At 32.8% G+C, this 72,089-nt stretch overlaps 3 protein-coding genes across 10 annotated transcripts in view; 2 read left to right on the top strand and 1 right to left on the bottom strand.

The window, feature by feature from the left end:
• Nucleotides 1-876: 876 nt before the first annotated feature.
• On the bottom strand, nt 877-19,803 carry vari (MAGUK p55 subfamily member vari). 4 transcript variants are annotated; one of them, XM_035878047.2, is made up of 8 exons: nt 19,076-19,803; nt 14,398-14,513; nt 6,681-6,980; nt 5,439-5,675; nt 4,556-5,030; nt 3,495-3,829; nt 2,745-2,819; nt 877-2,625 (listed from the first exon to the last, which is right to left on the bottom strand). In XM_035878047.2, exons 1-8 carry the CDS (start codon nt 19,215-19,217, stop codon nt 2,449-2,451), a joined length of 1,857 nt encoding a protein of 618 aa, XP_035733940.1. In that variant the 5' UTR covers nt 19,218-19,803; the 3' UTR covers nt 877-2,448. The 4 variants fall into 4 exon arrangements, with proteins under 4 accessions (XP_035733940.1, XP_085511968.1, XP_035733941.2 ...); XM_085655842.1 differs by lacking the exons at nt 14,398-14,513; nt 19,076-19,803 and adding exons at nt 16,553-16,700; nt 16,801-17,297 and having other exon boundaries at nt 879-2,625; XM_035878048.2 differs by lacking the exon at nt 19,076-19,803 and adding an exon at nt 16,553-16,664 and having other exon boundaries at nt 879-2,625.
• A 1,824-nt stretch (nt 19,804-21,627) lies between these two features.
• Nucleotides 21,628-35,269, top strand: LOC118446886 (venom dipeptidyl peptidase 4). Of its 2 annotated transcripts, XM_085655782.1 has the most exons (15): nt 21,628-21,825; nt 23,244-23,741; nt 26,217-26,280; nt 27,285-27,529; nt 27,736-27,810; nt 27,924-27,976; nt 28,429-28,628; nt 28,986-29,155; nt 30,105-30,205; nt 30,307-30,521; nt 30,932-31,180; nt 32,250-32,532; nt 33,834-34,028; nt 34,120-34,280; nt 34,680-35,269. In XM_085655782.1, the coding sequence occupies exons 2-15, from the start codon at nt 23,739-23,741 to the stop codon at nt 34,994-34,996; spliced, it is 2,331 nt and encodes a 776-aa protein (XP_085511908.1). In that variant the 5' UTR covers nt 21,628-21,825; nt 23,244-23,738; the 3' UTR covers nt 34,997-35,269. The 2 variants fall into 2 exon arrangements, with proteins under 2 accessions (XP_085511908.1, XP_035733939.1); XM_035878046.2 differs by lacking the exon at nt 21,628-21,825 and having other exon boundaries at nt 23,242-23,741.
• A 10,544-nt stretch (nt 35,270-45,813) lies between these two features.
• LOC118446885 (inactive dipeptidyl peptidase 10) overlaps nt 45,814-72,089 on the top strand; it is an 83,696-nt gene continuing 57,420 nt past the window's right edge. Inside the window, exons 1-2 of one of the 4 annotated variants that reach the window (XM_085655686.1) lie at nt 45,823-46,511; nt 46,587-46,726. The gene's annotated coding sequence lies outside the window, so the exon portion shown is untranslated. Of the gene's footprint in view, nt 46,727-72,089 lie in introns of all 4 variants that reach the window. The other 3 variants (XM_085655691.1, XM_085655685.1, XM_035878045.2) reach the window with 3 other exon arrangements.

The following is a 72,089-nucleotide window of genomic DNA, read 5'->3' on the forward strand; positions in this document are numbered from 1 at the left end:
CATTTTTTTTCCTTTTTTTTTTTTTTTTTTACATCCTAATGTTTAAACGTTTTATCCGTCTTTATAGTGACTTTGTTGGCTAGGACGATAAGATGAAGAAACTATGGTTTTTTTTTTTTTCTTAATTGTCTTGTAGATTATAATTATGCATAATTAATACTCTATACTTTATCAATTATTACGACTGTGAATATCAATGAAAAATCAAGAAAAAATTTTTAACCCTTAATGATAGGCAAAAATGAATGTAGGTAATGAAGATGTTCTTCATTACCTACATTCAAGTAAGGATGTTAAAAAAGATTCGGTGCTGACATCTACTGAATATAGAAGAAAATTAAATGAAACATCAAATTTTATACGACAGAATAAATTTATAAAAGATATGAAGATAAGGGTATATTGTGCTTATACAAAGTTTACAAATTCTATAAATTAATGTTAATCGAATTAATTATTTATTATTTATTTGTTACTTATCGAACTTGTAAAAAAATATTAAAAACAAATAATAAAGAACATTTATTTAAATATTTTAACACATTAGAAAATATAAATATATCCGATATTTTTTTTTTTTTATTTGTTAAACTTAGATCGTCAGACAAAGTAACTTTCACGCGATGAGATTTTTAGAATTGGCAATTCTATTGATGAACTAACACTTTTTAATAGACAAAATATTGTCCAACGAGTTACATTAATTGATAGATGTAACTTTTCCATTTTTCTTGAAAAAATTTCTAGAAGAATATAAAGATCGTCTCTTCACGGAAATTGATTGTAAATTTAATATGCTCTCGAATGATTTAACATCTATAAAATAAATATTTTTAATAATTATCTATGTAAATAAAAAAAAAAAAAAAAACTATCACTTAAATGACGAAGAATAAATCGGATTAAATGAAATTAGTCTTGTTTCATAACAAATATTTGATAAATTTTATTCATTTCGCGTATCATTTGGTCCGATCAAAATCGCACCGTTCGATACATGCATTCCGTTCTTTCATCATATTTTCCTTATACGCAAGTGCATGATTTTATTTTAATTTCTATTATGTATGTCCATAAGTGTGCTATACGTTAGAAAATGTATATGTTAATACTTACGTAAAATTCGCACATAAGACATTTATCTTGAAAAAAAAAGAAGTAGGTCTTCGCGTCAAACTCTTAATAAGAGAATGCGCTTCTTTAAGGCACTATATATACATATATATATATATATATATGCCAGGAATATATGATTTAGCATGTATGAACATCGAAGGCGATTTGAATAGAATATACATATATAAAACAGGAAAAAATAAATGAAATTAATTAACGAAATCTTACAATTAATATTTCACCTATCTATTACAAAAGAACGCGATCGTTTTCGATCAATGATAAGTATAAAGTACGTGATCCTGCACAGAAAGATGATATTAACTTAAAATACGAAACGTATATTATCTTAAAAATAATTGGACGGCGGTATAATCCTTAAGTTTAATCGATCCAATCGATTAAACTTGATTAAAAAACAAGACTTCGCCTGTTTGTTACAATATCATTTTATAAAAAAAAAAAAAAACCACAAAATGAAACGTCGCAAAATATTTTCAATTAAAAGACAATTAAAATCCGAATAAATGCTTTGACAATGGCGAAATAATCTCGTTTATAAACTAACAAAAAAAAACAAAAAAAAAAGAAAATTAACATAAATTCTACGATTGTACTTCCTACAACGGCATGAAACATTCTAATTCGGAATTGAGAAAATTATATCGATACTTTTTGAAACACGAAACTGATTAGGACACTGAACGATTCTTTTTTATATGACTGATTTATAATTATTTTATGAGAATATTTAATATTACACCTGGTGGTATTTCTAAGTAACTTATGATATAGCAACATACTCATATGCTTATCTTATTAGAGCTATAATGTATCGATACGTTGCCAATCATAAGAGACATAAAAGATTTGTTACTTATAGACGAATTTACAAAATATGGCCTATTTTTAGGCGATATATTTAATATTCGCATAAATAATTATAACAAATTAATAAATAAATGGAACCGATTAATAATAATCTTTTAAATGTTAAAGACGAAATCATAATTATTCTTCTGTCATTTGATATTCTTTTGAATAAGTAAACGTCATTTTGAAATTTCAAATTCCACGTGTTGATTCTTATCAGATATGGCGATTGAACGAATAGATCCGATGATCTTTATTGAATATCGTTCAAGCGTTATTTTAATCAAGTCTTCGCTTGATTTTTTCCTAGTAGTAACCTATCGAAATTAACGGTTTTTAACCGTGTAATCGGCAGTAATTATTAATTCGCTCATTCTCACTTATAATTGTTAATACAAAACTCGTGAAGAATTTTCTTACAAAGACGAAAACTTCGTTTACGTCGATTCATACTTTCGATTAATATATCCAATTGACTGGAACCCATTGATGTTCAGTCGCCAAAGCGTCTAAAGCTGCGATTACTTGTCTAAAGGTTTGATCGAAATCTTCGTTGATGATCACAAGATCGATGTATTTTTCGTAGGCCCTTTGTAAAGCCGCCGATTCCTCCAAAGTCGATTTTAAATCGTCTTCCTGTTATCATTGAATATAATTTTTAATTTTATTTTCTATCGTAACACCGTAGAAAAGAAATTTTTATCAACTATTATAAATAGAAATGATTCGAAGATGATGCATCATGCAACACAAACCTCATATAAAGATGCAAGTGATTCTAGTGTTCTGGCCCTCCTCGAGCTGTACCTTATCGAACTCTGCCGGTCAAACTATTAAGCGAACATCAAATACATGTAAGGGATTAAATCAAATAGGATGATCAAGCTTAACAAATAGTTGCTAAAACTTTTTAAATAAAAGAAAAAAGAAAGAACAAAAAGGAGATTAACGACTTTACAACTAAATAAATGCAATTATTTCTATATGAAATAAGATTAAATACTTTGGGAAAATCTTGCTGCAGTATTGCATAGATACGTCTAATATACAAATAAGAGCCACCAATGATATCAATAATTAACTAAGACTTTTAATTATTTTTTTTCACTTTAAATGTTGTAAGGTAAACGCGTTGGCAACAAAATTCACATGCAATAAAAATAAACGTCATTGCACGAATCATGCATTTAATATAAATAATGTCTCTAAAGTTTTGTAGGAGAGTTCATAGCAATGAAATCAAATTTTACGAGCACGTATTTTATCTTAAATTGAAAATAATAATTTTCATTTTGCAACATTTATAAAATGCAACGTCATCATGTATAGGATATGGACTACGATTCTACGACAAGGATAAAGATAATAATAATAATAATAATGATTGAAAAATAATTGGATAAATAATTCGATGTAATAAATACTGTTCTTAGCTTATAAAATATCAAGTTTCGTCTAATTGTATTCTTTATGAATTATAAATATTGTTTGGCTCGAATAAATACCGTCAGATTTCGACTGCTGGCTCCGGTAGACCTTCCAAGATCGTATAAACTTTTTAATTGCTCCATTCCTGGTGCTGCTATGAAGATAACATAAGGCATAAATTCTGTACTATTATGAAGGATCTTCAATGCTGCAGGGCTACAATCAAGGACACACATTTTTCCCGCTCTTATCAATTCCCGAACAGAGTCTAATTTTGTTCCGTATAAATGACCACCATGTTCACCATATTCCAAATACCGATGTTCTCTGATATCTCTTTCCATACTTTCTCTATCAGTAAACCAATAACTTTTTCCATCTTCTTCGAGAACTCTGGGAGGTCGAGATGTATCTAAAAATATAAAAATAATTAATATTTCTCATTTGAATTATTATTAATTTATCCCGTAATTATACGTAATATCATTTTGAGAAGATTTTAATGATACGATCAAGATCAATTAATTTTATCGTTTTAACAATATCTTTATAAATTTCAATATATAAATTGATTTATTTCATTCATGCATTATCTTATAATATAAGATAATTTAACTCATTGTTGATCGAAAATTTTACGCAAAGGCTATCTCATATCATCAGTGGTTATTATTTTAATAATTGAATATGAAAATGAAACAATCTAAATAAGTTAAAATTATATTACATTTCTTTTTTACCATTTTAGTAGTCTAATATCAGATTCATAACTATCTTTCAATTCAACTAGCACTTTTCAAGTCACTAATAATTATTTCAAAATCACTCGAACAATCGGATAAATCATACGCGTATAATACATTGAAAAATTCTTCACCGTCACGTTCCGTCATTCTTGAAATTTTTCTAATACTAAAATTGTGATAAAAAACTAAATATCAAGAAAAGTATTTTTCTTTTTCTAATAATAAAGCGGACGGGATTAAACACAATAAACAAAACTTTTGCAAATATTCTGTCATTGCTCTGGGTTTCATAAATTGAAATAGCTAATACAAGTGTAAACACGAATTAACTCGTGATTGATCAACAATGTGTTAATTATCAATGATGAATTGATTGATCTATAAATTCTTACATGGTACGATCGTGCCAAATTTTTCTCGATCACTATTTATTAGCCTGTTCTTCAGTGTTCGTCTACCAACACCACGTGGTCCAACCAATGCCAAAGTCTTACGTCTAAAAGGTGGCATCCTAGCAACTTCCTCATAAAGAAGCAATTCAGCACCGTCGAATTCCCCGTTGGATTTCGACTGATACATCTTCCTTTTTTTTTTCTTTGAGATTCTCGTCCCACAAATACTTATTTTGTGAACGAAATCTGCCTCAGGCGGAACGAAAGCCTTCCTCCGTTCTTCCAATTCCAAGGACGGTATAAGACCGGCTGAACTCAATCCGTCACCTTCGACTCTTCGTGCCTGCCACCAATTTGGATCGGCTTGGTCCACTATTTGTAAGACGTTACCTTTGTTAAAACGCAAACCTATTTCTTTACATGGTAAAAGAGTATCCTCTGATGGCTCATAATCGAACAGAGCTCTCATGTAACACTGCAAAAATAAAATCGTTTACTAATTACATGGTATTTATTATACGATTGGTTTTATTATTAATAATTATTATTAGTTTCGAAGAACTTAAATAATCATGAATATTAAAAAAAAAAAAAAAAACAAAGGATTTAGCAATGCCGTCGAAGTAATTCGTCAAAAACGATTCAATGATTATAAAAGTATTCCCGTTGTTAGAACTATCGTTAATTATCCTTGTTATGAGAACTTTGCGATAATTGGCGCAGAGATTATTTCCATTTTCATTGGAATCGAAGATATTACGTTGTTGAATGAGCGTAAAGAAAAAAAAAAAAATATATATATATATATATATTGTCTGAAGTTGTAATTGTTGAACCGATCAGTAGAGTGGAACAAATAACGTCATGCAATATGTTCGCTTACCGTGGACTTGAGCGGTCTACTGCCGTCATTAGCTATTCCAGGGGCCAATTTTAAAAAGAGATTCTCTTTAGCCTCGTGTATGGCCTGTTGCAATTCATCGGGATTGTGAACAGGCTTCCCGTTCACCTCCAAGATCACCTCGCCTATTCTTAAGAGTCTTTGTCTTGCTGCTGTGCTACCACCAAGGATCCTGGCTATTATCAAGTTGCCAGACTCGTCAACTTGCACTGTCAGACCCTGAAAGAATATCAAACTTTTACTCGACTTATATCGTTAAAATTATTTATCGAAGTTAAAATCAAATCGTTCCAGCTGTGAATCCATTAAATGAAACAAACTTAGAAAATCTGAAGACGACGAACGTAAAACTGATCATCTTTGATCATTTTCATTTAAATTGCGAATGAAAATTGTCTCTGAAAAATTGATACTTAAGAGAATTTTCTCGTTGCTTTCGCATACTTTGAGTTTCCTTTCTTTTTATTTCTCTTTTTTTCTTCTTTTTTTTTTTTGCTGTTCTTGGTAACGAAATTCCAGATACATGGGGGTATTAGAAAATCGAATTGCCGCTGACCACATGGCGCGAGATCGAACTAGCGAGAATAATAAACGTTTCTACTTATTTATGAACTGCATGTGGCATTTCCGTCTTTCCTTTCGACGAATCTAATTTTGAGAGAAGGAGAGAGAGAGATACTCGCCTGGCAAAGATTTTCAACGTTTCTCTTTCCATTTTCGAGAAAGAAGAAGATAAAGAGAGAAAGATATATGTTGATGCTTGTTTCAAGGAAAGAGAAATGATTCTCAATTCCAAGCTCTATTTTGAGAACTCTATACAAAATCGCATTTATGTATATATTTATATACGTTATAAAGCATCTAGATAAATCACTAATAGATTTTACATTAATTCTGTTTTATTTTTGGATCGGTTTATTTAAATAGATTTTATAGATTTCCCTGGAATTTTCATAACATTAATCACATTATTTTTGAAAGTGGCATAAAAGTCTGTTCCTCTATTGACTTTAATATTACATGTAATAAAAATAAAATATCAATTTCTGATTAAATCAAAGGAAATTTTTTTCTTTGTTTTTTTTTTTTTTTTTTTTTTTTTTTTTCTTTTAATATTAAACAAAGTTAAATAAAATTTTAAAACAAATTTTGTTCTTTTGAAACAAACAAACAAAAAAAATAACAGTTCATCTAGTTCATCTAGAAAAAGTATCAATTATTTACCAATGGTTCGTCGGGTTGTCTTGTAAGTCCAACGACTCTCATGACTTCCGTTCTCTCGTCGGAAGGCATAACTAAAGATGGAATTGGTTCTGAAATCGGTGAAGCTTCTCTACGTTCCACGACAGCGTCGTGAGTCTCTAAGAGCGCCTTCAAGTGGGAGTTTCTCAACAGAGCTACCAATTCACGGCCGTATTCGTTTCTATAGGATTGAAGCTCGTGGCAGACCTCGTCGACGATGTCACAGACAGAAGAGCATACCGGTTCTACAGGGACCGGGCCGTCTTCGAGACGTTCCTGGACCTGAAAGTTAGTCAGAAGTCACACCGGGATCCATTGAAAACAGGTTTTCGTTCGTATCTTATATTCCAGCTTTATTCACAGAGACAAGAGAGTCTTGCTGTTGAAGAACTTTCGATATCGATTGTGCTTAAGTAAATAACCCTTTAACCACGAAATATTTATAATTTTTTGATTCCTTGATAACGTTAAAAAAAAAAAAAAAAAAGATTACAACATTATCATGGATATCAATGATCATTTAAAAACGAAACAAAAATATATACATATATAAAATCATTTTCTTCGAATCAACGTTATAATAATTGTTTTGATGCCCAAAGTAGCTTTGAATTCAAACTATTTTTCCAATATTAAGCTAAGCCCCGTGAGCTCACCTAATCATTCTTACCGGTTGTGAAAGTTAGAACGGGTTTCCAAAGCCATTACGGTATGGCGAGATGCTATGGTTATCTTTCGCCTTTGTATTTCCATGAGAATAAGAGAACTTTAATAATGATTATCGCGCAGCTGTATCAACGAATTTTTCTTTAATGAACTCACGTTATAGATAAAATGGCCTTTAGATAAAAGTCATTTATTATTCCTATATACGAAATGTCGATAATATAAGGACATTTTTCACTTGACACAGTTAATTAATAAGAAGAAGAAAAAAGAAAAAAATATTATTATATTTAAAATCCATGGAAAAAAAAGAACGTATCAAAAGAAGAACAAGGAAAGTGTTGTCAATGGGGGATTAATAGCATTAGGTTTATTAAATTCTAGAGTCAATGCCTCTATGGTTAGGTCCTGACTCGTGTTTAGAGTCAATACTGAGTCACAATAATTACGGATTAATTACGAAAGTGGGTCATTCTCATCGCTTCGAAAGTCACCTTTAAGAGGTAATTCATCGAGAACAATGCTTTATAATAATGCTAACGAATATTTTCTAATGAATAAATTTATCTGAAACGGCTTTTGATTTATTCTTTTTTTTTCTTTTTTTTTTTTTTTTTCTTTTTTTTTGTATATAGAATTAAACGATTTGAAAACGATCAAATATCGTATGTGACACAAGAGTATTTTTAATTAAAAAGCTATTAAGAAAAAAAAAATTTCAATTAGAAAGCTATTACAAATATACTCGAAACAAGGAACACAAGTAGAAACGCAAAAGAAATTAAACAATATTTACATGATTTACAATTAAGTTTGAAGAGAAATCGATTTATTCAGAGAAAAAGAGAGAGAGAGAGAGAGAGAGAGAGAGAGAAACGAGTTTGCATTAAAACGCATGGTGAATGCATCCACGATTAGTTTTGCAATTTGATATTCTGTCGTTTGTAAACAATTATTTCATTATTCTAGATTTAACACGGGGGCCAATTTTAAAATGTACGTCTGTTATATTTCGCACAACAGATTTTGCAAGTATATATTAAACATGTTACTCGGAGATCCATGATGACGATGACTCACCATTGAATCACGTTCATTCGCAATATATATATATGTTAGTACGTAGTACGTACTACTGCATTATATGAATGCTCCGAACGAATAAACGTTATGGTCATTTTTATCACGTTCTTTCATCATCGTACGTATTATGTATTCCCAAAGAGTTATTATTCTTTGTTTCGTTATCAATCGATTTTTAGTTATAGAAAGATAAACCGTGTCTAAAGATTTCAAAATCACTATATATACCTGTTATCGGTCATTTATTAGAAATTTCGACCCGTGCCGATCAAAGCATTTAAATTCTCGGCATAAATCAAATTGCGATTCACGTAATTCATCAATAGGATTTATTCGTGGTTGGAAAATAAACATTAATGTTGTTCCAACGCTTTGTCCGACGATCGAGGTAAACCGTATGCAAAGAAACGAAATGCGAGACATATGCGAGACATATGTTTGCTAGATTTGCCAATTTTAACGAGATCAAATTTATCCTTGGATTTGATTAATCGAGAATCGTTGGAATTTCTTCTTAAAAATAACAATAACATTTAGACGTTTAATTTGGTAGATATCATATCTTGTTTTCTATATCTTGATTGATTTATTAAATTTGCATTATTTACGTTGAAAGATATATACGTATATACATGTGTACATATATATTGTATACATGTATTTTTTATATAAAAAAAATAGCAATAGTATTCGATCGAACTTTGGAATGTTCATCTCTTATTCTCGTACATTGCCTTTCACCAACGTTCTTTCGTTATTTCCGAATCATTTGAAAATCCTCCTATGCTAATATTAAACGTACAATAAAGCACGTTCTAACATTTTGACCAAACATCATGCTCGACACAATGTATCTTGAATTCGTAAACTTTCTATGCACTTTAGCGATGCTCGTTTCATCGTAATCCATTTCGATGGAACTTTCTCATTCTATTCTCTGTTTACCAGTCATTACTAGACGTAGCCACGGAAATGATCTCGAAAATACAAACATATAATACGTACATACTTAAATCTCCCTATTTTATTGTATACTTTATCGTATACAATAAAACTGATATATCATATGTGATATTTATCCTGTAATTTTGCGTTAATGATTTTCTCTTAATATCTTAAATTCAACGAGTCCAATAATGATCGCTTTGAGAATACCGGACGCGCTCACCTGAGTAAAAGGAAACAAATAACGTGAATATCCTGTGAAGCTTCTTTTAATCTCGCTTCTTCGTTGAACTGGACGTAGTTCGTTGAAACGAGTCAGTGGCCTCGATGAAGAGCAACGTACAACGTTGATATTGATCGCCGTAGTTTTTGTAGATAGAACGTGTAACGTCACGATAGAGAGAATATATATATATATATATATATACTCGTAGAAGTACACTGTTTTAACGCACCAGGGGGCAAAGGTCTCCTTTCGTTTTGATTAAAAAAAAAATAAAAAAAAAAAAAAGCTTTTCGAACAAGAAAGGAAGAACGAAAGAAAGAAAGAATGAAAGAAAGAAAGAAAAGAATGTGTCGTAAAAGAGGTGTACGCTGAGGTAGCAGCGTCTGAAAACTGCCGCGCCTACTACTGACGTTTTTCCCCTCCGCATAGGCAGCCCGTTCAGTCCGTTCGACTTTCTGAAACAGGTGGGGGCCCTTCTTCTTCTCCTGCTTTGCCACGACTCTCTGGCATGCGACGCACCGCTACGTTCGCATACGACATGGACAACAGGGACGTATAAAATATTCTTCAGTGCCATGAGAAGTATACAAATTTTTTTCTTTTCCTTTCTTCTTTTTCCTTTTTTCTCTCCTTTCGCGCGACACGAAATTTCAATCAAATTTTTTTTTTCATTCGTTAGTTTACTTTACTTTTCTTTACCTTTACCGATGATAAAATTACGTTTGACATTAAATGTCGTACATTCAAATGAAATTGACGATGTCTAACGAAATTCAATTCAGACGTAGAAATTTTATATTTAGCGATTTACGTGTAGCGATTTTTTTTTCCTTTTTATTTTTTAAATTACAAAAGTTCATACAAAATTCGTATTATTCCGAGTGAAGAAAATAAGGATAATGTATATAAATTTTTCACTTGGGGGATGAAAAAGTGAATTATTTTAGATCAAATTAGTTTTCCCTTAAAAACGAGGATAGAAAAATATTTGAAAACATTCAATGATGTTTATAAACATGCGCGCACTTACTTTACATATATATATTTCTTTTAAAAAATGATAGAATAAATTTGTTTATTCTATCGTTTTTAAATTCGTATTGTTCGGAAAGACATTGACCTATGGCACTGTGGGAAAATAATTACGATCCTGTTACAAATACAATCGAGGAAGGAAGTTACAACGCGCACGTTCTCCCCATCGCTCTCCATCGGTGATTGCAAAAGCCGGCTCTTCGCTTGAAATTACATCGTCTTGTACACACGTTCTACTCTCTTATGTGTATATGAAAGAGAAAGAAAGAAAATACGTACACGTGTCTCTCTCTCTCTCTCTCTCTCTCTCTTTATCTATCTTTAAGAAGAAGTGCGCATGTCGTGTTCTCTTTGAATTTGTGTGCGCGCGAACAAGCGAACGCCTACGCCATACGGAATAGGCGCCTAAGACGATCGGGTCAATTAATGAAGTTGACGGGGTCAGATCTCATTACGCGTATATTACTGAGGATGAGCAACGCGATTTTTTGTCTTCAACATTAAAGACGTTAAAAGAAATTTTCATTTAATAACAAATATTCCTTTTAATGAAGATTTTTATTCAGTCCGTTCGAAAGAAATCTAACGATGAGACAAATTTTGATTAATACGTGACGTGACAATAATCAAGATCAAACGTATCTTTCTATGTCCGAGAAGAGAATAATAAGCTTGAAATTCTTTCTTTTTTTTAAATCTCACCGCACGTCACGCACATCGGAGGGAGACTTTATTTCCTGTCTGTTTCCATTCGAATTTAGCCCCAGAATTTCAATGATTTCGTTAGAACGACGGAGAATGATTATGTCCGATAATTACATACGAAACTTTCACTCATGTCATTTGATCTTAACGTTACTCTCTCATTACCCGAGGATTCTATTATAATGATCGAAATTACTCTAATTAGCGGACGTTTATTCTGACGTCAGAAGTAATCCATTTTCTCTTTCCCGTTGTTACCCAATAATCAAGATACAGTTAGCACTTACCAAGGAAATAGTCTACGATATACGTGTAGTATGTGAAATTTCACATAATTTATAAAACTCTTTTTTTTTTAGATTATCATAAAGAGATATTAATCATAGTTACCGTTAGATGACACCAAATTAAATCTATATTGCCATTTTGATATGTTGATGTAAGAATAAAATTTGAATGTAATTCTGTTAGAAAATGGAAGTGTTGACAGGAGGATAGATAAAAAAAAAAAAATTATGTTCTCACTTTCTACGATCCTTTATTGTTTTCTTTTTCGAGCTGTTAACCAATTATCCGGTGAAAATTGGAGAAAAGCTTTTCGAATATCTCGATGACTTTTCGGCGAAAATGTGTTGATATCCTGCCGTGCTTGTCAACGCCCTTTCATTGTTAAACTAACCCAAGAAGGATTGGAAACCGAGAATCGACTTAACGACTTCTTAACACCAGACACGCATCGGATGCTTCTCTTTTTCTTTTACCTGTTTCTTTTTTTGAATATCGTAACAGCAGGTACGAGCCTTGGAATGTGGCGGAGTCGACGTCGAGACAGGTGACTCGAAGAAACGTGTGAGCTCGTCGCTAAAAAAACTCTTGGGAAAACTTTCAAATGCTTGGGATGTACCTACTCGTGTATTCATATATATCTATATTATATGTTGATTCGAAAGTTGATGTCACATCATTTGGAAAATGTAAAAGAAGAAATCATCTTTAAAATTCTCTATAAAATGAAATCCTTTTCGTTCCGCGTTCACGATAATACCGATTCTAGATGAAGATTTAAAAAATAATAAAGTATCCTCTGTGAGTTTATATATTCGATTCTGAAACGATGGTTACGATAATGATACGAGATAGACCATGGATAACAACGTTGAATGTTTTGTTTGAGAGCTTTTCTGTTTTTTTTTTTTTTTTCCCCCATTTTTTATTTCTTCCTCGATAACGTTCCGATCTAATAAACGTAACGACTCTTTCGCGATAAAATTCATGGAAATTCAATTTACGAGTAGTGCTTGAAAATTAAATGAGTTCGAGACGAATATTTTCTCTGAAAATTGATTAGTTACGAATAAAATATTGATTTTTTTTTTTTTTTATTTTATTAAATTCATCTGTCAATAATTTTAAAAATTTTCCTCTTGTATTTCGAATTATTTATATAATATTTAAATATAAATCGCTAAATAGAATCGTAGTAAACTAAACAAAAATTTTTCTTTCAAATGTGGAAATGATTACGCATCTGAAGGCAATCACGTTGCATGGTTTATTCCGTATGCTATCCATTACGTTTTACTGTTTCATTTAATAGATCGTAATTTTTACGTTTTACGAGTAAATCGAAGGATGTTATTTAAAATTGATGATATTCCTTAACTCGAGTATCCTCATAAATTTTTATATGTATATTTTCTTCCATTTCCTTAGAATTTTCTTTCGGTTATCAAACGATATTTGAATATCTTATTCGTGGTAATAGTTTTTACTAAAAGGAATTTTTGTAATGAATTTTTTCTTTTTTGTTTTTTCGGAATATCTTATAAAGTGTGTCGTGATTGACATAGTGTGAAAATTTGTTCTCATGTATGGTAGTACGTCATAAAGGAAAGAAAAGAAAAGAAAAATAAAACAACACTTAACTCACCAAAAAATTTCTGCCACGCGCGTTCCGTGACGTAGATAAGCACTCTCTTCTGTTTTCCGTGGAATTCGAAAGAGTAAGAAAAAAGCAACAGTGTTTATGTTGAACTAAATTCGTCACGAGTTTCTTTCACATTTGCCGTATTTCTTTCTCTGTTTTGGCTTTCATTCTTCGTCCCTAGTGCCATGATTTATTTTTGTAACTACTAAATTTAGTATAATTTCGAATGCGAACATATTTTATAATTATTAATAGGGCAAAATTTTTGTTCTCTTCAAGTGGATTTAAATGTCGTACTCATTTAAGAATTTATGATTATTGAATCTAAAAGTATAGAAAATATTTTAATGAATGAAAAACGAATACGTTCGAGACAGATGCTGCAACGATGCAACGATTTTGAAAAAAAAAGCTTTCAGTTCTTTTTTCTCGATTTTCACTAAATTTATTTTTGAAAATGGACACGCACCGCACTCCGGGGTATCGATCGAATGAGGATGATGAAGCAAATCGATTTCAAAAAGAAAATATTTCTACCTCAATGATATACTTAAGTATTCTAACTGATCATAAATTAATCCATTTTTCACCTGCTAAAGGAAATTCCGAGTGATCGTAAAAAAAAAAAGAAAGAAAGAAAAAAGAAGAGATACAAGTAAAGATAATTGTCTCGTCAGTCGTCTATCCCGGTTTAATCAATCACTTGGAAGTCGATAGAAAACATCACGTAATTAATCAAAAATGTCAAGTAATAGTTATCATCTCGAACGTAAAAATAATTTGAAAGATCTTAAAATACAATACCCATGAGCTCAATGATTAATTCTAATACAGATAAACTGATTGAACGTGACATTTCATTAATTTAAATGAGAAGGAAGTAATTCTAGATAATTAAGGATCTTAGGGATCCTCGAAACAATAGCTCATTATCTTTATTATTAACATTGATGAGAAATCTTTGAAACATCAAACGATAAGTATGTACACATACACACACACACACACACACACACATATATATATATATATATATATATATATATATGGTTGAGAAAGTTGCCGGCAAAAAAAAGGACAGAAAAAAGAAATCATCAGAGATGAAAACTCACCTTAACGAGAGAAGTTACAACGGGGCTGTCGAGGAGACCCTTAAGAAAGAGAAGATCCGTGTCGTTGGCCACTTTTCCCAGTTCCTCGAGATTTTCACGTACGTGCATGAACGCGGCTGGAACAGTAACCGCGTACTTTTCCATAACTTGTTTCGAGGTTATGTGTGCGAGACAATAAGGGTAGCAGCAGCAGCAATAGCGACAGCAGCTACAACGAGGGTGGCAGCAGCAGTAGCAGCAGCTACGAGAGAGGGTGGAAAATGGGAGATCGCAACGATAATATCTCTCTCTCTCTCTCTCTCTCTCTCTTTCTCTTTCTCTTTCTCTACCCCTCTTTACCAATCCTCGGGCGTGGTCATGTTCCGGACCAAGGATCAATATTAGAATAGCTACAGGTGGCTGAGACACCACGCGTTTTACTCGTCGAATTAAAACGATCGATATATTTTATTTCTGTCTGTCTCTCTTTCTCTCTCTTTTTTTTTCTTTCTTTTTTTTTCTTTCATCATCATTCATTTTGTTTTTTCTTCTTTTAAGAAAGAAGAAGACAGGATAATGAATATATACATTCGAAGTATTTCCTAGCTCTCATTAACACGTATTTGGATCAAGGTTTCAAGGTCTTTCAAGTATTGTGCTATACTAATGATAGAGTTCTAAGTGCTTTTCTATTAGCATTGCGTGTTATGTCGAATGAGTGCATTAGTGCGACGTAAGAAGCTTTGTTTTCGATTATCGATATATGTATGTATGCACATAGAATTATTTAAGGAGGTCAAAACGAGATGTTAATTAGAACGATTCCCTTCGAAATATGATAACTTAATTTCTTGTTGTTTGTGGTAATGAAAACGATAGGACGGAAACCTTAGGCGATGTTTTATACCTATCTCTTTCGTTGATATACTATGAATACTGGTGTTACTACGGTTTCATACATCCAAAAAAGTGTTTCACTAGTAACGAGATAAAATTTCCCCTTATCCGTTATCGTATTTCGTCTTTTTATAACTTTATCTATCTAGATATTAAAGTTCATTCAGTAGGAATGTTTCGCGTTTTATATACATTTCATATACGCTAGGAGGGATAATTTTTTTTTGTTTCTTTTTTTGAGCTTATCTTCATTGTTTCTATCGGATAATAGGCATTTAGGATTATTGTAAATTTTTTGTTCCATCTATCTTTTTTTCTCTTCTGTCTTTCTATATGACTATTTTCTTTTTTTTTTTTTTTTTTTTTTTTTTTTTTTGTTACGATGAGTCTAAACTGTTTAAAATTCTATGTAATATTCTTATCGCATGCTTTATTTGAAGGCACACTGTGAAACATCTTATGAGATTATCTTGTTGTTCGAAAAGAAAAAAAAAGTAGATCTGAATAAAATATAATTCGTATTAGTGCATAACAAATTAATTCATGAAAATGAATCGTTAAAATATTCCTGTAGAAAAGAATAATGACATATTTATATACTTCAGGTCGTATGAGTGATTAAAGCGCACCAATGTGCACTGTATCGATGAACCCATGGTAAGTAAGTTAGTACTTAAGTATTATGCACATACTAGTATTGCACATTTATATCGCATGTCCGTATTTCATAATCTACCGACCTGGTTTTCGTGACAATAATAACGTTAGGTGTATATACGTTAGAGCGAGATAACATTTACAAGAAGCAAGCTCTCTTCTTATTTTTCATATTAACGAGTAGACACAGGGAATGACCGAAAATAATTATCATTACGATCTTCGATCGAAAACTAATTGTATAAGATAATATATTTACAAAGATGAAAGAGTAAATAGAATGATAGAGATGAGACCCAAAGATAATATTTGTACTCTACATCCACACGATATATGTATTTAAGAAAGAAATTCCTTAATGTTCGAAGAACGTTTCCTGTGGCGAACGAAAGTTATGGGAAATATTTTGTTTTGATTTCAGAAAATCACGATCGCGTAAGTTTATTGATTATCTCTTTCATTCATTTAAACATTTCATTATATACATATATATATATATATATATATATATGTATATATATGTTTTTAGCATTTTTCAATGTGTTCGTTAAGTCATATTTTGATGTTATAATAGATTAGATTACATTTTAATGTTTATTTTCTATGAAGTTATTTATATTACCGTTTTCGACTTGATACATTTTCGTGCCATTCATGGCATCCATGCTAGCCAGTAATCGACGATCCTCGATCTTTTCTTTCCTCCCGAAGAAAACCATTTTGGAGATGTTCACCTTGCAGGTTAACATAAACTCGTTGTATTAAGTTTTCTTGTGTATATACGTGGTGCCAACACATAAAAGAAAATTCGCATATAAATTATTATTTAAACGGGGCTATAGTTCTAATTTATCGATCATTGTTTCATACTTTGATAAAATATGTCACTTAAAATTATGACTTCCACATGTTCCGGAACACTGAAATTTTTGTTTAAAAAAGAAAAATTCGTCACTTTTTAATTGAAAAAATTGTCCTCTTCCATGATCAATCTCTGTTATTGAATCCTTTTGAACGATCACTTTCATTTTCTTGAGAATGAAAACATCGGAGTAAGTAAGAGTAGTAGAACTTGCGACGAGAAGAAAATGGTGGGAGAAGTTGAAAGAAACGACGTTTTGTTCTGCCACTGCTTTCCTCGTTACTTCCTTACGTTGAATGGAGAGACTGTCTTATACCTGACTGGGGCCTGAGGCCCTGTGGTCTAGGCGCCAAGACAGAAAGCGACACCCCACGGAAGTGTGTGCACCTTGAGAAAGTTCGCGGGCACATCGGACAGTATTAAGATGGTATTAAGAGAAAAACCCATCGTGTGTCGTATCGCGATCGATACCAATTTGATACACGTTTTTCGAGCGTTGCAATTATTTATAAAAAAAAAAAAAAAAAAAGAAAAAAAAAGAATGCAAATTTTAATCGACATTTATATCAAAAGAATACCGTTTGATATTATTATTGCACTTTTGAAAACTTTTCAGGATTGATGGACGATAAGGAAAGAAAGGGAAGAAAGAAAAAACAAAGAGAATTGAATAAAATAGAATTATTTTTGGAAAGGCTTGAAAAGAAATAAAACCGTAAGCGCCCACCGGCTTCTAACTGCCAACAGAGATTCAAGACTGCGAGAAGGGTCGATGGATTCGGAAACGAAGCAGCTGCTCTTTGAATATCTTTGGAGGGGAGAAATAAATCGAGAAGGAAAGAATGAAGACAAGAGGGGGAGAAGGTGAAAGAGAGAAACATCGAGAAAACAGTGATAGAAATGATACACGGAAAGCCAGACGTCTCGTGTACATTTAAAATCTATGAAGAGCTTTGACTTTTAGAGAAAAGAAATCTTCTTTTATCTATGTTTCACGACATAACTTCGACGTTCTTTTTTTCAAGATAATGGCAATGTCTTTTGAATATTAATACGAAGTACTTTCGTCGCTTTCGTTGTTTCATGAAAATGAAGAATTTCTTCAAATAAATAAACGGGTAAATACATAATATGACTTTTAAATAAAACTTATCCATTAAGCATTCTCTTAATTTTTTGTTTTTCTCTTTTTTTGGAAAATTCGATTGAAATTGATTTATTAATATTTCTATCAAAATGTCTGAAACGTTTATAAATTTCATTTTATCAATATAAATAATCGTATTCTGTATTTTTATCTATACATACGAGTGTGCCTTTTTAATTAATCGAGTTTCATGAAAAGCATAGTTTTGGAAATATTTTTCTTTTTTTTCTTTTTTTTTTTTTTTTTTTCTGTAGACCAATGTGGATTACATAGCAGAGCGTTCCGGGGTTTCAAAACGAAGGCTATGTTTATTTTTCATGGTGAATGTAGACAAAGGGATATTTTATTTCGGATTCTTCTGTAAATTCACTTTTGAATCGAGGATAAACCATACAATGATATTTCATAAATTCTAGAGATAAATTCAATTCAAAATTCAACTGTAAAAAATATTATATGATATGCTTGTCAGATATATCGGACGAACGATATCGTCAAAAAAAGATATGATATCCATACGTCAAAAAAATATAGTAACTAGATAATCCAAGGTATTGCAATCCATGATTTACAAAGTTACTACAATTCACGTATGATATTAAAAAAGAGAAAAAGAAAAAATTAGTAAGTATTATCCTAACGAGAATATTTCTTTCAATAGAGTAACATGATCGATTTGAACAAAGATTCAAATACGAAAGAAGTATTTCTTGACAAGGGTCTCTTTCTGATCAATCGATTTGTCAGCTCGGGAGAGAACACGTGCGTGGATATCGATCGTCCGACACTATAGACACCGTAATATGTCGAAGACCTTGACGATCTACGTGATTGTCATAAAATATTCAGTAGTTCTTTTGCGTACAATAAGTTTGATGATCGTTGTATCACCATTGTGCTAAAACCATTGGTACCTCTCTCTCTTTCTCTCTCTCTCTCTCTCTCTCTCTCTGTCTGAGAAAGTAGTAAGAAAGGAGAAAGGAAATGATCAAAAAAAAAAAAAAAAAAAAGAAAAAGAAAAAGAAGAAAGAAAGAAAAGAGCAATCGATCGAAAAATCGTCTTGCAACAGTGCAGAAAAAAAGAAAGCACAAAAAGCTCTAGAGAGTTTGAATTTCTAAGAAGAAAAATTACTCACCCGAAGTGGATTTGAAGTGTCCAAGACTATCTTTTCTTTGCACGATAGAGGATATCGCGGAACATCCGCAGATATCCTCAATGACGTCTCTTTTTGACGTCATTTCTCGCTCGATAAGTTTGTCGAGTGAGTCGATTGGCATCACCGTTTTATCTCGATATTACTTGAACGATCCATTCGAATTTTAAAGGATTTCGTGGTCTCCCTGAGAAACCGGTCACTTGAAAACATCCTCATACCTCAGCCAAGTTCCTTTTTGATAATCTCTCGATGGATATTGCGTTGGTAACCAAGAGCCGAAAAATTCACGAAAGACTTGATTCGCGATAATGATAAAACACTGATCAATCAGAAGTAACATATGAAGATGATGACGACGACGACGACGACGACAACGACGTAAAGCTCGAATGAGTGCGTATATAATGGTACGAAGCGTGTTGGAAAATGGCGGAAGTCCAAGATCGAGGTCTATTCATAGATCCTCCGTGACGTATTATAAGTATCGAACAGTACTTTTCAAGATTTTCATGTTTTCGTGGGACTTACAAAAATCTTCTTCTTGAGATTAAAAGAGAAATAGAAGAAGAAGAAGGACGAACGAAAGGATTAGAATGGATATGGTATATTGATCTTGAGAAAAAAACTAAAGGAAGAAGAAGAAAAAGAAAAGAAGGTGTCCAAGAATGAGAACGATCGAATCGTTCCGCGCGTACTCGTTGACTCTCTGTCAGCGCTTGTTCTCTACGTTGTGCTACCAAGGGGGTAGTTTATCCACCCTCTCTTTCTCTATCCCTCTATCTTTGTTTCCTTCTCTCTCTCTCTCTCTCTCTCTCTCTCTCTTTCTCTCTCTGTCTCGTTCTCTCACTCTCTTTGTTTCATGCAAGCGAGTGGTTCCTCGACTCGTGGCAACGTGAATACCTGCTTATATTCATTCACAATCGATCGATAGTTAAACGCGACCACGAAAGGGTGCTGCCTCTAATCCGTATAGTCGCTTTTTGAATCTCTTCCTTGTGTGTGCTCGAGCGATTTTACCTCGCGATAACTCGAACTATCCTTAGCGCGTGCTAAGGGCTAATCTTTCAAACGATATTATAATTTAGAACAATCACAATTCTGCTCTACATTATATTTCATATAAGTATATTTCAAAGTTTTGCATTTAATTTTTAATGATCCTTTTTATTATTATTAAATGATTCATTATGTAATATAGATTGATTAAAGATCATTGATCAGATTGTCTAGTTTAAAGATTTATTTATTTATTGTTTCGAGGAAATATCTTGCTTCTTCTAATATCTTTTTTTTTTTTTTTTTTAATAAAAGAAAGAGTATAAAATCATCCTTTTTTTTTAGCATGTTCAACTTCTTTTAGAAATTAATTAATACGTATAATTTTAATTACTATCAGTATTTTTTCTTTCCTTGTTTAATACAATGTATTTCTCATTTTAAAGGTATGGCCATCTTGTGGTAAGTAAGGCGAACTAAAAGTAACAGACGAAGACGTTGAATGGGTTGCCTACTGCGAGGCTTAAAGCCTACCGGTAACTTGTTTTAGATGATCATTTTTGATAGCTCGATTTATGATGCCAAGATGGCAGTAGTGCCTTTTTTCATTCATTATATTTGATGAAATTGGTCTACTGAATTATATTTCCGGCCTATTCTAAAATAGATGATGTCTATTTAAAAGCCTATAAATTTTACAATCTATCTATAGAATTTAAAAGAGCATTTACGTTCTATTTTGTATATACATATATATATATATATTCTTATAGTCTTATATATATATATATATATGTATATATATATAAATATATTCTTATAGATTTTTTGCTATTTTCACTATTTTTTATTTCAACATTTTTTTATCAATCATTAGAAATTACTAATTAAAATCTTTCATATGATTCATGATTGATGGAAAATTAGCTTCGTTGAGCATACATCGAGCTTGCCAAATAGTAGATGGTCGAGTGCATTAACAAGCCATAACGAATCTATTTGTACTGCAGTATCATTTTTAATCAGGTCAGCAGTCTTCTAGAGTAATGAGCCAATTTGTTTACTTTTGACTATTGAATTAAGCGTATGCTTGTTGAGTATGGTTATATCTTTGATAAGAATCTTTATATATATATATATATATTTTTTTTTTATTTTTAATCGATTAATATCAGTATAAAAACGATTACTTTTATAGATTGGATTCGATGATTAATGCTCCAGTAATATTATCATTCACGATTTATTCACGATAATTAACAGATTGCATAATATGTTTGACCGATATCTTTCGTCGCTGACTTTCAATTGCACTTGTGGAAGGTCCAACTCTAATATGTAACGGAATAACGACGATGATAATGATAATCGATGATAATAGGTCTTTGACGATGACAGCAGGAATGGAATGGCTGCTATATTTTCCCCTCCTCTCATACTTTGTCACGTGTCACGAATAAAGATGTAGCAAAACGAAGGGTCACTAATCTACAAATCAGTTCGTAGGTCGACTTTACGATGCAAAGGTCGCAACTTTCCTTTGAATTATTTTATTCTCTACATCCTAATAATCCTAGTAAAAAGTGACGAACTGGATAAAAGTGTTTTTGACATGCTTATTGTTCAAATTCTAAATTCATTATAAATTTAAATAAGATACATTGTTGAAGTCAACGGTATGCAGAAAGAAAGCTCTTCTCGAGGGAAGAATTTCGATCAAAGATATTTGAAATGTAAGGTAGAGATAAATTTAGATACATCGATAAGAATGAGAATATATTTTGTAATATTGAAATTTATTTCTTCTCAATGACAGACGCTTGAGATTAATTCGAAAAACAACTCTATATAGAAAAATATTTAATATATGTAGAAAATAGCAATAGTTAATGGAAATAATTAATATTATCAGTCCAATCGTTAATTTGTATTTATTCGTTTATATTGATATCAACGATGACCATAGGTTATCGATTTATATTATTGATCATATTTATATATCAAAATATATGAATATTAAAAAATATCGACCGATAGTTTAATATGATCGATGTTTGTAATACCATAATTTAATAATTAGAAGGATTTGGTAAATTGGCATTTTGTTATTTTCTTTTTTTTTTTTTTCGATTTAAATGTACGACATAACAGACATTAGGAACGATTATTGATCTTAATGTTAAAATATTAACTATCAAAGATAATTACAAAATTGACGAATAGAGAGAACGGTCAATAGTTATTTACTTTAATACCTCACGTAGAACTTTATTTAGCATAACCGCGATATAATAAGGTCAGTTCGTTTTCATAGTCGTCACGTGCCAATCGTAACGATCCATGAACGTTTCGTCATAACGGATAACGTAGTCGACCCTGCGTCGACCCTGAAAACTCATCGGGAAATATGAATTCTAAAACGCTTTTTCTTTCGTTTTTTTTTTTTTTTATTTCTCGACAAAGAAAAACATATAAACACATAGACACACACAGAGAGAGAGAGAGAGAGAGAGAGAGAGAGAGAGAGAGAGAGAGAGAGAGAGAGAGAGAGAGAGAGAGAGAGAGAGAGAGAGAGAGACGTAAGACAACGATATCGTCGGGATTTAGAGACAAGTAAATAACAAATAATTTCTATAAATTAAATATTTGAATTGTTTATCGACGAATTGATGAATCTCAATGTATTAGATAAATGTGAATACTTGATGATCGATAAAATAATTGAAGGACATCAAAGACTTGAGAAACGTTAGAAAGATATTCGATGAACAAGTTGCCTGTCCCTTATCGTACAAGATAACGTTGTCCTTGACGTTTCAAGTTCGAAGATACATTGAGCTGTAATCAGAGAAAGTTTTCTACGTGTAAATAGTTAACGATCGGAATAATCAATAAAATAATCGTTTGAAAAAAACTTACGAAAGATTGTTGCAATTGTACGATCATTAAAATCAGATAAAATAAATTATCATCATCATTTCTCAATAGCACTCGTTGCCATTACGATCGTTTAATAAAAACAAAAGAAAATCTAATATAGAAAAATATCGGTGTAATCTGTAATATTTATCAACGATGACAATGTCGAGCCTTGCCGGATGTGGATGTGGTTTCTGGGTTATCAAAATTACTTTTTTTTTTTCATTTTAAGAGAGCCTCTCGTGAAATCAGGAAGTTAGAAAGGAAGTTGAAATAGACAAATCGTTGCCTGTGTATTGTCGATCCAATCAATCGAAACTCGGCTATGAACTAATTAAAAGAGGAGAAAAGAAGAGCAAGTGAAAAGAAGAGAAAACAGAGAAAGAGAATAGAGTGGGGAAAATAAGAGAAAGAGCACGCATGTATCTCATGGATTTGTTATGTACGTATATTACATATGTACGACTAAACAGAAGGAAATAAGGAGAGAAAGAGAGAGATTAAGAAGAGAGAAAGAGAAGAGAGAAGGTTAAAAACGACAAAAAATTACAATTTATCGAAGTAGGTGGGAGCATACGAGAATATAAACACGTCGGCAAAATACTTGATCGATCAGTCTTCCTCCAACGTTCTCCTGGGATCTGTTGGAACGTCGGGCTTTTCGATCATCGTCGAAGAAGATCCCTCGCAATCGACACGTGCGCGCTCTCCTTCATCCCTAAAAAACATGGTAGGTGAACGTACATTAAACTATATATCTACTATATTACTCCCTGTGTGAATACTCTTATACTCTTAACATTAGTATTCTTTAAAAAGCATCTCTGTTTGATATTTTCGAAGAATGAAAGATATTTTATTGCTCGATTGTCGTTAAATTTGTCGAGTCCAATTATTTATCGGCAAACGGTCCTTGTTCTTCGATAAATTGAAAAGAAAAAAAAAAAAAAAAAAGAATATGATTTAATTACGTTATGTAAAGTATTAATCAGAAAGTATATATTCGAGATGAATTTACGTACGTAATACGCAAAGTGCTTTTATGTAAGTATACGTTATAATAGATACGACATATACTCCTTTAATTATTCGATTCGTAATTAACCACGTGATCAAATATATACATCTCTCATTCTACTTTTCGTATCAAACCGGTTATTTCCGGAGACGACCAAATTTGTTTTTTTTTTCTTTCTTTTTTTTTTTTTCTTTTTCTCTTCGTTTTTTTTTCTAAATCCCGTTGTCGTGTTTCCTTATTTGCCAGTCACATATAGTCTCGATTATAGCAAGGACGAATTCGATCACGAATAACATTTGTACGATCTATCGTTGCTAGTACATCGTTACCGGACGAATAATAACGGCGTACATAAAAAAAAAGAAAAAAAAAAAAAAAGAGAAAGAAAAAAAAATCGAACTTTTTCATTATCGCGGAAGTCACGTATGGTGTTATCACGGCAACGATAATCATTTACCATGGTTAAAATTATTACCTATATAATGTTAATCACGTATACGTGCATGTCATATAGCAACGATGAGTTACAAATTATATGGCATAATCCAAAAAATCTAATCGTTCTCTTGATCGACGAAGGAAGAGAAAGATTAAGGAAATACATGTCTACGTGCGAGATAAATCTATGCGTGTTACCAATTCATTTTCTTCTTTACGTATTTTTTAAACGCGTTTTAATAACTTATTTCCAGTAAATTCCTTTCGAATAATATCATTTTTTAAACAAATAACTTCACGCCCGTGATATCTCGATTCATCGATATCTATAATCGTTTATTGTTTCATAAAACGACTGTCTAGTGCATTGACCGGCTTACGAGATAGAGTCGATATCGATCGATAGCAACGCTAAAGAATCGTTCGATTCTTAACTGGACTTTATATCCGTAAAACTTTTAAAGGATTTCGAACTACTTATCTTATTTCTATCTATTTCATAGTTTCGATCTGCAAAGGATCTATATCGAAAACTTGAAAATTCCTGCGCGTACGGAGAAAGAGAAAGAGAGAGAGAGAGAGAGAGAAAGAGAGAATACTGTTTTAATAATAAATCGCATTTCCATTCTAGCGAGTAAGAGATGAGAAATTAATTCTTTTTCATAAAAAGAAAAAAAGAAAAAAAAAAGGGATTCTCCTTAATCTGGAATGATTTTAGAATTCATCAACGTTTATATGAATTTGTGATAAAAATTATTTTATCGAATTACTTGGAACTAGCAAAGAAAAAAAAATGTAAATAAAAAAGTGATTGATTTGTATTAATTAATCTTAATAATCGTTTAGCTTTTACTTTGAAAGATTAAACAAAAGTCGCAGATAATGATATGCATTATAATCGAGCTTAGTGTTCTCGTAGTAATAATCGTGTGATTTGCTCTAATTTGCTTTCTGAATAGGACCGAATGTCAAACATTTAAAGGGCATACTCGACGTGTGCGACGTACTCTCTCATATGCGTGTTATTTTTTTTTTTTGACTTTCTCGTTTTATCCTTAAACGCGCGTTAACAAACATATGTGTATAAATTTTACGTACATATATATATATATATTTATTGTGCGATTATATGTGCATACATCCAATCGGAAAATTAAGAAAACCTTCGAAAGTCTTCGGTTTCGTGATATTTCGCATAGCAGACCCGACATCGTACATTGTGCCTCGATAAAAAAGTTTACGAGCGCAGTTAGAAGTTGGCACGACGACAATAATTTCATAGCTTTTAGTGCTTTTTAGGCTTGTTCTCGAGTATGGAATTATTGTCGTTGCAGCCAAAGCGACCTCGTGCAATGCCGTACATTCCATTGCCAAAAGTTTTCTGTCACGTAGACGTCGTCTCTTTCTCTCTCTCTCTCTCTCTCTCTCTCTCTTTTCTTTCTCTCTTTCTCTCTTTATTTTCTTCTTTTCATTTTCCCTTCTTTTCTCTTCTCTACCCTTCCTTTTCCCTTCTTATCGTCCTGCTCTATTCTTCCTCCCTTCATTTCTCTCTACGGTTCGAACACTTTCCTGTTTCTGAGATATGCATTTAGGTTACTTTATGCGTTTCTTCTGATTTCTTGCCTTCGCAAATGACGAGGAAAGGAGGGGAAAAAGGGGGGAAAAATGGTTGAAAGTTAAAGGGAACGTTGGTCTGGATCTGTAATTTTTAATATCGCAACATTTTCCATAGTTTGAAATTCTTTTCAGGTTCCACTACGAAGTTTCGTACTTCTTAACGGCCTTTTCTTTGTCTTATTGGCAGCGCGAACAGGTAAACCGTTGACTAATTTACATGAATTTAAATACAGTAGAATAAATAAATATCCTAGTTGTTCGAATTTTCCTTTTTTTCTTTTTTTTTTTTTTTTTTTTTTCTTTTTTATATATATAAACTAATCCAAAAATTTTTCTCCTGATAAAAATACGAACGATAAGATATACGCGTTAACGTATTAATAAGATTAGAATAGTTGTCATTTCGTACGTTATCGTATTATTTCTCTAGAATTCTCAATTCTATTTCTCACGGAAAGAAAGATTTATTATTTGAATTTACACGCCTTTACTGACGTTCGATTACACGCTTCCGTAACATTTTCCGAACTTCTAATTTCATCTCTCAGCACGTACTATTCGAGCGTCACTCTAAATCGTAGAACCCGAAGATATTGAATTAAAATTGAAAATAAAGGATAAGAAATAGAAAGAGGCGATAACGTCGATATGATCGATAAAGTATGGCGATCTCATCGAGTATCATTATCGAAATCATATAATTCCATAATCATTGCATGTATTTTCCATTGAAATTTTCATCATCTCAATAAGTAGTAGATGAAATAGTAGACGATTATAATTAACCTACAATTCATAAAGTCCATTATCATAACAATACCGGATGTATAGAAAAAGAAAAAAAAACCTCGACTTTCTATTACTTAGATGGTAACACCTCGTTAAACTGTTAATTTAAAAGTCGTAGAGTCCTAGATAAAGGCAAGTCATTGAATGAGCCTGTAAACTTTTTAATAATGTTATCGCGAACAAATTGCAAAGTGCATTTAGTTGAAACACGACCGACCATTTAGTTTATCTAACTTTTCCATGTATATTCCAAAACGTAAAGTAGATAAATCATGTTAGCGGTCAGCCCTGAATTTAGTACGAGCAAGCATAATAGTCGAATAATATCAATTTGCATAAAAAACGAACGGATATATAGATATTACGTTTTAATAAAATTTATCTAAAGATGATCGATATTTGCGTGTATAGTAGTGACGCGTGTTATCGACAAAGACAACTTGGATGGAATACTCGAGACTCAGGATGGTCAGAATCTTTCCAAAGAACCCTTCAACCTTGAAGAAACCTACACTGCCGATTTTCTAGCTTACACCTTCAATGGCACTTGGACATCGGACACCACGATAGTTTATACGGATATAATGACGGGAGATATTGTTCAATTCGACGTTATCAAGCAACGATTGACTGTGATCGTCGATTCATCGGTTATGGTAAAAAAAAAAAAAAGAAAAGTCATTGGATTATTATAGTATGGTAATACAATCGCGTGATTTTAACCATTTCTTTAACTTCAAATAATCTTAAAGATGATGATTTCGATATGTCCTACCTATACCTATGTGATTATAATAAGAATTATATATTTTTGTTCATGCATGAAATCATTTTTTTTCTATAGATATTAAATCTTTTCTAGGACGACTACATAGTCTCGCATTACACGTTATCGCCGAAAGGACGATATCTTCTGATAGGATACGATTTTCAAAAGGTGAGTATGAAATTTTTTTTCTTCTCCTTTTCTTTTTTTTTTTTTTTTTTTTTTTTTTTATATAGATCACTAATAAATTTGTATTAGAAGCATTCTAGTAATTTATATTTTAGGGATTCCGACATTCGAAATTCATGAGATACGTCATTTATGATATTGAACTTGGGTAAGTAAAATGTTTACCTTATCTTTATATAGTGTTACTTGCTTTGAAACTAATATTTTTTTATTTTTTTTATTATCGCTATACAACAATAAATTAAAACGATAAGAATCTTAAATAGCAGAGGATTTATCAAAAAAAGACAGAGAGTGAGAGAGAGAGAGAGAGAGAGAGAGAGAGATCATGTTACTAAAAGATAAAATACGAGTTTTCTTATTTGATCAATCCCGTATCGCTTACAAAGCAAATTGTATTGTTTTTTTTTTTTTATCAGATGCTTTATAAATAAAACCAAACAATTATTTTTTCAACGAAGATACTTTTAATCTTTGAAACTGACGATCGATATTGCAATTACTCGAAATATAAACATGAGCGTGCAGTTTAATTATTGGCTCATGCATTCTAATCAATTTATTATATTTATTTATTTATTTTTTTTTACTTTCTTTCAGAGGATATGATAAAATTGCTAATGGGATGCATATAGCGCTTGCCAAATGGGCACCACTAACAGACGATTTGATATATATTCTCGATAACGATATCTACTACATGCGTTTCTCTAACAACGGTTTTAATGATGTTCAAAGAGTGACGTATGATGGCATTGTCGGAATAGTTTACAATGGTGTGCCTGATTGGGTTTACGAAGGTAACAGTGATTAATGAATAATTCATTGTACTCAGATACCAATATCCACAATTACAAATTTTTCAACGAGTCCATTGTTCTTTATCGTAAACATTTACATACATAGACGAAAATATTAAAAATTTTTTCCTTAGATCGATGTTTGTTTATAGAAAATAAAAAATTCAAAAGATTAAAATCGAGAAGTTCGATTCGAACGTTTATTATACGAAAACTATTGATTTCTTTGTAAAAATATTTCCTACTAAGTTGGATTTTTTTTCTCTTCTTCTTCTTTTTTTTTTTTTTTTTTTTTAATTTCGATGATTACGCTGCATCATTAAAATTCGTTAAGAATAATAACAATTGTTATCGCAGAGGAAGTGTTCCATGGATCATCGGCCATATGGTTTTCGCCAGATGGTAGTCACTTAGCTTACGCATCTTTCGACGATAGAAATGTGCAAGAAATCTTGTACCTTCATTATGGAGAACCCGGTAATCTCGTGGACCAATATCCCACGGAAGTGAAGATCAAGTACCCTAAGGTGAGATCTCGATTCATTTTATAACTCGATATTATTCAATCCACGATATTCGTTGACGACTGAAATATTTAGATTGATTGACAAGCCGTTGATTCGCCATCCATTTCTGTGATTCTATTCAACCATTTCATTTAGAAATGGTAAATAATAATTATCTTGAACCCACATCGAAATAGAATCGTGAAACGTTGATATTCATGCAAGCAATGAATGGATCAAAATATGCAAGGATTTATTCATTCCTGGATGTCACAGAAAGCAACTCGTCGTTGAAAGAGGATCAGCTTGAGTAATCCTTTAGCTTTGTTTTTTCGTCCGTAGATTAGTGGAGGTATCACAGAAGCGACGATTTAAAACGGGCGTAAAAGTCTTGGCAGCGACACGCTTGGCGGCTTTCGTAGAATGAAAAGGGTTATCGTCTTTTTCTCTATCTTTTTCTCCCTCCCTCCCTCCCTCCCTCCGTCACTCTTCTCTCGTGTAGCTGGTTTCATTTAATCCTCTTCTTCTTCTTCATGAGGAGTAGAAAGAGCTAGAGGCCATTTTAGTCGCTCGTGTATCGGTACGTTCTTCGCGGATAATCCCATTATCGAGGTACACCTCACCTCTACCAAACTAGATGGTTTCGAACAAACCCAAAGTGCTTTGCGGTTTTCCTTCTCGATCAGGGTCTCTAGGATTGCCTGTATCGTCGATAAGAGACTAACTTCGACGATAGGTCGTCCCTTCCATTCGTTCTTTCTTTTTCTTTTTCTTTTTCTCGTGTTTTCTCTTTTTTCTCTTCTCATAAGGATACTTTGATTTATTTCGACTTATCTGGATTTAAAAAAAGTATGGTGGCTATGGAGGATGAACGTTAGGAAAGACGATAGAAACGAGGGTAGTAAAGACGTTCTATAATCATACTAACGGGATTATTCTTTTGATCGATCTCTGTCTTTCCTATTTTCAGGCTGGCACTTCGAATCCTGTGGTATCTTTGACGCTCGTCGATCTTCACGATCCTACGTTAAATAAGATCGATTTGAAGGCTCCCATTGAGGTTGTTGGCACGTGAGTGACATTTCTTTCTGCTTAGGTAAATGAAATATCTCTTATTTTTTTTTTTTTTTTACTTACATTTTACGACCTTTTTTTTTCGTTCAACGACACAGAGACAATGTACTGTCCAACGTTCAATGGAAAGATTTTGATCATGTCATTGCTATGTGGTCTAATCGCGTACAAAACAAGACTGAAATAGTTTGGTATAATAAGTACGGTGAAATTGTTAAGACATTGGATGTTGTGGAACACGAGGGATGGGTGGAAATAAAAAATCTATTCTTCTACAAAGATTTCGTTTACATGCGGAAACTACAACCGTCTGGTATGTTTGCGAAACATATATATATATATATATATATATATATATATATATATATATCTTTTTTTTTTAATTTCTGAAATGAAGCTGCCAGAGAAATATAGACAGACATTATGGATTAAATTTTCTGTCCGAGGATACTTCAATTTTCGATATTTTGAAACTTTAGATTGCGAATGAAATGTATGCTGTGGTATGAAAAGTGGGTGCATAGTTTTAATAGCAAATGAGTTATCGTATTTGATATAAGATTTAAATTATACTAAATAATACGATCGAAGCGTATTTTCTATTCTCCGAAATATCGGATAGCTCGAATATTTCTCGAATTTTTTGTTTGTTTGTTGCTTTTTTTTTTTCCTTAAGTTCGAATTGTTCATTAATGCATTTTGTTTTGTTTTTTCGTTCGTCAGGTACGAAGGCTGGAAGATTTCATCATGTGACGAGATACGACGATACTCTTCGATCATCATCGACTCAAATGGATTTAACTCCAGGTGTCACAGAGGTACAAGATATTCGTGCAATTGATCATTCCCATGGTAGAATTTACTACTTGGCCACTGGACCCGGGGAACCATCTCAAAGAAATTTATATTCTGTGCCAGCCGATGGTAGCGAGAAACCTACTTGCATATCCTGCAACGTCCTAACGCCGGAAGGTAAATTTCACATAAGAGAGAAACTTTTTCTTCTTTTAATTCTAAATGTTTTTATTTTATTTGTCTGATTTTCTGTTTTTTCTTTTTTTTTTTTTTTTTTTTATTTCATCAAGATCGAGCATTAAATTAAATTTAATCGATCGTTTTAACGATACAAATTTTCGGATTATATTTTATGTACAAGTATACGTGTACATAAATTTATAATACGAATTATTGGACGTTTAGAATTCTCCCTTTTCTATAATTTCATTGAATTTCTACCATTGAAATTAGATCGAGCGTTCCTCTCGGCTCTATATTTCATAACTTATTCGCATCCGATTCAACGAAATTCGCACAAAGAGTGATAACGCAAGCATACACACAATTTTATCGTTTAGGTATGCGAATATTAACCCTTTACGGATAAATTCCGCAAATGCAAGCTGCATTTACGACGATGATATATCAAATGAAAACTGTAAAAATATAAATCTTTTTAGATTTTAGATAATAGATACTGATATGATAACAGCGATGGTAATGAAATTGTTCTTTAAAAAGAAACGAAGAATACTATAATTACTACGCAATAAATAATATCGCTTTATACAAAAAATGCATCCGACTCATCGAGAAGAACATTTGAAAAAGATATCCCGTCCTCAAAGGATTAAATATTCCTTTCTTTCTCCTTTTCATAGTCTCTCTCTCTCTCTCTCTCTCTCTCTCTCTCTCTCGTAAAGCGTAAAATATTGTGGCATGAATTTCGAAGAGTAGAATTTCGAAGTATGAATGCCGAAGACTAGAATGGAAAAGTCATAATTATTTCTTTCTTTTACGTATCAAAAACGTATCGCGAAATTCTGTTCGTCAAAAGTTTCATCGAAATCAAACAATTATTATCTACGAATTATATTTTCATGAAGTATTAAAAAGTAATACAAGTGGATTAAGAATCTTTACGTATCTTTACGAAAGAAATATTTATTCGAATATCTAATTACGAAAGAATTATTTGGGTATTAAAGTAATCGTTATTATTAGGGATATTATTTGTAATTTTATCTTTTTTTTTTTTTTACAGGTAATGCGTGTACATACGCAGATGCAATTTTCTCGCCATTTGGACAGCATTACGTTTTAATCTGTCAAGGTCCCGATCCAATGATCGTCGGTATTTTCGATAATAGCCACAAAAAAGTTTATTCATGGGAAAACAATCTGTTTTTACGAAGTAAACTTGCAAGGAGAGAGTTACCTCTTGTCAAAGACTTATACGTTCGAGCGAATGGTTACGAGAATAAAGTCAGACTCTTTCTACCGCACAACTTCGACGAAAGTAAATCGTATCCGATGTTGGTCAATGTGTAAGTACTTTCTTTTCCTTCCTTAACTGCATCTTGCAAACGGCCCTTCTCGTTTTAAGAATAGCACGATAATCCTACAGCAGAGAGTTCGCGAAACTACCGCTAGACTTTTGGCCCCTTCTTTCTCTTCTCTTTTACGAGAAAATAAAGCGACGTGCCTTTCTGAAAAATGTATAGAATTCACTTCGAATCGTAGTAAATCGACTTCGTGCTTCGAAATTGAATTGAATTAATCGATTTTGGCTTATATAGTTCGGTCATTTAACTCTTTATTTTAAATCTTTCACAAGTTTTGATTAACAATAAGTTTAATCAAAATTCTTCTTCCAATTTTTTCTTTTTTTTTTATTTTTCCTCACTACTTTTATTTTATTTACAAGTTCATTAGGAAAAAATTTTCTTAAAACCTTTAACTCGTTTTAAACATAAAAGTAATAAGAGCTAAACTACCTATAATAACAAACATAATGTTCCCAACAAATTTCAAAGTTTCTAATCGTATTTGAGCATGTTTGGTGTAGAACAGTTTATACGAAAAGTGTAAATTGATATAATTTAGTATAATACTTCAGTGTAATTTTTTAAAAAACCTTATATTTTTTTTTTTAAATCTTTTCCTCCTTTATTAATTAATTTTAAATATAATATCACGTCAGAGTATACTCAAGAGAAGCAGAGAAAAATATTATTGTCACGTTAGAGATTATTCCAAAGTGCTCAAAATTAACGTCCATGTACAAACTCGTTTTTAATAGCCTTTGCGAATATCAACTGAAAATCATAAATATTCGACGATAATAGTTGTATTATTATCGGTCGATATCATACGACGATCGATTCGATATTGCGATCAGATAGAAAGATATACACTTTATCGATACCATAATAAAAGATTTCTACTTGTGATGTCCTATTCGATTTAATTCCTTAAAATTGAGTACGTGAATTAAGGTATTGTTTTTAAAGAAAATCATTAAAAATCGTTGTTGCGTGAAAAACAGACTTTTATTTCTTTTAAACGAACGAAGAGTAATTTTGTAAGAGTAAGAAATATATATGTATGAATAGATATATATATATATATATATATGTATATTTTTTTTTATATCGCATTCGCTATTAACGAGATCATTTCGATGTCATTAGGAATAGTATGATTGATCTTCCTCAACAAGGAGAATCTCAATTTCTATTTAAAATTATTTCTCTTTTTTTTTTGTATTTTCTTATTGTGTTCGTATTTTTTTCTTTTTCTTACATTTATTTACATTTTTCTTTCCTTTCTTTTTCTCTCGACACAGATACGCTGGACCAAATACGGCAAAAATAATTGACGTTGCTTCGTACGGTTATCATGCGTATATGACGACGAATCGTAGTGTGATCTATGCTTACATAGATGGTCGTGGATCATCGAATAAGGGTAGCAAAATGCTTTTTGAGATTTATAGAAGATTAGGTACCGTTGAGGTTGAGGATCAGATTAGCGTAACCAGGTAGACAAAATATTGAAAATTTATATATTACAAAGTAATTAATTTTTTAAATCACGATCGAAATTCTGAGAATTCGTATATTTTTTTTTAGAAAACTTCAAGAAATGTTTCCTTGGATTGATTCTAAGAGAACGGGCGTCTGGGGCTGGAGTTACGGTGGCTTCTGCAGTGCCATGATTTTGGCAAAAGATCTAACTTCTGTTTTTAAGTGCGGAATAGCCGTAGCACCAGTATCCTCTTGGATTTATTATGGTAAGGAATTTCTTTGCAAGTCTTTTAATAAAATTCTGCTTACATTCCTCTGTTCGCTCCTTTTATTTTAACGAGAAATTACTTTTCAAATTGAAACAATCCCATTTTATTTTTCATTTAAACAACATTTGTTCTTCATCAAAAGAAACATAATCTTTTATTTTTCCGTTTTTGTCCTCAACTTTGAAAGTTATAAACGCAATTTCTTATTTTTCGTTTTTGTCCTCTAACTTTGAAAGTTGGGAACATAATTTTTTATTTCAGTTTTTCGTTTCTAACTTTAAAAGTAAAATAAATTTTCTTATTAGAGATAGCATTCGAGACAGAAAGAGAGAGAAAGAAAGATGGGAAGAAAACACTGATGAGGGAAAATGATCGAAAAGTACTATATTTTTGCAGATTCGATTTATACGGAAAGATATATGGGTCTTCCAACACCAGAGGACAATCTTGGTGGTTACAATGGAACGGACGTGTCAAGAAGAGTGGAGGATATTCGAGGGAAGAAGTTTATGTTGATACATGGTAGCGGCGATGATAACGTTCATTATCAACAATCATTGGCATTGGCAAAGGCCTTAGAGAAAGCCGATATAATGTTCGAACAGATTACTTACACGGACGAAGCACATGCGCTCTTCGGTGTCTTGCCTCACCTTTATCATACAATGGATAGATTCTGGAGCGATTGTTTCAGTCTGTCTCACGCTCACTGATTCCAATATTCCTTTTTCTTCAATGATCGAGAATATATGACATCGCTAAAAAGAATAATTGAGAACGAAAAGTCAGATAGGGGATTTGTATTGTTCAAGAACGATACATAGAAAACTTCTCCGAGAGAATTTCGAGAAACATTTATCTCGAAAATGTCGAAAACATAGAGTCGCTATTTCGATTCGAATCAAATCGGATCATACCTATTGAGATTTTTAATTGAACCTTTCGAATACAATTGATGGAACGAATAAAAATTCTTTCTTAATGTATTTTAGATCTTTGATAATCGAATTATTACTAAATTATTTCTAAATTGCCGATTTATATTCAATTTTATGAACGATTTCTAACTTAAAATTTCGATTACGAATATTCATTGTTAAGATTGAAAAAAAACGATTTATTATAAATATATCGATTTTCAATAATGCCAAGACATTCGTTAGAATTTTCTATTGCATAAAAAGGAAATCTACTCTGTGCCAATTTGATTGACGAGTTGGAAGAGTTTACATTTTCAAATTTCAAGTTCGCAAACGTTTCGAGAGCACAATTCGAAGGCCGCATTTCGTTGCCAAAAGATGATCCGTTCGTTGGTTCGTTCTGGTCAAAGGAACTTTTCGCGAAATTTAATCAATTCGTCCGTCATCGTCTATGTGTATTCTACGTCAAACGAGAAGGTGAATTTTTACAGCGGCCCACTGACCTGGAATTCGAAGCAACGAAGGAAGAAAAATTTGTTAAGAAGAAAAACGTTTGTTCGAGACCGCTCATTGTGTGTGTGTGTGTGTGTGTGTATGTGTGTATATGTATGTATGAGAAAGAGAGAAAGAGAGAGAGAGAATTCTTTCCTGCAGACGCTCGAAGTGGGTGGACGGAATAGCTTTCGAGGAACATTGAAACTTACGCTGATACATTTGCAGAAGTTCTTTTTTTAAATTTCATAAAAATTTCAACATCCTGAACCATCGAAATTATATCAAAAACTAAAAGCTTCATATCCCGTATCGTATATACTTATTGAAAAATGAGGAGAAAAAATTTAAAAAGAGTAAACAATTAATAATCAAATTTTCATTTTAAATAAATAACAGTTCAGAATATTCAATGATAATTATTTTTTTTTTTTTATTGTTACGAGTACAATTATTGATTTAATGAGAAAATAAATAAACATTGAATATTCTGAATGAAAAGAAAAATATTAAAAAAATATTTTTTTTTTCATTCATTAATAAAGAACGATCAATACCCGGTATATCTTAAATCGAGTTTTTGTTTTCTCTTTTTAAAAATCTTATTTGACATCGTTAGAACGGCTTGAGTCGGGATTACACGGTACTACTAACGAAGTCACGACGGCATACTGCAAGATTAAAATCAGCCGTACTTCCATTCTCTGCATTGGCGCATCGCATCTATCTACCGTAGCACGGTTTCATCCTTAGATTCTCGTTTCATTTTTCTCTCTTTATGTTAGGAAGTCAGAGAGGTAGATGATGGTAGGAGAGAGTAAAATGGTAAGGTCTTATAGGGCCTCGTTCTTTGTCACAGAAAACAATAGCTGGCATGGCTCTGTGGAGGTCTCTTTACTTCGCTGCTTTTGTGAATTTAGGGATATGAGAATAAAAGAGAGAAAGGATGAATGCGAGAGAAAGACAGAGAGAGAGAGAGAGAGAGAGAGAGATGGAAAGAGAAAGGTTGGATAGAGTAGATGTAGAATTGCTCCTCCTTGCGTGTGGTTACACTTCAGTTTGTATTTGTCCTGTGCGACGTCGTAAACAAACGTTTTTCCATTTCGACTAAACGACATCTAAAAAGATTGTCAAATATTGATATATCCAACACTGTCGATTCTCCTTGAACTCAAAATATACGCATAACATTTAAGGACTATGATCGTATTCGGTGGATGCACGAATATAATTTGTTTTTTTTTTTTTTTCTTTCTTTCTTTCTTTCTTTCTTTCTTTCTTTCTTTCTTTCTTTATCTCATATCGCTCTAACAATATTGCCTAACGTTCAGCCATTATTGGATATAATACTCCATAGCGATATACACATCGTGATAATGCATAATTTCGTGGTGGACGTTACTCTTTAAAATTTAAATCAGATAAAAGTAGAAACATTCGTTTCTCGCAGTTTAATTGATCGCAGTGCGTTCAATAATAACAATTTGTTTTGTTAAATTATATAAAATACATTATTACGAATACATTTTATTTATTATAAATAAAAAATTTATTATTTTCATTTTTATTTTGCAAAGACATAAAACAACAAGAACATCTTGAAAGTTTAGTGTTAAATTCGCTATCTAATCATATCTAAGCGATATCGTACTTATTTGTTCTTTGTTATTCGAGATATCCGAGTTCGTGTATAAAAGGTGTCGAGAGACTTATACGATCTAAAAAACAATGATAAGTCATATAGACCTGTGGCCTGCTTCTACGTTTATTACATCCATAAAAGTTTAAGAGGGTCTGCACTTCGTCTTGCTCCTCCTGGTCCACCAGGCAGTCCACTTTTAGACGGTAAAGGGTAGATGAGTCTGATTGGACGTTGGCTTCACTATAGCTAGTGGTTTGCGGTGCCGATGATGAGAGGAAGGCTATTAACTCTCGCGTACGCAGCCACTTTTCTTACGTATAAAACATCGTTATATTCCTTTCAAACTTTCTTCATTTTATATTTTCCTCTCTCTCATTCTCTCTCTCTCTCTCTCTCTCTCTCTCTTTCTCTCTTTCTCCCTCTTTCTTTCCCTCTCCGTCTTTCTTTAAAATATCTATCGATCTCGAGAACATCAAAAGAAATATATATCTTCTGGTATTTAATTATAATTTTCTAACTCTATTACCAATCACTAAACTTTTTCTATGTAAATTTTTATTTTCCATTTAATGGAATCAAGAAACAAGATCGTACATGCACAGTTAAAATAGATTTATCATGTTTGCCATATCGACGATCTATCACGCAACTATAACTTACAATGTTTGTCAGAATCTGTACACGATCGTGCTACTTGTTGCTCCGTCTTAAAGCTACCATTCGATAAATAAAAAAGACTTTTCGATCATTACGTTTTTAAAAGTTCATAGAATAATTAGATTCATTTACGTGATTAATATTCTTTAAATCTTTTTACAAGTTGGACGATTTAATAGAAACGTGTTTAAAAAAAAATACAAAAAAAAAAAAAACCAGAAAAGAAACAACAAAAGAAAGAAGAAAATATTTGCACGAAAACGAACGTATGAAAAACTATGAAAAAAGTCAGCGATCTCGTGGATCGAACTCGCTGTTAAAGTCGCGGTTCAGGGTCGTTACATTTCTCTTTCCCCTCACTCCTTTTTCCCACTCTCTCTCTCTCTCTCTCTCTCTCTCTCTCTCTGCCACTCCAGCTTTATTTCAAGCAAACGAGCATACAGCTAGTCTCTACAATAAAGTGAGTGATGCTTCGAGGACACGCGAATTATATTCTTCTTCGTCGTCACGATGTAAAACCATACGACATTTCGACGATGTTATTTTTTATTACTTTATCGCGGTTTCCCCGTTCGATATTTTTTACGTCACCTTTTCTTTTATTTATTTCTTTCACCTGTGTAAAAAAAAAAAAAAAAGAAAAGAAAAAGGAAAAGAAAAAAATAACGACAACGACGAAGATAATACACGTGTCTCCAAACATTTCCAGGATGTTTCCTAAAAAATGAGGAGGTTTTGCCTGACACGACGTACCCGTCAATCTTTTTCAAGGTTTTACGAGACGATTCTAAGATCGATAGGGAATTCACTCAAAGATTTATCGATGGTGAAGGATGACACACGTGTTTAGAACTAATGATAACACGAATAGTAAGTAAACGACATGTATCAAGATTTTATTGAGGTAGAATGGTCAAAGTTCACCTATGTTTCTACGTACGACCTCGCAAAAAAAAAGAAAACAAAGAAAAAAAGACATGGGACAAATATATCGCTGAATACTATACGTCTTGAAGAAGCTATAATAGCAAAGAAATCCGCGTGTCTATCGGTTAAACATCAACCCCCTTTTAGGATAGCAATAATTCGAAATTGTAAATCAACCAAAGAAACATCCAGTAACGTGAATTTGCGTGCCAAAACGACCTTCGCCATTTTCTTTGGCCATTAAGAGTACCATTTCGAGTTCGCCAAGGTATACGTGATTCGTGTAGACAGAAAAGGCCTTAGACCAATTTATACGTTAAGATGTATATACCGTGGCCTGTCGTTAACGTTGTATTCTATTTTACACTGTGAATCTTGCCAAGTCGAGAGAAAAAAAGAAACAGAGAGGGAGAGAGAAAGAAAGAGAGTATAAGTCTAATTACAACATAAAAATTTATATTCGATCGTATATACTATTGGTTATGTAATAATGTGTATGTAGATCTAATTTCAGAGGTCGAAATTATAATGCGAAATCTTGGTGATACGAATCATTGAGGAACAATTAGAAAGCACGAAAAGCATGAAAGTGAATACGTGTTCTGTGGTAAAATGCATCATAAATTTGAAATGAAGGAAGAGGGACAGAGAGAGAAAGAGAGAGAGAGAGAGAGAAAGAGAGAGAGTGAGAGTGGAAAAGGGGGAAAAAAAGGAAAGGAAAATTAACGTTGGTTATAAAATATCGCTACGTATCATATCTGACAATTACTTGGAATATATCAACGTCAACGATATGGCTTCTACTTCATCGTTATATTAGCAATAATACAGGTACTATGTTTCAGTCAGGAGTAATTACCGCAATACTACAATAATATGTTTTCCAAGTATCGAATTACGTTGGTAAGCGAAGCAACGTTGAACTACCTCGAGAATATTTCTTTTTTTCGTAAAAATATTTTTACGCTATTTCTGTTTCTCTGTTTTTTTTTTTTTTTTAACTTTGGACTTTTTGGAATTGTTCTAGTTTTTTTTTTCTTTTTTTTTTCCATTAAAACATTGAAAGAATAAAAGTCAACATTTTCGTTCTGTTTTTATCATATTCTTTTTTTCTTCCTTTCTTTATTTTTTCTAATAATATTTAATAATATTCTAATAATATTTTTTCTAATAATTTAGGACATAATAAAGAAAATTTCAAATTAATATAGAAATACATTCGAATTTTTCGACTAACTTCAAAATATCATTATGCTAGTTTTCAATCAAGTCTAATGTAAATGGAATTTTCTAACTTTCCCAGAATTGAAACTGCAGAGCTCTTTCATTTGACAATGTGTAACGATCGACGATTAATTTTAAGGTATAATACTCACAGACTTGGTAATTAAACGATACGATGTAGGACCATCGTTCAAGGAACAAATTAAACGATTTGTTTCCTACAGTTAATTCCAGTTCTTCCGTGTATCTCGTTTCGAATCAATTCGAAAATCCTTTATTTATATATCTATAAATTTACAAGAAAGCAATAATCGTGATTTACGTAGCAAGTAAAATTTAGAGGCCATACATTCCATATGAAAGAGTTCGCAGAAATGATGTTAGCCATAATCGAGTGTATGTAAATGCAGCTTACTCAAGAAAATCCAACAGGCGCGTGCACACACGTACTAGTCGTCGGCTTATCCCTAAGGATTAGTTTCAAGCTCCTGCCTGTGTGACATTTCTCGAAGCAAGCTTGCATCTTTGTTACAAACATACGACGTGGAACGCTCGAGTGGATTTCGAACTTCTCTTTCTCTCTCTCTCTCTCTCTCTCTCTCTCTCTTTCTCTTTCGTATAGTACACAAACATGTCAACGAAATCATTCGTTATTAGTAAACATTGAAGAGAATCGAGAATTTCCAATTAATAGTTCAATAAATACTTTTGTCATCCATCGATGAAACCTACGAGATTGTTCTATTGCAATTTGTCCGTTCGAAGTAGCGATTTGTCAGAGAGAAGAACGGAGCTGCAATGAAGCTGTTCGGCTTCTTTTCTCGTATCTTTAGAATGACGAAATGTTCAAAAGGAGAAGAAGAAAAGTAGGAAGGAAGGAAGGAAGGAAGGAAGGAAGGAAGGAAGAAAGAAAGAAAAAGTAAAGAAGTGGTAGTAACGATAAAGAGACGTTGCCTCGGGCAGCTTCCTTCATGTACTTGAACTACATTCTTGACTTCTTCAATGTTCACTATATGGATTTGAACGAGAAGAGGAATAGTAGGAAGGAAAAGGAGAAGTTCGGAAGGAAGAGGAAGAAGGAAAGAAGATAGCTATCGTGGTCGATGATAGCGTTTAGGAGACGATGAAAAGCCGTCGACGCATCGGTGACAGTAGTGTCGCTATTGTTGCATCTTGTCGACAGTGTCGCTGACAATGGGTGCAACACTAGGATCCCTCTCTTCGTCCCTTATTTCTCTCTACCTCGTACACTCGCTTTTCACTATTCCTCCTCTTTTTCTTCCTCGTTCATCCCTCGTTCTCCCTCTTCTCCTTCTTCTTCTTCTTCTTCTTCTTCTTCTTCTTCTTCTTCTTCCCTGTTATCGTCCGACTACGCGGAAATAGACTTCGTCTCTTTTGTCTAGCCCTTCCTGCTGACTAGTCCACCTTTTCCTTCATCTATCTCACTTGAATTCTCTCTTCGTACCCATTAAGTTCACGTAAAATGTCCGGCACTATGAGTAATGTGTTTCTGGTTTTGATATTTCTCCTTAGATTGTCAATTCTCTGCCTGAAAGGACATGGTTAGTTTTGATAACTCGAAATTTAGGATCCATAGTTTGCATATATCCGAGTTTCGAGTTAATGTAATTTATTACCATCTCGTGTAAATAATTTTCATTCGAGATATTACCTGTCTACTATCTATTTTATTTTTTTTTTTTTATAACTAATGATTCCCCTGTATAAACGAATAATACGTAAAAGTAAAATATAATAGATGATACGTAATCTAATAGCTGATAGAACAATAACTTCATTGATTCTAAAATATAAAAGATAATGGAATAGAAATATTACAACTTGATAAATGTATCTGTTCAAAAAAATAATCATGTTACAAGATTTGTGATGTAGAATTTTATAAATGAGCTGATTTATTTATGTACAAACGCAATGACTGTTTAATGACTGTAAATAAACGTTGTATAAAAGTAAAAAGAGAGAGAAGACATTCTTTTTGAACGTCGTTGAAATTGAAATAGTGAATCTTAAATTCTAGATGTTTTGAAATTTGAGAGAATCAATCGTCGACAAGTGGATTTGCCAAGACTACGTCACATCCGCCATTGTTTCTATTTGGGAACTCGTCGGTGATGCGAATGGTGGTGGCAATGCTGCTACTGCTATTGCTATTGCTGCTGGTGGTGCTGCTGGTGGTGCTGCTGGTGCTCTTGCTGTTAGTACAATGCAGGACGTAGTGACTAAAAGTGGAAACATTTTATTCTGTCGAAAGGACACTGAGGGACAGAGAGTGTGCTATAGAGCATCAACGAGCACTCGAATTATTTCCTGATGCAAATGCGCCCTGCCAGTTACCTAGCAAGAGCGAGTAAGCGAATGACATAGTACGCGACAGACGACAACATGAGCCTGGACGAGCTTTCGAAATTCACCGTTGATGCTCCAAATTCGAACCTAATCCCATCGGGAGGCATACTCATATGTATGGATCCAGTCACGATTCCGTTAAAAAAAACCTTCGTTCCGATACATCATTCATCTTCGTTCATGTTCTCGTATTGGCATTTTTATATCGGTAAAACGAAGTATCAATAAGACAGTAATTTTTTCTTTTTCTTTTTTTTTTTTCTTTTTTTTTTTCCTTTTACATTTTTCCATCTATCTTATTTCTTTACGAAGCAAATCGAACAGCGATCGTATCCTTTTTTCTTCTTCTTTTCTCTCTCTCTCTCTCTCTCTCTTTTGAGATCGGAGACAAAGCGAAACAAATTTGATTCTATAAAGTGGATTCGTTCGATGGAAAATCTGTAAGAGTATTTTCTTTTATCTATTCTCCCGTTGAATGAGAGATCCTTTCGGAATTTCAGGGATCTATGGATTTTAGAGGGACTACCAGGATTTATGCCAATCAAATCAAGAAACAATATCAGAAGGTACGATCCTTTATGCGTACATTAGCCGGATAGTGCAGGAAGTTTAATGGAACGATAACGAAAAAGGAATACAGGTTCACAGTGTTATTAAGCGTGTCATGCGTGATCGAACATTCAAAAAGCTTAAAGGGTGAAGATATTTGAACCCTTTGAACCACTGATAAAACGTCTCCGACAACGGGAATTCATCAAATGAATTTATGAGAGTATTATTTAGTCCGTCGATATCGGAAACAGGAGTCAGTCTTGAGAATGGTATTGAATTGCATCTAATCGGTCAGACTTGTTTCTTCTGTTACTACTTAATATTTTCATCACGACAGTTCGAACGAATGTTTCAATGTTTTGCACGTTATTCTTACTTTGCTTGTTCATTATTTCAATCACTTTTTACTTAAATCTTTTTTTTATTTTATTAAATCGATTATCCTTAAATTACTCTTTTTCTAATCTTTTTTTTTTTTATCATTAAAATTATTCGAAAATATAATTGGCTTTTAATAGGTAACAAGAGACAGTCTTGCGAATGGTATTGAATTGCATCTGATCGGTCGTACTTGTTTCTTCTGTTACTACTTAATATTTTCATGATGATAATTCGAACAAGTGTTTTAATGATTTAAATGTTATTCTTACTTCATTTCTTCATTATTTCAATTATTTTCTTCTTAAATCCTTTCTTTTTCGTTTTATTAAATGAATTATTATCCTTAAATTACTCCCCTTCATTTTTGTAATCATTAAAATTACTCCAAAAGCTAAATACGAATGGAAATCCATTTTTCATTCGTCTTCATTCACTTAACTACGATCTATTTACTTAATCTTTAAATTACTTTTTACTTAAATCCTTTTTTTTTGTTTTATTAAATCAATTATCCTTAAATTACTCCCCTTCTTATTTTTAACCATTAAAATTACTCCAAAAGGTAAATATAAATGAAAATCCATTTTTCGTTCGTTTTAATTCACTTAGATACGATCTTTGATTACGATCGAAGTAATTGAATAAAAAATAGAATGGTATATCGTCGACCTTATCTTCTATTCTTAGAAATAAGAAGGCGTTTAGGCTGTGTTTCTTAATAACTCTAGAGAGTACTTATACCTTCGTCCTTAACGTTGCAAAAACCGCACATTTTCTGGACGATTAATCTCACACTTGCCGGCCTTGGCCCCGGAAACGAAAAGGTGTACGCGAGTCAAGGACATGCATGCAACGTCTCTTATCACGGGAATCGATACGGCCGAATAAGGATAGACTGTGGCTTTTCATCTTGCGTGACCGCATAGCGAGGGAAAAGTTTGAATCTACGTTGGTTTTAATCGGGTACGTGGGCGGAACAGTTATTGAGGTCGTGCAAGACTTAGATCGAGTTCTTCCTTTGCGTGCGTGTTTATTATTACTTACATATGTATGAGTTAACGAAGAGTAAATGTTCTTCTCCTGTTAATTAGTAACAGTCACGGAAGGAAATTCGAAGTGTCTAAGGTCGTAACATTTTATTACACGTCTTGACACGAAGAAGAAACGGAAGTGAAGTTAACAATAAAATAATGACGACAAGACATTCAAAGACTCGCTAATAAAAATGTATACGAGGTGAAAGATAACATCTATTTGACAAAGATCCCCCTATCGTATAATACGACATGTGACACAGTTTCTTTTCTTTTTCTTTTTTTTTTTATATTTCATAGTAAACAATGAAATGATACATTGATACCTGACATTCAGTAAAAAAAAAAAAGAAAGGAGAAAAAGATAGGTAGATATAAAGAGAGAAAGAGAGAGAGAGAGAGAGAGAGAGAGAGAGAGAAATAGTTCAACAGTAGTATACTTTAATAGGCCGATATTTTTCTTTTCTTCTTCATTGGAGAAAAGAAGGGTAGAATGTGAATCGGCAAAGCAAGGGAGACGCGTTAACGCATTTGCTCGCTGGTGAGGAGAAAGGTGGGTGTTGGGGTGGTGGTAGTCGTACACGCGCGCGCGAGAGAGAATCGGCGGAGGATATGTTGGAAGATGAACGCGAAAAGAGAGAGAGAAAGAGAGAGAGAGAGAGAGAGAGAGAGGGAAAAGGAGGAGAGGAAACTGGAAAGTGGTGCTGATGGAGGAGGTGGTGGATTGTTCAGGAACGTGTCGAAAGGGTTCGCGTGCCCGGTTATTTTTAAGAATTAAAATTGTCCGAAGGGGTACCACTTATAATCGTCAAATATAACCGAGTAAAAAAGTACGAGGAGACAGTATACAACAAGTACGTAGAAAGATTCGAAAGATATGAGAGAGAAAGAAAAAGACAGAAGAGAGAGAGAGAGAGAGAAATATAAAAAAAAGGAGGGAGAAAAAAGGGAGAAAAGAAAAAGAAAAAATGTATCATAAAGAAAGAGAGAGGGAGAGAGAGAGAGAGAGAGTAAAGGGGAAAAAAGAGGGAGGGGAATAGATTTAATGGAGGGATGGTATGTTTGGTGAAAGGGGAGAAAGATCAAATGAAAACGGAGAACTAACAGGATAAGGGGGAGAGAGAAGGAAAGAGAGAAAGACTGCGTGCGCAGTAGTAGGGATTCTGTGTAGAAAGAGATGGAAAGAGGTAGATAGATAGAGAGAGAGAGAGAGAGCGAAGGAGCGAGTGAGAGAGGGAGAAAGAGGGAGGAAGCACCAGGAGACCGAGGCTGCGGCGTAGCCTCAGTGCCGGCGCAGTGGCCGGGCCATCGTGTCCTGTGGCCAGGTTTTCGTGCTCTTCTCTTTCCACTTCTGATCCTATTGATAGTCACACACGTTCCCTGAACCAAGCATCCTTCTTGGAAAGCTTATCGCGAGTCTCCTTCGCGAGCCTCCTTCTGCCTGTCTCTTCTTCTCCTCTTCTTTTCTTTCTTCATCCTATCCTCCTTCTCCTCTTTGTCATCTTATTTCTACTTTCACCCTTCTTCCTGTCCTTTTTTTATCCCAAATTTCCCTCGGTTTTTGTCCATCCTTTCTTAAACCTTTAACTTTTCATTTTTTAACATTCCCTTTCCTTCTCTTTCTTTCTTTCTTTCTTTCTTTCTTTCTTCCTTAATTTCCTTTTTATCTTCTCACGTTCTATTTCTACGTTTACGCGATATGCACGCATAAGTACAGGACATTCGCAAGGACACACACACGTATATCGACCCAGTGCGATGCCGGACGTGGTCGGTGGTCGTCGCGACGCGATGTGAACTTCGGTGAAATAGAGAGAAGGAGGGGGAGAGAGAGAGAGAGGGAAGGAAAGAGAGGGAGGACGGATTCTTTTCCTCTTTGTCGAACATAATCTGGTGTGATTCTGGAATTTTCTTGTTTGTTCATTGTGTTCTTCAACGAATTCTTCAAGAAAGGACGGTGAACAAGCTGCAAGAGAGACTGAGATAGATAGATAGATAGATTTAATTGAGATATTACAATATCGAATAGGTACTTGTTGATAAAGGATAATAACTCGTGAAATATAGAGTGAAAGAAAAAACGTTTCTTTCTGCCGGGCAACAGCAGCCGGGAGCATCAGGGTGAAGAGGTGGGAGCCATGCCGCCCGGGCGAACTTCCCTCGAGGCAGCCAGCAGGATCGTCGAGCTACCGCCTTCCTGTCCTTCGAGACTACCAGCTGTGGTTTCTGATCGCCTCCATTGAGGTAAGTTGCGTTATGTTCTTTCGATGATTCCATCCTTCTTCTCTTCTCTCTTTTTCACTTCCCCCAACTCAACGTTTCGATTAAGTTTTGGGATAACATCGTTACGATTCAACTGAATGCAGTTCTCGATTCCTTCATTCATTTTGTATTTGTATATTTTACTTGAAGCAATCGAATGTCAAACGAGATGACAGTCTTGTCTTGTCATTTGAAAAATTATCTCGAATATGTCTGAATTTTCTAAAGTTTCTAAGATGATCTAATGGTCTAATAAATGACGATTCCATAGGGGATCTTGTTTATGAACTTTTTAAGAAAGGAATCTTGAAATTCGACGAGAGTTTTACGTTGTAAAATATTTCTTATATCTCATCAATATGCATCATGTATTATGCATTATTGCTGATATAGATTTTCCATAAATCTTCGTGTCGTGAAACTTCGGAACTTTCAAAAAAGTATCTCATAACGACGTCAACATATTTGTTATGTAACTTCAGATTTCTACGATTTTTGTTTTATATTATATATATTCTATCAATGAAGAAAATTTATAATGGTATACGTAGATCGTTAAAAAGTAGAACGTAGCTCATTGTTCGAGTATGGAAAAAAAAATATTATTGACATTTTTGTTTTAGGAAGCTCTTTCGAGAATCCTGTTTAAATTCTTCACGCGCATGACAGGTTGGACGTGCTGTTTCGCATGACGCGATGTTTAGACTGTTGTCCTTTGGTGAGCTTCCTTATACGAATAGGGTTTCGAGGATGATCGCTTGGTAACCGCGTCATCCGAGTGTGTAAGATCCTCTTGTCTCATTTTCTTTTTCTTTCTTTTCTTTCTTTTTGCATCTCGCATAAGTAATCCTTCTTAAATATACTTCAATTTTCACAATTCTTTGATCGAATAATTCATAAAATGCTCGATGGATTCTAAAACCAGTGTTTCCTCGTAGTATAAGTGCTTTACATTATGCACGTCCTCATGTTTCGCAAACACGTGTCATAAGTGTCAATCATGGTGTCACATCGACGTCCTTCGAGACTAGTTTGTAGCTAGCTTTGTACCTTTCACGATAATTATCTCGAAACTCAGCAGGATTAGCGTCACATCATATTAATTAACGATTATCATTCTCAACGTTTCTAGTTTTAGGATTGACTAATTTGTTTAAAATTTTTCAAAGACGAAACAAAAATACAAAAGACAAATGATGTTCTATCGAAAGCAAATTATATTATTAGACGAATAAGTAATAAATTATTTAAAGGATAGAAAATGTAGGTATTGTTTTCTGTCATCGTTTTCATCATGAATACTATTTCATCATACAAAACCACATCAATTTGCTTCTTACTTTTAATTAAGGTACGATCACCGATAGCTTCTTATTTAATAGACTTTTTTCGAGCAATCTAAGATCCGCTTTTGTGCGAGCTTAGATGCTTGGCTCTTAATAAAAAGGGATGGAAATTCACGACGAGACTACTTCCTCTACTCAAAGTGAACCAACGACAAATTATAATTTGCTTACAACATACATAATAATAATAATAATAATAATAATAATAATAATAATAATAATAATAATAATAATAATAATAATAATATATTATTTAATATGTAAGTACGAGACTGGATGGCGAAACATGAAAGTTAGAAAGTATAAAAGTGGACGTGAGAGTGTATCAGTGAGAACGATATAAATGGATTCGTCATGAGTAGTGAGTAGTTTATTATAAAAATTATTATCATATTCTCTATGAATTTTGTAAAAATTATAAAAGATTAGCCTGAAAGTTTTGTTAGTATTGCGTGAATTAACTAAAGAAATATTAAAGAAATGTTAAAAAGTATCAAAAAAAATTTTATTAATAGATAGATATTCATATCATATTATCATTTTATTATATTTTATATATTTAAGATAATTATTAAAATATTTTGTTTTTTTTTCTATCAAATTTATTTTTTTCATCTAAAATCTTAGATGGATATAGATGCAAATACGAGAGATATTTAGTTAATTAAATTAGTCTCGTTGTAATCGACGAGATAAGATCGGTCGAAGATCTCAGGGATTTTCTATCCAGATAAAAAGAAACGAATTCGATAGTACGATTAGATATCTCTGTTACGGAATCTTCTTTTCCATGAGTGACTTTAAAATTCTCTTTATACATGTTCGACTAAAAAAGAATAATTAATCGAGTGCTCTTTCGGTATTCTTTTGAATGATTCAACGAATAATAGTTAAGTAGGTATCCATGTATTAATCAAGACAGAAAATCTGTGAACACGTAACGACGTGATTTCTCTAAATCTGTAGTCTTTGCTCGTATTACGTTCTGAATGATTGACACAGTAATAGATTGCGTGTATGAAAGCTCGTAGATCATAGCTTACAATTTTTCCTTTTAAACTTACACGCTATCTTTTAATCTCATCGAAGAACTCATTAATCGAGAAAAATTTTTTTATTAGAATAAATGAGATCCATTAACAATGCCTTAAATGTAATAATCATGATCAAATTAACCAGGAATTTCTGTTTTATTGTAACGATTACACGTTTCATCGTATGTGTTACAAAATGTGATTATTAATTCCACCTATGACATCCATTACTTGCAACCAAGGCAATGTTTCTAATCCCGCATTATGCCAGTATGATTTACATTAGAAACAGACTTTAATTCAATTCGGAATTAATACAATGATTATTATATATTAGAGCATTTGTTAAAATCATCTTTAATGTTTAAATATTCGATCATAGATCATCGAGCCATGTTCGATTATAATTTCAATAGATCTGTGGATTTTTTCTCCTATTATTGGATCAAATCAGCAGGTGAGATGGGATGGGTTGAATTGGGTTGGAGAAACCCGAGCTGGAAATTAAATCGGTCGAATTGGCAAATGAGTTTGGCAAATTTGCTAATCGGAGGAGACTCTACGTACGATGTGTTAATCTCACGGCTTCAATTTTCGATTTCGAGTATCCACGCGTACATGCGTATCACTCTCTAGTTGTTTTCATTTCTATCTCTTTCTCTATCCGTCTCTTCAATTCTTGTATCTATGTGTACGCACTTTGTATCCGCAAATTGTTAAACCTCCTCTATAATCGCTTGTTAGGGCGAAAATGGATGGTCGATTGTGCGGTAATAGTTACGTAGCTGAGGAAGAGAGACAGTGAGAGAGAGAGAGAGAGAGAGAGAGAGAGAGAGAGGAAATTAAAACTAAACGAAATTCAAGAGAACTATTGTGAAGATTAATAATAATTAGAAGCGCCAAGAAATCTGTCTCTCTTTCTCTCTCTCTCTCTCTCTCTCTCTCTTTCTTTCAACGAACCGTGCTAATTATAAGTCCAAGAAAAGAGGATTCTCACTGTTTTTTATTATATCCATTTTCTTCCGAACGTTAAGCAATCTTCCTTTCGCTTTTTAATTTCCTCTGGCGTAAGTTAATAGGGTTAAGACAGGCATAGATGCATAAACGATTTCTCGCGGTTATAACTGTTTCCTATTTTCTTCTTAAAACTTACCATTAAGAGATTAAAGTTAGAGGATAAATACGTTTACGATCCATTTAATATATCATCCTTTGAGATTTATCATATCTGGTAATCATTTCTCTTGTCATTGAAATCTTGAAGAGATAACTCGTTAAAAAAAATTTCTCCAATTTTTTTTTTCTTTTCTTTTCTTTTTTTTTTTTTTCTTTTGGTACAAAATCGAAGTATCCAGAGCGATTGAACGATTTAACACTTATACTAACTACTTGCACGCGATTTATCTCTTCGATCGTCAAAGGTTCCTTTGTTCGCACTATTCCGAATTATATCGCCAGTGATAAAATGTTGGTGGTGGTGTTGGTGACTCCGATTCGAAAAACTCTTGATTAAAGAATGTCTTAGGTATTATTCGAAGTATAAAAGACTCGCCTTGTTGGTGAGACCTTTGTTATCTTTACGAGGACTCTTGAGATTTCGTGAAAGCATCTGAGTTTCATGTAAGAAACAAAGAAGGAAAACGATGCTGGAAGTTAGAGGCGAGAGAGAGAGAGAGAGAGAGAGAGCAAGTGAGTGGGCAAACTTAAAAGGAAAAGAGAGAATCAGAAAAGAGAAACAGGAAAAGAGAGAGAGAGAGAGAGAGAGAAAGTTCTTATTTTATCACTCTTTTTCTTTTTTCTTTTTTCTTTTTTCTTTCACTTTAATATGAAAAAAGTACGAATGAATTTGCTTTGTCGATTCTCGCACGATATAAGACTGAAATTTTTGTTTGTTTCGCGAGTTTATGATTTTAAAATATTGAATAAGAATAGAAAGTTAATTTTTGCTACTTCATTTCTCTCTTTTTCTTTGTTTTTGTTTTGTATTAAATATGCATTCAAGCTGAGCGAAAGTTTATGGAAACGAGTCCAAAATTCGTCGTTAGCGATAATTAATTATTTTACTATCTCTGTAGAGAAGAAAGATTACTATGGAGAAAGTTTAAACAGCGATACGAACGACTGCTCTGATTATACAACTTCGGTCCTACCTACATATACTTCATTCCGTACTACGAGGAAGTACTATGTCTACCAGAGAATAGATTCCCATTATTCACAATCTCGATGTTGAGAGACACTTCCAAATCGATATCAGTGGTTTCAAATGAATTTAACTAGAATGGCGTGCATCTAGATAGTATAATCCATTTCAAATGAGTCATTTACTTTTTCTGAAATAATTTTTCAATATTAACGCGGACCGATTATATCGGAATGGAATTCGATTTGATCTATCAATCATTTTATATTATCATATTTTTTTTTTTTTTTTTATTAAGTAATACATTTCATAAATAATCGAAAATCTGTCAAACTTATCGAAATTTCGTTTTGTTCTATCGATACGTTCGTTGGTAAAAAAATAAAAAGAAAAAAGAAAAATATAGAAAAAATTCATTAAATTCCTCTCGAATATAAAAAAAAAATTCAGTTTTATTCATTATTTGGAAAAAAGGAATACACGTTGATTGTGAAAAATCACGTGTTACGATAATAACGTTCACATAATCACGATAATATAGCATCAAGGCAATTCGATGATGTGAGTTTGTCCTTAACATTTAAGTCAGTTATATTTGTTTATTCAAAAAGAATTCACAAAATAAGACTTTTGGAATTTCTCCTTCGACCACTATTAATTTTCTGCATCACGCTGTCACCAGTAGTTCGATCAACTGAGCAAACGAGAGAGTAATAACTTTCTTTGTGTATTCTGTAGAACGACGAAAATTGCTCGACAGTAGGGTGTCCTCTCTCTCTCTCTCTCTTTCTCTATATATACGAGCAAATCTGGATGGAGCGTTTCTCTACTCACTGAATTTTAGTAAATTTGTTAGTAACTTCGTCATGTTCTTTTACTTTTTAGGAGAAACAACTTCTCGGTGAACTAACTTCTTCCTCGAGTTTCTTGCAAAAACACATGACACACAACTTTAGCGTGAATTAATGAGAAAAAAAAAATATGTATACTGAATTATGAAGCTGACTTTAAAAAAGGATATTGGATCGATACGATGATTGTGTTCAACTATTTGCTGTTGTTGTTGTTGTTCGGACGTAATCTGTTGTTAGGACGAATTCTCAGGGAGCATCGACAAGAACCATGTATCGTAACATTTCCTACGGATACGAGATAACACCAATGACGGTGTAGGGAGGATCGTTTGACAGTGAAACAATGGATGTTTCTCGGATGAATCCGATGGGACGTAATAACGTAAACTGGAGAAACAGACCGTATTAGGATGGACGAGATCAATAAGAGATTTTGTTTAAACTAAGGGATTCAGCTGTAAAAGGGTTCAGAGCGACGATAAATCTGCTGATCTTATATACACATACGTATGTTTTTTCATCCATGAAAGAATTTATGTATATATATATATATATATATTTGTGTGTATATAAATACTGTCTAAATCCAAAGTATAAAATCATGCAAATACATGAAGAATGTTGTTAGAAAGGAGCTATAAAGTAAATCTTTTTGTCAAACATGCATTAGAAATTCTTGCGATTAAGGGATTTTCATTTAAAAACATTTGGTCGGCAAACGAATGGAAAACACTTGTTCTACATTCGAATGGTTTATGAAGTTGCCTACGACTTTCATATTCACTCGCAGGATTTCCTCAGTCCGTGACCGTAAGAGCGAAATTCTCTCATCAAATATGGCAACCAACGAGTTTGTACTGATTTTAGCTAATCTCCATTTTCACTACATTCTCCTACGTTATTTACGTAGGTGGCTTATTGTATCGTTAAAGAAAACAATTAGTTACAACAGTTGACAACATTGGGACGTTCGATCGGAATGTCTTCTAACTTAAATGAATGAACGACAGTAAACACAATATTAATTGGCAGCTAATTAAGGGTATGCGGAAAGCCGATATTTCGTACTCGGGTAGGATCAGGGATTTTCGGATCGGATCGACATTCCCAAATTCTGCAATATTTCTCAACCCAAAATCGCAGCTACCCGAACTTTATAAACTTTCGATATCCCAACCCGATATCCCGACCAGATTCGTATACTCGCTAAGTCTTCACTGCAGTTAAGCGTAGCACCATAAATTGCTGTAACACAGGAACGAACTACATTTACACTATGAACTACTTTTATTGGATTCATTTACGCGTAACTCAAGAAATAACATTATTCCATATGGTCCACCAAAGAGAATAAATTATTAATTATTATCGAACACGATCAAGATCAATTAATATAAGTTCGAACAAATTTGCATCTTCTCATTTTTATCAATTTTTAACTCGAAACAAATTATTTTATTATTCCTTCCAGTTAAATATTTTGATCGATAACAAACTTTGAATTTATTTTTCTTTCTCGATAGGATTCGACTTTCCGGTTGGCGTTGTTCCGTATTTATCTTATTGCAAAACGATTCGTTATTTTAGCAAGTAGTAATGGCCGTCCTTAGAAATCGATGTCCAGCCTAGTAACGGAATAAATATTTTCTCGTATATTCGAGCGTGAAAAAAAGTAGTAGTTGAACTATTTTGCGAATCTAATATATTTGCGAATGAGGAGAAAGATAGGAAGAAAAGGAAGAAAAAAATATATCGAAATGATGTTTATGATAGGCGAAACACGATGAAAAGTTTCAGTCGGATCAATAGCGGTATAACACAACCCATCAGCCTCAACCAGCTACGGTTTACGTTAACGATTCAATTTTTCCTGGGTAAAAATCCTATTCAGTTGGTGGTTGCACTCACGCGAACTCTATCGAAAACTTTCGCTACCGGTCACGGATTCTTTCAGTTTTCCAATGTGAATTTTCACGGATAGATTTTATTTTAAATTTCGTTCCTCTCTCAGTTTTAATTATTGTTGTTATTACGAGAGTGCGAAGTACAGAGCGGAAATTTTATTTTATTTTTATCTTTTTTTTTTTTCTTTTTTTTTTTTTTAATCGTTCGTCTCTCATCTACTTTCGTAGTTTTATATTGTCATTGTAATTCGCTCGAAAATACTTCCATTTTGTGATTACTTTTGAATCTTTTTGATCCTTTATCTCTTTCTCTTTCTATTTCCTGCATGCAAATTTAAATCGCAATTCTAGAAATGATATAAAATACATAACTACATTAAATAACTACATACATACTATGCTAAAGATTATAGGGAAAATATTTTTGTAAGGTGATTTTATCCAATCGATTGAGTATCGAATCGAATATGTGAAATAACGTATATCTTTCCACTAAATCGCCATATTTTCGAAAAAGTTATGATTATGACGATCGATATTATAAAGTAATCGTGTTCTTTTTCAAAAACAACAGAGAGAATATCTTAAAAGACTGAATTTCAAGTAATTACTATGATCACAATGGCCAGTGATTTTCGTTACGCAAAACCTTTGATATTTTACTCAGGACTCATTACTTTATTTGCATGAAATTTTGTTGTAAAAATAAGAGAGAGAAAGAGAGAACAATCAAGAATATGAGTGTGCAGCAGAAAGCAGGTTCAAGGGTAGAATTTGAAAACGCTGACCGTCTGACTTTTTAATTCTTCCAATCCCCTATTTTGCTTGGAAATTCGTCGGTAATTTTCTCCTTTATCATTTCATACTTTTTCCACGTATTATTTTATTTAATGATCCTATATTTTTACGAGAATCACTATTTCGGTAATTATTATATACATATATATGTGTGTGTGTGTGTGTGTGTGTGGCATAAAATTCATTTATACTTTTTTTTTTGTATTTTCTTTTTTTTTCTTTTTTTTTTTCTTAGCTCCGAAACCAGAGAAAATCATTTAATTTAGGTCGAAGCCTTTTTCTTTTTGCTTCTACTCGCGTTTGCGTTTTCATCATCAAAGGACCTAGCACGATAAATAGAACGAAGATAGTGTTAAAACGGAAAATTTATTTCGATAACGATCGTTCATTCTTATAAAACCATTGATTTGCTTATCGTCGATGTAACGCCCTTTTCGCAAACTTTTCCGATATTTCCAATTTAAAAAAGCTCGATAATGGAGGCGGCATAAAAGTGAGGGAGACCTCAAGTCTTCAACGCTTCGATTAAATTTGTAAAGTTTCGCTTCGTTTCTATGTCGTTAGAGCTTCATGTAGCCTTTTCCAATGCTTTTGAGCTTATTTCCCGCTATTTCGAAGCTTTCGTTAACGGGGAAGACTTATCCGATTCGATTCATCGTAATTCGTATTATGACGTATTTTTACAAACTCCTTCAAGCTCCTTCAAGCTTTTCTTTCGAGGTTCTTCTTGTACAGTTCTTTTTTTTTTCTTTTTTTTAATGAAAACGAAAATGAAGATAGACAAGAAGAAATGAAGAGAAATGAAAGAATGGACAAGAATTATTAATTTGCGAGTAAAAGTTTTAATAACTATATAATACGTAACAGATATTATAGTTTATGAAACGTAGGTTATATACAATGTGATTATTTCTCTTTCTCTCTCTCTCTCTCTCCTTGCTATTCTTTTCGTTGGACAATGTATTCGGTAGTTTGAATATACGTTACGAATTATTTGCCATTTGTTATTTCACAGTGTCGACCCCCTTTCTAAATCTCTCGATTCTCTCGTATACAACAACGATATTTACCTGTTCGATATTTCAATATTTCGTATTAAACGGTCTGGTTCGATTTTTCAAGCGTTCTAAACGATTTTCACCAACATTTCCATACTCCTATACTCCATACTCCTCGTTTTATTCGCAAACGAGATCTTATTCTCGTTTATCGTTGCTCTTAAAAGAGTTCATTTATTTGAATCGCTTTACTACGCTCCAGCATCGAATAACATTGAATATTCGCAGACCCTTTTTTTCTTTTTTTTTTTTTTTTTTTGAAGACACCCCCAAACAACGTGTAACAATAAAAATTAAGAACTTATTATTAGACCAGGTCAACAGGTGAATCGATTTCGAAAGACATTCGTAATTAATAATGAGTGTCGATCAATATTAATAACGTCGTGTGGAATGTTCATTCTGTAAAAAGATTACTTATTTTATGAGGTTATAGGGTGGAAATAATGACACGAAGAAGAGGAAAAATATCCAGTTCAGTTTTCTTTCTCTTTCTTTCTCTTCTTTTTTCTAGATTTCCATTTTTCTTTCTCAGGTCACATAGTGTCGGTTAAAAAGGACGAAAAATGCCACATCGTTAGAGTAGTATGTGGTATCAACGAAGTATCCTTCAAGAAAGGACTTCAGTGGTAAGATGGAATAAAAAAAAAAAAAAGAAAGAAAAAAAGAAAAAAAATGAGATAAATTGGATGAAAGCAAAATGTTGTATCACATCGTTACATTTTTATTTATTTCGTTGAGCATACTCACGCAGGATTACGTTATTTTCAACCTAACTGTGTTTCATATATGACTATGTGCATATATCTCATTATTTTTATCAAGGGAATAGGTTTTTCTTTGATGGGAAAATTTTAAAATTTCAAAGGAAATCAGTAGGTACGAAAAAGCAATTGATGTTTTTTTTTTAGATATGCTAGTACTCGTTACTGAAATGACTTTGTAAAAACAATTCTCTGAATTAGAAGATAATAAAATTTATAGGATGTTAGCGTTAAGCTATTCAGGAAATGTAAATTTATCTCAAGAATGGTAATCAGTGAGAACAATTAAAAAAACTTACCACCATTTAATTTGGAACACAATGAACATTGTTGATTTATGAAACTTCTCTTAACTTCTTACTTTAGCATAAAGTTTTTCATACATTTGGGTATGAAATTAGAAGTATTATTTTGAAATTCATAAAAGTAATTTTATCTTAAAAAAAATGTAATTTTTCTATCCACATACAACATAACTTTCATACTGAATAAAATTTAAGTTTACAAAAGTTCAAACAAAATTGAAAACTCAATTTGTTGAAAAGCTCCTTAGATAAAAATATATATCTAAGTATATTTTTGATGAAATGTGGTAATACTTTAAAGCGTACCTATTTACCATTTATATATTCTTACCTTTAACCGGATAGTTCTAAAAGTATCGTTTTAAAATCTAGCATACGATACGAGAAAAAGAAAGAATTAGAGAGAGAAAGAGAGAGAGAGAGAGAGAGAGAGAGAGAGAGAGAGAGAGAGACAGAGAGAAAGAGAGAAAGAGAAACAAAGAGAAAGAGAAAGAGAAAGAAAAAGAGAGAGAAAGAGAAGCGTCGGAAACGAATATGACAGCGGCACAAAGCCGTAGCACATGGAACGAGTCATTTTTCGGTGCTGCTGCAATTTAATCTTTCGACAAATGACCATGCCTCCAAATCACAATGCGTGTAATAAATTCGTGGCGCGTATTACGTAGCTCACATACCTATGTATCTCTGTATGCCTGGGGTTACATATGTTCATAGAGAGGCTCAATGCTGGTGGTGTTCACCATTCGACCCTTTTAAATTTGTCCAGTACAACTACGACGCTTTTAATCGGTGACGACGAACATCGTTGACCTCCTTCAAAGGGATACCGCTATTAAAATTGACTGGTGAACCATGAACTCGACATAGTTCCGTTGCCGATTCTCTCTTCATCCCGGTCCTCGATTTTTAACTCTTTTATAAAGGTACACCTTTTCATGAAATTTTTTTGGAGAAGAAACAAAAAGAGAAAGAATGAGAGAGATAGATAGATAGAGAGAGAGAGAGAGAGAGAGAGAGAGAGAGAGAGAGAAACAGAGATTGAATATATGTAGTTAGTTTTGCTCTTTGACGCGAATGTTCCGTTCGAAAATAACGATTTTTTCACTCTATTACCATCTTCAAAATCGTCATTAAAATCATAGTAAACTTTTCTCTTGCTATAGTATGAGAGGTAGATTGTAGGATATGTTTCTTTTTTTTCTCTTGTTTTCTTATTTTTCTTTTCTTTTCTTTTCTTTCTTTTTGATCATCGAAAGTAAAAATGATATACTTTAATATTTATTTCTTACAATTATTTATCGCCGAGTAAAATAATAATAGGGATCGCCTATTGAACAGTTGACGCTTTTCGTTCGAATAAATTTTCCGGAACAAAGGAGCTACACTTTATACATTTCGTGATAATAGATATATTTTTCCAATTGGTAGTCGATATCTGAAAGTCGCTGCCTCCGCAGCCGCTATTCGCGTACACTTGATTGCGTTCCATTGATTTCGACGAATTTGCGAACGCTGCAGGATCTTCGTGTTTCCCGCGAATCGAATTAATGTCTTCTGCCAGACATAGAGATCGATTGCCGAGTGCGAACAGACAAATTCTTTCCTTTTATATCCTTTCATTGCGAAACGTTTTATTCAATGCTAATACATTTATGCATCTTGTAGGAATCGATTGGAGAACATCGATGGGATGAGATCTTCTTGTTGACACAATCGGTAAGCACCGAAGCAATCCAACGGAAACAATTTTCGTTGAGAAATAGCGTCGGCCTGCGAAACTCGATCGATTTGATCGTGTTGGTTTTGTATCTCTTGTATCTCAAGTGAACAGACAGAGACCGAGGACTTGAAGGAAAAAACAAGGAGGGAGGGAGAGAGAGAGAGAATCCAGATTGTTGATTCAGTAACTCACGAATTCTTTCTTGTTACGATGCACGTAGACCTCGATCGAACTTCTGTTTCAACATCGACCATCGAAAAATCGTTTCTGCCGAATACCGAACGTTGTCGTAGTAGTGCACATCGAGAGTAGAAAATAAAGACGAACGCGGCCGGAAAATTCTTTGGAAGACGAAAAAGACGAATGCTTGTAGTACCTGAGAACGTAACGGAATACTGGCTATTTTAAAACTCGACGTGAGAGGAATTTAAATTGTAAAGGAATTGTAAAGAACTAAGAGTAAAAGATAGAATAGTTAACTGTTTTAAAGGAACAATAAATTTGTATTAAAAATTTTATTATTTCCATTTGGCTTCTGTGAAAGTCTCCCTTCTGCAGGTTCTTCGTATAGAAATTGATAACAAAAGGTTGAAGTTAATGATATAGAAAAGGTATAGATAGGTATATGACGTTTCGTGAACCATAAATTCATCCTTTAATAATAAGTAATTATACTGTGAAAATGTTTCATTTAGAGAAGAGTATGTTGTATTCACGCTACAACGACTAAGACCGAATTGGTCTTGTTGTGAGAAGACCACTCTGTGGCCAGAATCTGGCCAAAGAGACCACAAATCCTATTATGCATCTATGCTGAACGTTGCAAAACGTATATATATATGTATGTGTATGTGTCTGTGTGTGTATGTGTGTGTATTATTAATAATAATAATTCTTTAGAAAGGGATATGAAAAAAAACTGAAATATTAAAGAAATAATTCTTTCGTTCTTCTCGTTCGTAAATCAAATTATCTTTGATTCTTCTCGAATTAGTATAGTAAACTTTTGATCGAATTTACTTTTTTTCTTTCTTGTTTTTTTTTCCCCCTCTTAAAAACATGTACGTTCGAGTAGAGTACTTGAAAGTTTACAAATTTTCTTCCTATTCATTCGTTCGACTTTCCTCTTTCGAATGAAATTCGTCTATTTTATATTTTCGAAACGTGGGAAAAGTTATACTTGAATTAAGGCCCGACTCGAAAAACGACAAGAAATTTTTTTCACGGTAGGGAAAGAGTTAAGCTGAGAAAAGAGGTTAACGATCTCGTTTCTTCGTTAGAATGCACGATGAATATGTCAGCCATTCTCTGCGGCAGATGTATTTTCACGAAACTTGTCTTCCTTAGTACCACCACCACTAGCAGTTACGTCTTCGTGCGAGAAATAAGAACTTATCCTGCAGGCTGCTAGAGTTTCTTTTTCTTTCTTTTTTCTTTCTTCTTTTTTCTTTCTTCTTTTCTCTTTTTTTTTTTTTTTTTTTTGAACTTATCCGCATACGTGGATAATATTTCTTTGGAGAGAAGAATTCCAACCAGATTACCGAAATTCCATTCTCTTTTCCCTTTATTAAAACGTCTAATTAAACTTATTTACTAACTTATTAATTATTCACTTAATTTATATACCACACAAAGTTATATAATTATGACGAAGAATTAGCTTCTTAATTATTTTTAATATGTAATTTATCATTTATATACTCGCTAATATTTATTGAAAATTTTATATTATTGATAAGCGTAATGCAGATAAATTAAAAGATACAAATAAATTACGTGAATTGTTACGTGAAATTCTGTGAAAAAATGAACGTTATTTCTATGATTAAATTAGCGTTAAAGAAAAAACAAAGAAAAAAATGCTTCACAATTAATTCTCAAAGCATCGTGACAAACTGGGCGATTTTGGCATGGAGTTTCCAACCTGAGCAGAGAGATCTTTCTTCTTTGAGTGGTGTTCGATCACGTTGCAAAACGGGAGAAGATTAATTCGAGAAACGCTCTCATTGTCAGATGCTGGGTAACGAGGATAAAGGATTTCCTAATTAATTCTTCTCGCGCTATTTCTCTCTATTTCCTTCTTCTCTCTCTCTCTCTCTCTCTCTCTCTCTCTCTCTCTCTTATCTATTTTCTACGACAGAGAAATTTTGTAAATCTACGTGTGACCTTAATCTAAAAATGTTAATGTAAAAGTGAAATGTATTGCATCAAAGCTACATCATTGATTTTTAAAGTTTTCAAGCTTTACGTACCGTATTCGTATCCACTAGCTATACTTTTATTTCTCACGTTACACGAGATTACATTGCTACTGGTTTAAAAAGAATGAATGTAATGTTAAAGAGAGAGTGAAAGAGAGAGAGAGAAGAGAGAAAAGATATACAGAGATAGGGCACGTAGTCATCAATTTGGTGGAACATGCAGCCGGAAGCGTCGAGTACTCGTCATTCGGAGTATTCCATCGCGTTCCCGGAGAATTCAGATTCCAGAGAGCGGCGAGCGTATATAATTTACCTGCAGCTTCCTACGGAAAATGTGGTGAACTTTGACTGTATCGAATGTACTACCATCAACGTCCTCCTCCTCTTTCTCTTTCTCCTCCTCCAGCATCGCCTCTTCCTCTTTCTCCTCTGAATACTCTCTTCCACCACCTCCGGGAATATACCAGGTGAAATAATTCTTGTTACGCCGTCGACATGAATGTCTGTAATGTTAATTTCATCCCTCCTTCTCAAGATAAACGGACTGACGAAGATTTTAAACATCATCATCGTCCTGTCGTGCAGTCCTTTCTCGTCTAAAGAGAAATTCTTTGATTGCTCGTCCACGTTCGTAAATTCTTCATTGCAACGAACTTTTCTATTTCGAAACATGTGTGAAAAGTCCATTTGATGGACTCTTTTACACCTTATTTTCAACCATTCTGAGTTAAGAGACTGCGAAATTGACGTCATAATGGGTACTTTATTCTCTTCCTAGGTTTGACGCAAGCAAGTTCCAGTAGTGTGTGGCGTTGAAAACTTAAATGGAAAGAGGGAAAGAATTTTTAATGCGTTCGCTTCCTACGAAATTTTCATTTTCATGTTATATTCAGCAATTCCTTTCTTTTTCTTTTTTTTTTTTTTTTTTCATTGTATTTCAACGCGATATAAGATATTTAAGATATTTGTAAATAAAATAAAAAAATCTTTTCGATTTCCATTTGGAATTTCAAAATCCAATTAGTGCGAACGTATTTCGCAGTAGTATAATCTTAGTAGTAATACTTTACATCCTTCGAATATAGTTGGCAAAGAGAGATAGTTAGTCGTATTGATGTATGAGTATTGATGGTGGTATGGGGGTGGAAGAAGGTATCACCAATCTTAGTGGAAAGGAGTTATGTGGGAATTAAGCGGACGAGTTGGAATCGTCCTTCGCAAATTATCTTTGTCGAATTATCGCGGATTCGATGAATATGTCAAACTTATGTTCGTAGACCTTTCAAGTAATTAGTAGTCTAAGATCGCGTGTGTGCGCATAGCGTGAATTTGGAGTCGTAAGAGGGATGAGAAACTCTGTTTCTAGTCAGTGGAGGAAAGTTGGAGAGAAAGAGACTGAGAGAGAGAGAGAGAGAGGGAGAGAAAGATTGGTGATATTTTGGTGGGGGATGAAAACACATCCATCGCTAATTCGATATTCTCCTCGATTTCGAAGTTTTGAGGCGCCTCCGCGCCCTGGTTGGAGATCGTATTAAACGGCAAGAAATATTTCGATATCTGAATTCGAAAAAACAAAACATTTTTACAATTTTGTTATAAACATCGTCGGACACAAAATTAAGAATTTTCGATTATCACGACAATTTACATTATATCGATAAAACGTGAAGATTTTTTTAAACGAAATCTTTACGATTAATCTTTATACAGTGTCAATTAAATCTGATTCGATCTAATTGAATATCTTCCCTCGTTATATTAATCTAAATCTGTGAAATTTATTTCATTAAGACATTTTGCTCGGACATCGAAGTTACAATGGACATCGAAGAAATAGGATTAACGTCGTATGCGTCATAGCAATGTGGGTAGTTTAATTCGGTCGTCTCTTGTTCCTCTACTGTATTTATGCGAGTAAGCAAAAACATACATACACACAAATGCATGCACACAAATGCATACACACATTTATAAATTCATGTCGAAATAATACGAATGTGGACGGATATGTGTGTCGACGTGTGTAAATAGGAATGCAGTAATGGTGCATACAACATATATATATATATATACATATATATATATATAAATCAAGCCAGAAGAGAATGTATTAGTGTTTGTGAGAAAGAAATAGAGGGAGAGGGAAAGAGATGGAAAGAGTAGTGCGAAGGGTCACAGAGGTAAATTCGAGAACAGCTTCGAGCTAGATTACCGTATATCCAAGCACTTATGAGATTGAACGAAGTGGTAGGCAACGCGTGGTGATTCCAGTTAAGATACTATTCGCTTTCAACAAAAAATAAATGAGCATAACCGAAAAGTGCGCCCGATGGAAATCTTTATTCGCTTTTAGCACCATTCCCCCAAGATTATAATGACAAAATATAAGACAAGGCAAAAATATAGGGATCCTATTTTGTTAGAGAGCCTTACGGAAAATAATTTAACGGGAATTGACCTCGTTAATACCGAGTCGAAGGAAAATTTGTTAGTGATAGAAAAAAGAAAAAGATAAAAAAAAATAGAAACGAAAAAAAAATGAGATACATTATATCCCAAAAATGTGTTCCGAGTTAATTGATATTCCAGTAACGAAATAAAAAGATTTCTCTAAAGGATACTCCTGTAAAGTGAAATTTGTAGATTGCATTCTTGATATTATTAAAAATTTCAGTATGCTTATCATACGATAAAATTAATTTCTTGAAATTACTCTAATGTACCCACTAATTTTAGCAATGATTTGAATAACACCGAATTATGCACGTATTAGCTTCTTTGTTATTTAGCTCGTTCTTTCAATTTCGTTTAATTTCTCGAGCTGACACCCCAGGGCTTGCTCTCAAGGACGACTTGGTTTGGGAGACATACACACGATATGTAAACGAGCAACACCCCCTGACCACCTCCAAAACTCTCGAAATGTCGTCGTAGTTCTCTTCGTCATCGTCGTCCTTTTAACCATTGAAGTTACTACGAAACACGCCCACGGCGGTTGATGCTCATCGTTACTACTACCACCAACATCGTCAACAGCAACAGCAACAGCAACAGCAACAGCAATGTCGTTGCTAAACTAACAGGAAGAAACGATTACGCCGGTACGGCCAACAACCATTAACCTTCTTCATCATCAACTCTCTACAGCAGGACTTTGCCGTTGTACTTAGCACGATAGGATAGTATGATCACGCCTCTAAACTCGTCTTCTTTTACTTATAATCTTTCGAATCGACTAATTCTGTTTCGAGTAAAGAAACAGAAAAGCAAACAAGAATAAAGAAAACTAGAAACTAGACTTTGGTATTAAAAATAGTCGTTCCTTTAAATGTAATTTTCTTAAGTAACTTCTTGTCGGGAGATATCTATGTAGAAGCGAGATTATTTGTGAATATAAGTTCCTGTTATAATATTAAGCAATTTCATTTAATAATCGATTGAATTTGCGAATAATTAGAAACTTTATGAACAACGATGATATTTCGAAATAATTCTTCGTAATGAATAAGAATAATTGTTATGGAATAATTTTGTCTCATTTAATGTGGACAAGTAAGTTCTCTACATTACATTAAATAGAATTAGGTAAACTTTTACTTGTAACAAGTTTCTCCACTCGTTGTTTCGTACATTCGCAACTAATTCATTCGCATATTATTAACGAGGAAATGGTGAATTAAATTTTCACGAAGATTTAACTTTTCTCGTGTTAAAAAAAAAAAATATATATATATATATATATATATATATAAATCATTTAGGAAATAAATTAAAAAGGACATTATACTTTTCAATTCTTCTTTCACGATTCATTCATTCATTCATCCAAAACTCTTAATCTACATTCGTACTATTTTAATTTTAATCGATATGAATTTCATTTCACGTTAACCGATCGAAAATCATCCCAGTTAACATATTAAAAACAAACGGGTGAGATTAGAAATTCTTACATTCTCATTTATCGTACGAAAATATCTGTATTAATAATAGAATTTTTAATTTGAAATTGAATTTTTTCCATCTTAAATCTTAATTTAACGTAAATTTAGAGAGAAGAAAAAAAGGGGAAAAAGATAAAACACCAAAAGAGGAAGACTTTATGGAAAAATCGATCGAACATTTGTTTGCTAAAAGCTCGCACAAATTCTAAAAGAGAGAGAGGAATAGGCTAGATCCGTTCTTTAAATATGTAGGGAAATATTGAACGGTGCACATCCATGGATTGGTTCTCCTCACGCGATATCACTTACATATCGTTAACGGCGTGTAAACGATTGGTTATCGGACCACGAACGATCATCTTGTTAGAAAATTAGTATTACCACTACAATTACTATAATACCTTGTTCCAGATTTTACGCAGGAAGATTCACTGAACGAACTTTGCAAGAAACGAATTACTTCTCTTCAATCTATCATAATTTTATCTACTTCTTGTAAGTCCTAAGAGAATAATAATTTCTGAATAATGAACAAGATAACAAATGAAATAATTAAGTGAATAATGTACGGGATCGATAGTGATGTACGATCGATAGAAATTTCATTGATTTAGTCATCTTGGTTAACGTAATTCGAGTCTGATATTACGAGCTCCGATATAGTTGGGAAATTGTGTGTGTGCGGTTTGCTGTTAGAAGTTTCCGCATTCTGGTGGTTCTCATTATCAAGAATTAAAGATGCAAGGTTTGTTTCAATGAAAAGTAAATGAGATTCGTGCCACGCTTTCTGTGTTAACTACCGTACTATCAAATATAGGTAATACTTACACTTGCCCATGATTTCCTAGTAGCAAATTGTAAAGTTCATGAATTTATCTATCTTTTAAAACTTTCCATCTTCTATAAGTCGATATTCTGTGCATATAATCAGTCAATCTTTCCACGAATATCAACATATTAAAAAATGAAGATTACACGTTATCATAATTCTATATTCTTGAATTACAAAAAATATATGATTTGAGACTGTTTTTTTTTTTTTTTATAAAAATTTCGAGATTGCACTCTATGAATTGTTAAGAATTAAATATCAAAGTGACGAAAAACGATGTTTCCTTGAAAGCAACGAAATGGAGAAAAAATAAAGAGGGGAAAAGAAAGATAATGGAAAAGCTTTTACGAAATCCCAAAGAGAGTCAAATAATTCCGACGATAGTCAGTGGTTTATAGCCGTAATAAAAGCTTGAATGCTCTATACTGTACGATAACCGTGACCAACAGTCCGAATCTTAAACTCGTTTCAACCTGTTCTATCTAAAGATATCTATCCTAAAGGTGCAAATCAAAGGTGTTCGTTGATCGACGATAGTGAGGATAGAATGTAAATGCTCTTTCCATTGTGGTTACATAAAATTTGAAGAAAATCTTGTATTCCTGTCACGTCAGAAAGGACATTCGTGTTAGAGGATTTAACCATTTTAAAGTCGCTTATTTTACTTCTACTTCTCTTTTTTTTCTTTTTTCTTTTTCTTCTCTTTTCCTCCCTTACCCCTTCTCAATCTCTATAAGGATCGATGATTAAGTGCTTCGATATATTGCCGAGTCATTCTACCATTTGAATTTATTTTTCCTCTTGGATACTTAACTTTTCGACGAATCGATTGTTATTGTTGTTTAAGAACAAGTGGGGATGTTCTTTCGTTCTTTTCTCTTTTATTTTTCCTTACACTCCATCTAATTTTTATTTTTTTATTTTTTTCTTTTATTTTTATTTACGTGATCTTACGAGAGATTATTTTATTTTTGCTAAAGTAACGAAGGAATTACGTCTATATTCGCACAAATAGATCACGTCGGATGATTTTCTATCGAATGCTCATTTACTGAAAAGAATTGTTCCTTTCACTTTGCTAGAGAAATTTACGATACGATCTACGATATACATAAATGTAAATTTTAGAAGATATAAGATTCAATAGAACGCGCGGTGACATCTTTCGATCAATACTGGGGTAAAGAAAAGAAAAGAAAAAAAAAAAAAGAAAGAAAAAGAGAGTTAGAGCGTGCTAGTAGTAGCAGTAGTTATTCAAAAATAGAATCCCAAAAGAATTGAACGTGCTCTTCTCGTTTTAACCCGAAATCTGTAACTATTTTTATATCGATGAAACCTTACATATGTACAGGATGTTCCACGTAAATCTTGGTAACAATTTCTTTCTCTTTAAAAGAATTTTTCAAGTACTTCCGATAATTTGAGAAGGAAGAAAAAAAGAGAACTATTTCAAACAAAAATTATTCGATTTTAAATCGACGACATTTTGCAATGAAACGAATTCCTTCAAAAAAAAAAAATATTTCTTTCAACATGATCTCAAGGTCATCTTAACTTTTTAAAAATAATACTACGTATTTTTAACTTCGAAATATTGTAACTCATGTCATCTTCAATTTAAAAATATTGAATCTATCAAAAAAAACATTATCACGAAATTACACCATCAAAATAGTCACGTTCAGTATGGAAAATTTTAATCTTTCGTACATAATAAAATAAAGGAAAATTATTTTGTGTTGCGTTATTTTTATGTTCTTGACGTTATGAATTATAATAAATATTTAATTAATCAATTTTCGTGAAATGTTAACATAATTTTATTTGATGTATGAACTCCTTTATCTTTCTAGTATCCAATAACCAGATAGTAAAAACTCTTCCCGTTTAACTATAAACCGGCGTTACCGTCGTAAGTAGATAGCCTCGTAGAGACTTTTAGTGGACAATAAATGCCACTTTTCTGGAAGTAGATTGCCACTTTTGCCTCAAGGAATCGAGAAACATGATGATGAAAAAAGGACGTTCCTGTTATGTTTCTTAATCTAACACAGATCAAAATATTCCTTATATGATTTCATTTCTTTAATGATACTTGTCTATTTTTTTTTTAAATTAATCGATTCATTCCCTTTATATGTATTCATTTTTGCTCTAGGCTTATTTTTTTCTACATTCATTGAAGATCAATCAAAATTGATAGTTTCCATTCTATGGAATAGATATATTCTATAGAATAAATATGATATATTATTCTATAGATTATATCTATATCTATATTATAGATTGTAGAAGCTACTTGTATAATAAAATTGATAATAAAATTTTCTATCATACTTAATATCTTTTTCTTTATTTCATTGATGACTTTACGATGAATTGGATGTCATTATGGTTGCATTTTATGAGTTGATAAACCATCAATTTTATAATACAAATCAAAATATAATTGGGAGAATGAATGTCTATAGGAAATGTACAAGAAGTTTAAAAATTATAAGAATGATTTGACGTCGTTAGATAGTGCATCCGCAAAGAAATGAACTTATTATTCGATCGTCAGTCTATAGTGAAATTATTATCATTCTCAATCGCATAGTTTCGTTCGTCATCCTTTGTCTCATTTAGTAAGAAAATTATTAAAATAATAATATAAATTTGGATTGTTACGTCACTCTCTTGGCAATTATAACAGATAACATCTGATTGCAAACGACCCGGGAAATATACATATCTATCTTCTAGTTCTAAATAGTTTCTAAACCATTTGTAAGTTTGAATATCAATATTATGATTAGAATAAGCATCGTTAGAATCTACAGGTAAGACGAATTTCATCTTCCTAATTCGCTGGATTTTCGAAAAGCATGTGGACCATTTTGATTCTGTTAATTGAAACCCATTTCCTTTTTTTATTTTTCTTGATGAAGAGCTTTCTATTTTCTTTGTATAATACTTCGTACGGTACATTACAGCTGTGTTCTTACTGCGTCATTTTACCGAAAGAAAAATGAAGCAGACATCAAATTCTTGTGAACGATCTTCTATTTTTATACCTGATCATCGTTGGTATATATTTTAGATTCTTGATACGACACTATAGTTATATAATAAAATTGGATTAATCATTATCTTTTTCTTTCGAAAAACTCAATTCCCGGTAAGTGGAGTAATGTTTCATAAAACAATTCTACTTAATACATCTTTAAATATTTAATTGCTATTGGAATATTAAAAAACATCAAAGGTAAAATTTCCATTCATGGTTCTGTTTCGTGACATTTAATATATGCTATTAATCAAGAATTTTTGGACGATTTTATAAGCTGCCAGAGTGTACTTTAAGGTGTCGTTTTAAGATGCATTGTATTTGTTAATAGTTTATGTTTTTTAAATAAATTAGATACGACTCAAATTGTCTGCTTTAATTGGTCATTATTTTCGCAAATGTTCCTAACAATTCAATCCGTGATGCAAACTGGGACTGTCTGATTATTACTCGTACGATAATATTTTCACGATTGCCAACTTTACTGATTCTTTGGAAATACGCTTTAAAGGAAGAAATCCTTAAATTCTTCGAGAGTCGTATGATATCCAGTTACATCATTTTCTTAAATTTCTGTCTCATCGTTTTAAACCGATCAGCTGCTAAGTATTAGGGTTAATTATGTATGGTCGGATCAGCTGTTATTTCTATTGTATACGATGAATCATCGAGTGAATCATTCCATACTCATTGATCCGTTGAAAAAGGTTCAGATTAGAAACTCAGCAAGAAATTCGGTGATATCGCGTATCTGCGGACTGCATTGCGGATAGTATTTCTTTTCGTTGAAAATTCTCTTGTAATTTTGTGCGGATTATTTTCTCATATTCACTAACAAACCATATTGCGCCAGGGAATCAGCGCTGATTATAAAGTTGGTTATATCAGTGATTATAAAATTTCACATAAAATCTTCTTATAATTTGAAATCCAATCGTAATGGAATCGTATGAAAAGTTGATATGTATAAGCTATGTGCCGCATAGATATATAGTTAATATGTACATTTTGGATGCACTGGACCGCTGCTTTTTATATACACGGACGAATAAATACATAAGTCGATACCAGTTTTGTACTGTCGAAGCTCTATCGGAAATGAAAAAACAGGGAGTCATTTATCGTCGCGGTCAATGACGAATAGTGGCATTTCCCAAGCGGTAATTACACGGTTCCCGGTACTTTTTCGTCCAATTTCCGGACTGTTACCAAACAATGTTATTAATACACATCTGAACTGTAATCATTGCTTCGATCGTTTCATCTTTTTATGTAAATCCTTGATCTCACTGATACGAGGAAAAAGAGCTCTTTTAAATAAGGTTTAATAATATTCATAATAAAAGGTTATAATAATATCTTCGGTTTATTCGAACTTGAGAAACCTGCCGGATAGAAGTTTCATGACCAGCTCTCAGATACTTTCGATAGATTGACATCCGATTGCGTATCACGAATTGCTTGCATAAACCTCGATAACCTTGAAATTCACAAAGCTCGTAGAATTCTTTCCGGGACATTGTCGTCATCTACTGAAGATGTCATAGGAATTGTGATGAACATTGATTTTCCATTTCCTCATGTTCCAGTAGTCGACGAATATTCCGGTCTTCCGAGGTAGAGAAACGATGTGTCAGGTCAATCTTTAATTTTTCGACGATTCCCCTCAGTCAGATAATACATTATAAAATCGCTCACCTACCTTCGCATATTTTTAATCTAATTGCGTCACCACGTACCAAAATTTCGTCGCAAATCACGAGTCACTCGATATAAAATAAATTGTCCTTTGAATTGCTGGAACCACATATTTACATCTTTTCAACTTACATCTTTTCGAGTATATAGTTCAAGTATGCTTTTTCAACCATATTACATATTCCACAGATAGAAGTAGGTTCGGTCGTGCTACCACTCGCGGACTAGGACGTGCTTTTTGAATTCCTCGACATTTTTCACAACAGTAAATGAAGTATAGAGAAATTATGCTTTCTTATTTAAAAATCTGTCGAAGTCACCAATTATCGTATGTGCTATAACAGAAATAAAATAGAAAAACAAGAATATAATTATCATAATGAATATATAAGAAATACAAGAAATATAAGAACTATTTGATATCGTCATGTTTTGTCTCATCTAAGAAAAAGATTTTTTTTCGTCTAAGAAAAATTATTTAACGGAGCGTTGTTTCTAAATTCGGACTACTATAATTTCACTCTCATGTACTTTCATGTTATGTCTCCTCTAATAAAAAAAGAAAATTCTTTAAGGCAGCGTTTCTAAATTCGAACTGTTACAATTTCATAATTATGTACTTATCCTAACATTGTCTAACAATTATACTTATACTAATTAATATTGCTAACCAATACTATTAATTAATAATAATAATTAATACTACTATTAATACTGTTAATTAATTAAAAACATTAACACTGCCAATTATTAACACTAATTAACACCGCTAATTAAAAATGCTTATTAATAGTTCAAATTAATACTGCTATTACTATAATTACTACTATTACTATTCCTACTATCACTACTACTATCAGACTAGCTCGCATCCATAATTAATTATTTATCGTGATATTCGTAAAAGAGAAATAAAAATAATTCGAAGATCATTTTCTTAGTTTATTTCGAATGTCAGGCTAAGTAATATTTAGAAAGAGCTGCAAAATTAGTAAAAGCTAAAAGCGTTAATTCAACGCTAAATGCGAAATGATGCTCGTAGATAGATAAAACAAAATAGAGATAAAAAGAGATAAGGAGGAAAGCAAAGAGAAAGAGAGAGAGAGAGAGAGAGAGAGAGAGAGAGAGAGAGAGACAGACAGACAGACAGAGGGATAGGAAGCAAACTTCGATGAATGGCCAGGGAAGCGAACTGTCAAAGAGAATACTATCCGTAATTACGAGAAATGGTTAAAATAGCAACGAGAAGAGATAACAATTTCAAAACGTTTCACCGAACTCGATCATCTCTCGTTTCTTTCTCTCTCTCTCTCTCTCTCTCTCTCTCTCTCTCCTCTTTTTCTCTCTCGTTTCGAGTGTATCACATTATTCTTTACTTTATTTTTATTTATTCATTTATTTATTTATTTATTCATTTAACAGAAATAATTTATTCGAATGATCTTAATTTGATCGATACATGGATGAATACTTTCGTAATGGATTACGTTGCAAGAGAATGAACAACATTATCGCGATCATTAACCGATCATTTATATCTTCGATATCGAAAAGCCGAGAAATTTTCTTAATTATTTTTCGAATATCATAAGATCTTTGTAATGTAGATATTTAGAAGTTTCACAGGATTCTCGTAAAGTCGAAAGACTTATTCTAACATTTTGTTAACTCGAAAATAAATAAGCTTAAAACGAA

This window comes from Vespa mandarinia, chromosome 3 (genome assembly GCF_050613455.1).
Source record: "Vespa mandarinia isolate Hongniang chromosome 3, ASM5061345v1, whole genome shotgun sequence".
Classification (NCBI taxonomy): Eukaryota; Metazoa; Arthropoda; class Insecta; order Hymenoptera; family Vespidae; genus Vespa; species Vespa mandarinia.

What these genes read in the sequence shown, in the direction of transcription:
- vari (XM_035878047.2), bottom strand. Translation starts at nt 19,217, where the DNA reads ATGCCAATCGACTCACTCGACAAACTTATCGAGCGAGAAATGACGTCA. An exon ending in GACAACCCGACGAACCATTG is followed by an intron (nt 5,676 to 6,680) that starts GTAAATAATTGA and finishes ATATTCTTTCAG; the next exon opens with GGTCTGACAGTGCAAGTTGA. An exon ending in CACTTGCATCTTTATATGAG is followed by an intron (nt 2,626 to 2,744) that starts GTTTGTGTTGCA and finishes CAATGATAACAG; the next exon opens with GAAGACGATTTAAAATCGAC.
- LOC118446886 (XM_085655782.1), top strand. An exon ending in CCCATTGAGGTTGTTGGCAC is followed by an intron (nt 30,206 to 30,306) that starts GTGAGTGACATT and finishes TCAACGACACAG; the next exon opens with AGACAATGTACTGTCCAACG. An exon ending in TATCCGATGTTGGTCAATGT is followed by an intron (nt 32,533 to 33,833) that starts GTAAGTACTTTC and finishes CTCTCGACACAG; the next exon opens with ATACGCTGGACCAAATACGG.